Source organism: Sphaerodactylus townsendi, linkage group LG06 (assembly GCF_021028975.2).
Source record: "Sphaerodactylus townsendi isolate TG3544 linkage group LG06, MPM_Stown_v2.3, whole genome shotgun sequence".
Lineage (NCBI taxonomy): Eukaryota > Metazoa > Chordata > Lepidosauria > Squamata > Sphaerodactylidae > Sphaerodactylus > Sphaerodactylus townsendi.
This window is the reverse complement of record NC_059430.1, coordinates 41,494,989-41,547,255: the sequence shown is the minus strand read 5'-3', so window position 1 is coordinate 41,547,255 and position 52,267 is coordinate 41,494,989. Positions and strand designations below refer to the sequence as shown.

Sequence of the window (52,267 nt, the reverse complement as noted above, 5' to 3'; positions counted from 1 at the left end):
ATGCTTAGTTCTTGTTTGAAATTGGTTAAAAGCATCACCATCACTGCCACTGCTGAAAGGCAAAACAAGCCTAGTAACCAGAGTGCTAACCACCAATTTGGCAAGATGTATTAAATTGATTGATCTACCACAGCCTTCCTCTTGTGACTGATTATACAGAATACACACTATGGTTTTACATTTCCCTTTCCATCTGAATACAGAGGTGACTCAGAAAACAAAACAGATTATTTACTTACTTCAAGCGCTTAGTGAATTTATTAATTATAAAAATAAGCCTGAAATGAACAGACTATCCAAGGCAAAATTATTTTTAAAGTTTTCTTTCAGAGTTGTATACTGAACAGCTTACTAAATCAACTGTTGTTTCTGGAGCAATTTCTCATCTCTGGCACTGTATTTCTTTAAGTTTGCTGGCTGGAAAGAAGTTGCAGAGGCAAGTTACTGTATCCATTCATTGTGCTTCTGTGCAGTACTATTGGTTTCCTTATCTCAGTCTGTAATGTGAGAGAGAGACACAGCCACTCCTCCAAGACATCTGAATTCAAGGTATGGGTGAAAAAATAAAGGAAATAAGACCTGCAGATGTATACTGCTGAGAATACATATATTCACTACACATACATATATGCATACACATACACAGTTATGCTCAGAAGCCTTTGGCTACAAATCTGTCACTTGATTTAAGACATGTGTTTCATTCCATTTCAGAAACTCACATAACTAAAGTTTTTGGATTATATTTGTCCAGCTAGTAATGTTTCTTCTTTAGCCAAAAAAGGGAGCTGAACAGATTGCTTTAGTATTCACAGTTATTTCTTTCAAACGGTATCCGCTCTCACATTAACGGTAGTACTATATACTTTGGTTCTGTACTTTCCTTTTAAGTACATAAGTCACTACTGTAAGTGACAGAACTGTCTGCAACATTCTCTTTTCTGCTGCTTATCCTCATATTTTGGAAACTACTGCTGAACCGAACAACAAACTATTCTCAAAGCTTAGCAGGAGAGCTTCCAGCAGCAACCTTCTACTGCAAATCTCCTTTACCCACAAAGGAATAAAAATAAGGAAAAAATGAAAAAGAAATACCTGCCTTTGACCATCCTATGAAAACATCCACAACATAGTACTATAACATACCTAATGTCAAGAGTACATTTCCGGCTACTATACTATATTTCTTTTTATCTAATATTTTCTTTGCATCCTACTGTGTCTGAGTTCAAATGGTAAAAAAGACCAAAATCACAAAATGACGGACAGAAAAAAGAAAGCGAATAGACTCCTCTACATAAAATAGGTAACGACTAACAAACCTATCCTGAACTTCCCTCCAAGCCATGCAGCTGCCTGCATCTGACACTCAGACAATTTTTGCCAAAGGATACACAATGTTTTGATGGGTCAGTTGAGTCCTGCTTGTTGAGGGAAGACTTTCCAGCAAGGTTTGGATAGATGCTCTTTGAGTTGAATTCAGCTGGCATTTCCCATTAAGAAGCTGGCACTGAAATGAAAGGTATTAAGGAAATAATTACCAAGTTTATTCCTTCACTTCCTCCAATAGCAATACAGGGCATGTCCAACAGCAATAAAAAGCATCCACAGAGAGCAATTTTCCCTGCTGTTGGTTTAACACTATAGCATTAAACCAAAACACAGAAATCATACAGGAAGAGTCTTTCAATAAAGAAGGAGTCTTTTACCCAGTTCACTCTTCTAATGTCAAAATGCCTCATTTTTGCGTAGTAGTTGCCAATCCTGGTCTACTTTCCTTCTGAGAGGAACTGAAAGGAGACTAGTATCTACGTGCACATATAGTTTTGCTGCATTCCCAATAGCATAAGGTTACTCTTTTTGACCTGGTGCTAGCTGTAGACATTTTGCTTCTGGAGTCACAATCACCCACCTGTCCAAATTTTTTTTGTGCTGACAACTAACAAAAAAAGGCATAAGCTGGAACCACTTTCTCATGACTTCACAGTCAGCAATCGCTCATTATTACTCAATCACCTTTACCAAAGAGCTCACCTGGAGAAGAAAGGAGTGAAGAGTTCTGACTGTAGAATCAGGAAGTTCTGACAATTTGGTATTTGAAGCTTCTTCAAGTACATGGCTAATTTCACTTAGAGAAATAAGATCGGTGCTCTGATACTGAACATACTTAACCAAAACAAAAGGTAAGTTATATGTGAATTCCAACAGACTTATCCGCTAGCAGACAGCCAAAGCTGCCACAAACTTTATTGCACCAGAATGTCTCAGCGATATTCAAGTATGTTAGAAACTGCTATGTAATTACTTGTCATATTTTGGGCAGGGGATGGGGATAGAGATAGAGGGCCAACTGAATATTTTTTTCAGTTTAATGATTCTGTAAAGGCTTATGTCAGAAATAAACTTCCAGCACACATGAATGTGTGTTTTCAGCAAAGAAAGGAAAACCATTTCTTCACACACAGAGGTGTTTATTAAGTCTAGAAGTCACAGGAAAGGAAGAGGAAAATATACCAACACCTCTGAAGATTGAAATTTTATTGGCGACCTTAATTCATATTAAAGTTTTGCTCGTGACCCTTTTTATATTAATACTTCAATTAGCTCCCTCTGTTATGTAGTCTAAATACTTTAAAATTAATATTTTACTTAGAATATATGGCCAATTATACCCAAGGTGGAGGCGAATGTTTACCACAGCAAGATTTCTTGTATGGATGTATTTCTTCTAGCCCCACTTTCACTTTCCACTCTCTCTGCAGCAAGCAAATCCACTTATAGCACGATTTTAATTTGCTTCGCTGCCAGAGCAGGACAAATTTGCCAGTGGGCACAGCTTCGCACCGGACCTCTTCCCTCCCTGCCTCCAGTCAGCCCGTCTAGTCTTAGCCCCCCCACACACACACACACTCCCTCACGCTGCTTTGCATGCTTCCTCTCCTCCCTGTTGCCGACTACTTCCCGCTTATCCTGCTGTATCATTTCTATTGGCCGTGGCCTCCCCACTCCTGCATATCTTTAGATCTTTATATAAGAATTAAATAACCATATTGATAGATTGATAAATAGATACTAATACTTAAAAATGTAAAAATAATAACACTAGTCAATCAGTCCAAATCAGTGATTGCAGACCACACTGAGAAAAGCTCATTGGTCTTGATGCTTGGGTTTACAGTACATCTGGAGAAGGACGATCACAAACCTGGGAAGCTTGGTAAATGGCATTTCATGTTATCCTTTTGTGGTTTTGCAGTTTGCACGCTACCATTACTCCTACCTCACTTCCCACCATAAAAGACAATCAGTGTTCAAGCAAAGTTTACAGATGCCGTATTCAAGACTTTTCTTATTAAGTTCATCTTTTTTATATCAATCTATCGATAGATTGGTATATCTACTGATAAGATTAAAGATAAAAATTAAAGATTTCACTAAAAATTAAAGCACACTTGCATGATAAAGTATCCGCGAAACATCCCCCTCCCCCGGATGCAAGCAAAGTCAGCTGATGGGTAATGCCTGCCCTGAAGCAAATAGCATGGTGGATAATAATGCCGAGCATGCCCCGAGACAAAGACTGTGAGAACCTCGAAATGTGTAATCGGCCTATGTATCCTACCTTTCAGGCATTAAAATGTCACAAATGTAGCTTTAAAATTACAAGTCTAAACTAATACACATATAATAAATCTGAAACAGCAACAGACTAAACATCAAATCAATTTAAAAAGTCATATAAAAAGTATTTCATGGGGCCTGTATGTTGCTCATCCTTGATGTAGGCTATATGAATGAATGCAGGCATACTATACTACAAGAACATTATACATTTGCAAGGTAATAGTTTATATCCCATGTACTCACCAAAGTAACAAGTCTGAGAATTTCAGGATGAAGAAAGGAATTCTCACCATTCAGAAGTGTGACCAGCAGAAATTTATTCCATGGTTGTGAAGCAACATGTCTTGCTAGAAACGGAGGAACCAGTCTCAGATAGTTTTTTTCAGAAACTATCTAGCTGAAAAGATTCCAACTGACTGCATTTGTGCAAATGAACTTAAAATTTATTTTATGTCATCAAGAAAATATTTAAAAATCAGGCTTCTTAAACAGAAGCAGTATCAATATAAAATTTACTGTCTATGTAAATCAGAAAGTAGTTGTTGCTGGCCACAGTAGAATTTAAGCACTTTAATTTATTCACAATCAAGCAGTACCAGAGGAGGAAAGAAAACATTCAGAGAACATACAGCTGTTACATTAGTCATTTATGAAGCTGGATCACGGACAAATGTAGAACCAAAATTGTTCAGTGATGCCTATTTTGCTTTTTTCTTATTGCAACACATACTTGATCAATTTCACATTGGACCATATTAACATCATAAAGCAGCTGTATGAGTCTTTAATGTCATTGGCACTCTAGTCAGCCAGTGTAGTGGTTACAGTGTCAGGCTAGGATTTAGGAGAACAACTTCAAATGCTCTGTCAGGGAAACTAGCTGCATGATCTTGGACCATTCTCAGCCTAACTGACTTCACAGGATTCTTGTAATAAAATGAAGGAATGGAAAATAATATAAGTCATTTGGAGAAAAAGTGTATAAATGGAGTTTATGCCTGGAAAACTATTTATCATATAATCAGTCTGTAGTCGACCCACGTGGTCAGCGTAAGAACGAGACGAGACGCGGAGATCAGTTCGTCAACGTGCTTGTCATAAGCCCTGCTTTTGCAAGCTCCCATACTCACCGGTGTTCCGTCGGACGAGAGAGTGTCCTAGGACGCGTGTCTCTGGATGCGCCGATCCAGAGGACAGGCGATACCGAAACGGTGGTCCCTGGATGCGCCGATCCAGCGGACTTCGGTATCGCGGCCCTTCCCCAGGCGACGGTGAGCAGGGTGGAGGTTCGAGGATTCCCGGGTTTCGGCACCAGCTTGTAGTCGACCCACGTGGTCAGCGTAAGAACGAGACGAGACGCGGAGATAACATCTGGTGGAGATCGCCAGCAGCGGGAGACCGGAGGTCCGTGTTCCTAGCGAGTCTCCCGCGTGCTGGTTCCTGGCACCTTTTATTGTTATTCTATCGGGGGCGTGTAGGAGGGAGGACCGGGGGGAGTTCCGGGAGAGCGGGAGACGGGAGGTCGGGAGATCATCATGTGATGCATGATCTCACCTGGCTACGTGCGGAGAGGAGCGTAAGCGTCTGAGCCTAATCCTCACCTGGGGGCAAGACCATTGTCCCTGCGCCCGGTGATTGAGCCAGATAGTTCATGACCCGTGACTCAGAGGGGGATGAGGAGTGGGGGTGCGGTGCGACCAGAAGGCCGTAGGTCCGTTGGCGTCCCAACGTTCTACTACGGTGTTGCTGGGTCAGCAGTGCATTACTACATCAGTCCAAACTGAATTTCCCCTCATGCTTGCCCTTCCCCCACACCTGGGATTTTCTATTTTTAGGAATTGTGTCTCACATCTATAGGCTGCTAGTAGTCATTCATCTTAAATATTCTCTTTTATATACTTTCCCACCAATATCCCTTAGTTTGGCACTCTTCTCCATCCCTCAATACTAGCTGCTGCATTTTCTGTCTCAGGTGGATCCCTAACAGGCATTGGATGTCTGAAACATCCCTATTCCTCTACCCTTTCCATTAGCGCAAGGGCCTGCTAGCATTGTATTTTGTTTTACAATGTCTGTGTTCCCCTGCCTTTCTGCCCTTTAGCTCCCTTATGCACTGAAGAATGTTGGTAATGCAGAATCCAATCTATTGTCCTCTTTCAACTACGACAGAACTGATAAAACATGTGACACTGAACACACACACACACACCCCCGCAACAGAGTCTTAGAAAAGTTCATGATCCTGCCTGCATCCATGCGGAGGTACTTCTTCCTAACAATCTAGACTGTAGCACCTTAGGAATAACTAGACAATGAGGTTCTTAGAAGTGATACCTTCTATTTCCATTTTTCATTATGATGTTGCACCTAATATAAGACAGAAAATCCCCTGGAAAAGGAGGGTATAAGCCTTAAGAAAGAGTTTTACTAGCAGGTCCCCAACCCATCACTCCAAGTGCAGATACCATGAAGCAAAATAAAGTGAACCCAAATAAGAGAGACAAAGACTGTACCAATGCCCTGGTTCTTTCCATATAAGTATTCCAACAAGATTTCCAGGCAGCCAATAACAGTTTGTGACAGCAACAAGTCCTTCTGTGAATATAAAGACGACAGTGGACACAGTTATTGTCAGAGAAATCCAATTAAAGACAGCTTTAAAGTGGGTCTTTATCATGTACTTGCTTCACGCTATAACATGTGGTGATATAGCTATATGTTCCTCTCCTGCATCCTGTCAACAGAGTGCAAAATCCTGCTCAGACACCTTAAGGTGGTTTAATAGCCTCTTACTAGGGAAGTCATAAAATACTTGTTATTGAGGGACAAGGCAGGTTTAATAAACATTCTGGAGTTTATACTCAATCTGCATTGAAAATGTCGCAATGAATTCAACCGGGTTTCGCACTATTTCAACAGTTCAAATGAAGAAGACAGTGGAAAGATTTTTTTTTTGGACTGGCATTTTAGATTACTGTTGTTGGTAAACATTTATTTATATTAGTAGACTTATACCTGAACCAAAAGGTTCTGTAGACTGATGACCAAGGACAGGACATGCCGCATAGCCAACGGATACAAAGTGGCATCCTCTTTTGACAGTGGGAGCTCCCTCCCATGTTTGTCCATGTGACGTACAATAAACTTCACAAGGGAAGAAGAGAGGTTCTGCCTAAGGAAGGCTCTTAGAAACTGAAGGATGCTGACTGGATATAAAAGTATCGGTATGTATTAGCATGGAAGAAATCTTCCCATCCCACACATTCCTTCCAGAGTTTTCCCAATTTTGAATGATTCTCACAAAGATGTCACCTACCAAAGAACAATGTTGGCTTCTTCTTTCTAAAAGCAACTGCACAGAAGACTTGATCTACCTCCAGACAGATTACATGATGAACCTTTCAGAAAGCAATCACACAGAGAGATTGGGATGGAAGAAGAGGAAAGAAGCAAACAGGTCTTTAGCATAAAAGGCCACTGTGCAGAGTCTTCCAAAAATTGGCAACTGACCAAGTGGCAGCTCATCCAATATATTCCCTAGGTTATTCATTTACAACAGAGGGCATATGAGGTCAAAATGAGTGAATATATACCACGAACTATACAATATGCTTTTGAGTCATCCTCATTTGAATAGGACAGCTTATGGCTCTAAGCTGATGCTTCCTTCAGAGGATTATGGAATTGCATGGCATTAAGCTCACATTCACAGGACTCATTCACACATCTATTCCAGCACACTGACAAAACATCAAAGAACAATGAGAGAGCATCCGGATTACAGTTCACATAATGAAAGTTTTAATTCCCCAAGAGATCTTGAGTCAGCTGTTTCCAAAGCCACATGTCATGTTGTTTGCCTCATTTACATACACTACCCATATAGTTTATAGAATAGAGTGATTTGCTACAATATATCAGTCAGAAACACAACAGATTTTAAAGATTATCCTGCCCCTGCTTAAAAATGAACAACTGCAAGATACACAGGCAGAACCTGTCCGAAGGCCGACAAGCAACAAATCTCTTCTTAATAGCGTGTTCACAAAAAGCCATAGCTATCCCTTGGAACCTCTAGTTCATGGAACATGTTGCTTAGTTAAGAGAGTTAAGCTGTCAGTAGTCAAGCAGAGGCTACTGAAGTGTTTCAGCTAGCCACTTCCAAAAGAAAGCTTGCTCCTGGAGGAGGAAGGCAGCGTCCAAGTGTGCTGGAGAATTCTCTCAAGTAGCTCTAGCAAAGGAATGTCGGAAAGCAACATAGCCACCACTGCAAAGCAATAGAGGTTTGAACAACAGACTCTGTCACAATGATGCTAGTAAAGTCGGAGGCCATTAGAGCAACACTAACGAAGAACAACAATTGTAATTAATGGACGTATCTCTTTCCCTCCCCCTGATCAAAAAAGATTCCTTTGCATGTCCAGAGGTTCAACGTCCCAGTATGTCTTCTAACCTTTGTAGCCATTTCATATCAATATACCTAATCTTCAGTTGGCCATATCTAATGCCCACTTGTACCTGGGTTTGCAGAAAAAATTGAAATCTTTAAAACATGCATGTATACACATTGGGGGGTTGAAACACCCCAAAATAATAGAAGCAGCACCTGTAGTTTTAAGAAACTCGCTTTGTAAACTGACTTTTGAGTAGATGGTGTGATACCGACATCCACCAGTACCAAACTGCACATTGTAGGTTACGAATGGAGGAGAGGAGAATGATGTATTCTGCTTTGGTTCCCCGCCCAGAGAAGGGAAAGAGAAAATTGTATGGAGGGGGGAATACAGGGGAAAGTAAGATGCTCTCTGAAAGTGCTTGAGGATTCTCCACCACATCATCCACCTGTCCCCTGGTGTGTGAACTGTGCAACTCAGCCATTCCATTTCCCTGGGATGCTTACAGCTTGGAGGAACAGAGTTAAAAGCAGGCAGATACAAGGTCCAGAGGCAGTAAGCACAGTCAGTAAACCAGTCCAGAGTCGAGCACTGTTTTGTCCAAAGCATCAGTACAAGAGGGGGGCAATCCAAGTCCAGAGTCAAGCACGGCTACAATCCAGGGTAACAGGAGTCTGAGATACAGCAAGAGCACACAACAGATAAACAGGGTGTGTGTGACGAGTCACTCCCACAATGTCCCCATCTCACTGACAGTTGTCAGTGAGTTATCTGTACTGTAGTTACATTCTGCCACTCTGTTGTCTGCTTTGTATTTCCAATCAGAGCCTTCTGTGTGTCTGCTCCAGTGGCTTTGGTGAGCCCTCCAGTGACAATGACTGCTCCTGGGCATCGGGCACAGATAGGCTCCCTGAGCTGGAAGGCTGCAGAAACAGGGAGGCCTCCTCTGCTTGCTGCTGCTCCTCTCTTCTCACCCTGCCTTCTGCCTCCATTTCCTGTTCATCTGAGGAGCTCTCAGCAGACTAACCCATGATGACATAGGGGGTCAGATAAAGGCAGGCTTGGCTGGTGGGTGAGAAAGAGAGAAGGAGGCAAGAAAGGAGAAGAGGTTCTGCCCTTTCCTTTTCAGGGAAGGGAAAAGATAAGTAATGGAGAAGCAGAAAATGAGATGCTCTCCACATGCCCTTTTGAGTCCCCCGCTTGTACTGTATAATTCTCATATGTACAGATCCTTTCTGCTTGTAGTAAGATTATGATATCACTAGTTATATTATGTAATATTATCCTACTTTTGCTCAAGCTAGCAAGACAAATCTTAGTACATTTAAAGGAAATCAGGCAGAAAAACCTCTGCAGTGGCTAGGGCAGGGGTCTGTAAGCTGTGGCTCTGGAACCGCATGCGGCTCTTTCAGCCTTATTCTACGGCTCCGCGTGGCCTGGAGGTCGGAGGGTAGCATGGCCAGGTCCCTCCAGAGCAGCACTAGAAGGAAGGGTAAGTGAAGGGGCCGAACCAAAGGCGGCTTCGTGCATGAGGGTGCTGCTTTTCGCATCCCCTCCACTCACCTCTCCTTCCAGCGCTGCTCTGGAGGGCTGGAGGGACACGCCCACACTGCCCTCTAACCCCTGGAGGTCGGAGGGTAGCATGGCCATGTCCCTCCAGAGCAGCCGCCATCCCCCCTTGCCCCACAGAGCAGGCAGCATCCTGCTCCGTCAAGCAGACGGGGTTTCCCTGCCCGGTGCTGCTGCCTCCCGCAGTGCTGCCATTCCCCCTCTGCCCCCCCCCCCCGCAGTGGCCACCATCTCCCTGCAGTCCCTCTATCCCTCCGCAATCCCCTCTGCCCCTCCAGAGCAACTGCCATTCCCCCTCTGCCCCCCCCCCGCAGTGGCCACCATCTCCCCGCAGTCCCTCTATCCCTCCGCAATCCCCTCTGCCCCTCCAGAGCAACAGCCATTCCCCCTCTGCCCCCCCGCAGTGGCCACCATCTCCCCGCAGTCCCTCTATCCCTCCGCAATCCCCTCTGCCCCTCCAGAGCAACTGCCATTCCCCCCCCTGCCCGTGGCCACTCATCTCCCCTGCACTTCTATCCCTCCTCAAGAATCCCTCTGCCCTCCAGAGCAACTGCCATTCCCCTCTGCCCGCAGTGGCTTTCACCATCTCCTCAAGAGTCCCTATCCCTCCTCAAGAATCCCCTCTCTTGCCCCTCCAGAGCAACAGCCATTCTCCCTCCCCGCAGTGGCCACCATCTCCCCGCAGTCCCTCTATCCCTCCCAAGAATCCCCCTCTGCCCCTCCAGAGCAACCGCCATTCCCTCTCCGCCCCCCCCCGCAGTGGCCACCATCTCCCCGCAGTCCCTCTATCCCTCCGCAATCCCCTCTGCCCCTCCAGAGCAACAGCCATTCCCCCTCTGCCCCCCCCCCCGCAGTGGCCACCATCTCCCCGCAGTCCCTCTATCCCTCCGCAATCCCCTCTGCCCCTCCAGAGCAACCGCCATTCCCCCTCTGCCCCCCCGCAGTGGCCACCATCTCCCCGCAGTCCCTCTATCCCTCCTCAATCCCCTCTGCCCCTCCAGAGCAGCCGCCATTCCCCCTCTGCCATCCCCACAGCATCGGGCAGGACATGGCCACTAACCCCCCTCTGCCCCATGGAGCAGGCAGTTGCCTGCTCCGTCGGGCAGATGGGGTTTTCCTGCCCGGCGCCGCTGCCTCCTGCAGTGTGAGAAGCGGTGGCACTGGACAGGCCGCGGCTGCCATCCCCCTTTCATCCCACGGAGCAGGCGGCTGCCTGCTTTGTCAGGTGAAGTTGGCCCGCAGGGGTCGCAAGGAAGAGGCGAGACGCGGTGATATCATCCGGTGGAAAGAGCCAGCAGCAGGAAGCGCGGTCCTTGGACCCGGCAACTCTGCTGTGTGCTCGGCCCTGGCACCTTTTATTAGGGTTTACAATAGGGGCGGCAATGGGGGTGTACCGGGAGGCGGGAGAGCGGGAGAACATCACATAATACATGACATCATGGGGTTGCCTACGTGCGGGAGGAAACGCTTGCGTCTGGGTCTAATCCATACCTGGGGGCAAGCGCCCCTTTGTCCGGGACACCTGGTGACCGTGAGTCAGGTAGTTCATGACCTGTGACTCACGGGGGGGTCTGGGGGATGGGGGAGCGTGTGCGCCCAGAAGGACACAGATGGCACAGGCATTCCATGCGCTCTTTCTGAGGTTCTGCTGGGTTCGTGGCTCACCCCTACAGTCAGACAGAGGGGTTTCCCTGCCCGGCGCCTCCGCCTTTCAGCGCTGGAAGGAAAGGTGAGTGGAGGGGCCGAACTGGAGGCAGTTCCGTGCGGAGCCACCTCTCTGGCTCAGTAGATCTTTGGGGCTGTGGAAAACGGGTCCAAATGGCTCTTTGGGTGGTAAAGGTTGCCGACCCCTGGGCTAGGGGGATTCTTTTCAGAGTTATACCTAGTTGCACATGAAGCAAACAACAGAACCTATTTTAATTTTTTTTTTACCTCTTTGCTGACTAGAAGGTGTCGTCTGCTGAAGGTTCCAGTACAAGAAGTTCAAGGATGGCTGCAAAAGCTGCTGGTCTGTTGGGCTGCATTTCCCAGACAAATTGCTGACTGAATGACAAAGATACCCAATATAATTTTCACTCTTTTATACTGTAATATTCCAAGACCTTGGGAACAAACCAGTGATCTAGTTAAACCAGCTCAGGCCACCAATCAAACCCTGTTGTTTCCACACAGAGACAAGCAAATATATTTTCCCCCATCACTGCTGCAGGTGGCAATGCAACATAGCAGCAGCAGGACTCCCATTTGGCAGGTTTCCCAAAGGCTCCTGCCCTGGTCCCCTAGCAGCAGTCATTCCCCCCACCGCCCGCCATCCCCCATGCCAACAGGACTTTTTCATGCATTTTATTTCAAGCAAGCCTCTAGTCACCTTTCATTGTGGAGATATAAGGGGGGAAGTATATCTCTGCAACAAAGGTGACTAGAGGCTTTTTTGGAAACCCTAAACGCTCATGTCCTGTGAACATAATACAACAACGCCCATCAAACTTCAAGGGAATGGAATGCCTTCTCCTCCTCTGATGTGAGGTTAGGAAAGGCGGGCAGAGCCACTTCCTGTGCCATATGAAAATGTGACACAACTTTAAGCAAGAAACTTAAACAAGGGTGCAACACTACTCTAGTGTCAAAACTTTTAAACAATGAGGGGTGGACCTTAAGGGCAGCCAACCTGCTGATCCACCACGTGGAGGTGACCGTGACTAGGAAGGCTGCCTTCATGGTGAGCAAGGACAACAATAATCAAGCCAGAGCTGGAAGTTAGCCACTTTAAAGTTCATGGCTCCAGAGAAATAGGCCTTCTGACATGGAGCATCTACGAACCTGCTCTCCTTATCTGATTGAGTCAAATGATAGCATGACCTAGGTTTGCTTTGCAGTTCCTCAGTGACCACAGAGGATGGCATGAGTTTTTTCATGAATTTTTGACAAATTTTATGGGCTTTTGTGTTGTGGGTTTCCCCCAGACACAGCAAGCAAGTATTGTGTTCATTCAAATCCTTCATCTTCATGCCACAAGTGGCATACCTTTGGAGAGGGTTTTGGAGGTCATTTCTCCAAGAGAAAGGTAGAATTCTAGCTGAACAAGGAGCAACACTCACTGTTCCTTGTAAGAGCTGAGGGGGAAAACATCTTCTCTCTTTGGCAGCAAAGAAAAAAAAATGAGGGTGGAAAGGGCGCCCTCATCTGGTACATGTGAGGCCGGGCATGAAAAACTTGTGGTTTCTGAACCGAACAGGAGGGGCAACCCTCCCCAGCTATGGAGTTAAGAAAAATCTTCCAATCAGCAGGCCTGCACACAGTCCCAATGTAGTTCTGCACCTAAACACCAACATTGAACCAAGTACAAATAACCTGTGCACAAATTATCCCTGCACAGCCACCATAAAAACCACCTGCTTCAAAACAGAACACAAACCTCATAATGAATGTTGTCACAGTTGTATATTGCAATAAGACTTTCCTCCTCCTCTGGAGCCTTTTCAGGCCAGACTTCCTTTTCAGCCCCTGAACCAGGACATTCTCTCACATCACTGACTTCAGTAGAATTTAAAGGGTTTATGATCGACACTGTAGCTCTCTTATCTCCAAACTAAAGTTCCAGACTAGGCAATATCAGCAGATGATAAACTCAAAAACTCACCCAGATGAAGCAATCTGAAATCTGTGCTGTCCAGCTCTCTCTCTGCCACATATCTCAGCTGCACCAGAAACAGAAGGTTCAATAAAAGTGGCAGAGTCTCGTTTTCTAAAATAGAACATAAAATAAAGCTGTTCAGCGACCAAGACTGCAATTCTAGTAACATTATCCTCAAGTTATTCCATCCTTCATAAAGGAGATCGAATATAAAGGCACACTGTGACTTGGAAAAATGAGCCCCAGTCCCCAAATCTTGTTCATAAACTCAACAGCAGGAAAAGACCTGAGCCAGGAACTCTAGCGGGGAACATTATTTGTTAATTCATTTTGGACATTTCTATGCCATTTCTTCAGTGTTCTTCTCAAGGCAGTATACAATTAAAACCATGTCACAATATTAAAAATAAGCCATTGGATATAAACAATATCCATAACAGTATTAAAACTACCCATAAAAAGCTGGTACAATAAACGCCACAGCTGAAAGCCTGGATTTAAAAAAAATTTAAATTATTATTTATTAGATTTAGTAGACCGCCCTACCCCCAAAGGACTCAGGGAGGTTTACAAGCTAACCAAACACAATACATTACAACTAGAAAACAGTCAAATAATCCCAATTAAAATGTGTTTTAGCCTGGCACCTAAAAGAAAGTAAAGTAGGTGCTAGGCAAGCCTTGGGGGTGGGGTGGGGGACTGTGTTCCAGAAACAAGATGTCACCCCCAAAAACACTATATCTAGTCTAGGGGTGGCCAACCTATGGCACTCCAGATATTCATGGACTACAATTTCCATCAGCCCCTGTCAGCATGGCCAACTGGTCATGTTGGCAGGGGCAGAATGGGAATTGTAGTTCATGAACATCTGGAGTGCCATAGGTTGGCCATTCCTGAATCCGCCTCACCTCTGAAGGCGGGTGCCCAGAGAACACAGACTGAGAGGAAGTCTTAACTGGTGGGCTGGATTGTATAGAAGGAGACAATCGTTCAGATATCCTGGCCACAAGCCACTTAGGATGTTAAAAGTAAGAACTAGCACTTTGAATTGTGCCCAAAAACACATGGGTCCCCAGTGCAGATCTTTCAGCACATGGGTGTAAGAGATCTGTAACCAACCCCAACAGTGGCCCAGCCACCCTCATTTTGGATCAGCTGAAGTTTCTGGATCATTTTCAAAGGCTACACTACATTTCATGGTCAAATCATTTTGGAGTACAGCTATCCAAGTGTCTCTTCCTCTTTCATTTAAAGGTAGGTTTCCTATTCACCTGGTAAAATGCTACAACATTTTTCTACCAGAAGCTTCTGCAGAATCTGTAGGAATTGACTTCGAAGAAGATCACAGACACAGATATCCTCATTTCTTTTCAGGAAGGTCTCTAGTGTCACCAAGACTTTGTGAGCCACTTCCTTGGTACCCTGGCAAACTAAATCCTGAAAGGAAAAGTGGATCAGCACCATTTAAGCAGATGTTGCTGCTGTTCACTGCTATGGGATAAAGAATGATCTGGATACCAAAATGGAAACCAGATTCTATAACTTTTAGCGATGCTACAACCATCCACAAAAATAACAACAAAGGCATAATGCACATACTTAAATTAAGAAAAAAACTGTACTAAAACTGTGGCTTAAATTCACAATTGTCATATTCAAATACACTTGTTATCCAAACAAACAGGATATTGTATTGTCGAAGGCTTTCACTGCCAGAATCACTGGGGTGCTGTGTGGTTCCCGGGCTGTATGGCCGTGTTCTAGAAGCATTGTCTTCAAAGGGAACTGAGTTGTTCAAAAGGAACAAAGGTCAGACTACTTCTATTCTGTTGCCTCACCTATTGACCTTGCTATCTCCATTGTTACTCACATGCTACATACTTCATTGTATACTCACATACTTCATTGTTACTCACATACTATAACTTCACTTGCCAGGCCACTCCTATTCAGATGCCCTCACCTATTGACCTTTACTCACAGGTATATATACTCCACTTGCTTTCCTTTCCACTATCAGATCCTCTGAAGATGCCAGCCACAGATGCAGGCAAAACATCAGGAGAGAATGCTGCTAGAACACGGCCATGCAGCCCGGAAACCACACAGCACCCCAAACAGGATATTATTCAAATGTAAATATTTTAATCCTCTCTAATGTACAGAAAGCAAAACTGTTATATGATAAATATATAATTTTCAAAAAATAGGGAATAGTGTAATCTTAAACAGATGACAATAGGCTTACTCCGGTTAGGACTGCACTAACAGGCTACAATACTAATCCCATTTACTAGGAACAAAGTGCCATTAAACTCAGTGGAATTCACTTCTGAGTATACAGGTTTAAGATTGCCCTGCACTTAAACTATGTTCAGCTATAAATCAATACTCTTCAGGTGTCTATAACACTGTTATTTCCTATAAATCTGATATTTAAATAATGAGATACTGAAAATTCCAAACACACTATTTCTAGGAATACAAACCCTCCAGTAAAAATAATTTCCATGTGGTTCTTGCTACAAATCATCTTATAGTAGAAGAAAAATCTAGTCTAAATATTGGCCATTTCAACAAAAAGTAAACAATATATTTGACTTTTTAAACTAGAAAAAAATATACTTTACCTTCTCTATGTGTATTGTTATTATCCTATAGATGAACTTGTAGAAATTATTTTATTATTACTACCTTACTGTGTTTGTGTATGAAGTGCCATCAAAGTGGTAAAGCGCCATCAAACTTTACTAATTTCTGTTAAAGGCCATAAAATATTATTTAATCCTAAGAATTGTAATAAGAACATTCTTCTAGGACTTCAGCCCAGACAACAAAACTTTGTTCAGGACTGCACTTGAACATTTATATTTGAGCAGAGGCGTAGCTCCAAGGGTGAGGGGGTGCGATGCACCGGGTGCGAGCCCCTGTAGGGGCGTGGCGAGGGTGTTCTGGGGCTGTGGCGGGGTGTGTGGCATTCCTGGGCAGGATGGGGGCGGACGACACACCAGTGCACCGGGAGCTTTCCCCCCTTGCTAGGGCTCTGTATTTGAGGGGTTTTCTGAACAAAAAACACAAGGTGATCTTGTACTCATGAAAACAATCACATACTAGCAAGACCAGCAAAGCACTGGGGTTATCCTTCAGCATGCAAAGGAAACTGTTAAAGTAGTTTGAGTCATCAGAAAAGCCGGCATTGATTCGTGAGACGGCATCCTGAAATCCAGTCTGGTCGTGGTCTTCACAGGAAAACCAGAGCTGGAAGATATAGTGACCAAATCTTCCCATAAGCTCAGGATAGAACAAAAAAAAATTAAGCAGCTGAGGATGATGGACATACACCAGGGTGAAATCAGATGTAACATCTAGGACCCTCCTTATGGCAGAAAGTGAAACCTGGATTTGGAGGAAAGTCAGAAGAAGAATGATTAGCAGTGCAGTCAGCCATCAAGACAACCTCCCCAGAGGCAAGTTTATAGACATCATAACAATAGGATTAGAACATGATGGTAAGAATTATTATCATTATAATGCCAGTCATTTAAAGGTTCTATTCAGCTTTGTAAGAAGAAAAACGCATTGTCAATTGTTTAAGAAACAGGTAACAGCATTCTCATAAGAATTTAAAAAAATTAACATGCACAAAGCTTCAGTCAAACTAAAGAGAAAAATCAGAATGTTTCATGCAAACTGCACCTCCCAAACCAAATCTAAATAAGTAGTGTTTTCATCTCTTCCCAGGAAAAGCACTCGTTTTTAATTGTCTGAAAAGGCCCAATAATAACAAGCTTTCAGAAATGTGATAGATCAGTAGTTCTCAACCTGTGGGTCAGGACCCCTTTGGGGGTCGAATGACCCTTTCACAGGGGTCGCCTAAGACTCTCTGCATCAGTGTTCTCCGTCTGTAAAATGGATAAATGTTAGGGTTGGGGGTCACCACAACATGAGAAACTGTATTAAAGGGTTGCGGCATTAGGAAGGTTGAGAATCACTGTGATAGATCATATTTTAAAAGCTGCTCTAGGAAGCAGTGATTAACAGTGTTTACCAAATCTAGAGGTTCACTCTTGTCTTGACATACTCCTAGAAGATACAAAACAGCTCTGAAGACATAGGGAGGTGGACATTCTCCTTGATGCTGGAGTGACAGAAGGAAACTTCTTATGGCTGAGAATAGTTCTGCTTCTGGAACAAATCTAAGAATAAGAGTCTTACTTTATATCCCACCTTAGACTCAAGGCCACTAAAACAATGCAAATGAATAACACACAAACAGCAAAACAAAAATATCATACAAGATAAAAACAGCACAGCCCAATCTGCAAAACAACTCACCCTCCACAAAATGCCCTTTGAATTAAAATCATTTTACATGTCTTCATGAATGCAAAAAGTGAAAGCGCCCTCTGCACCATTTTGGTAAGCCACTCCAAAGGTCTGGTCCTGACACAGAAAAAGCCCGTGAGGTGACTTTTGCCAATCAGACAGCCTTGAGAGAGGGCACGACGAGAAGACTGTCTTGAGAGCGTAGCCAATCCATGGGAGTATACTGGGAGATTCAAATTGATAACTATTAAGGCCAGTGGTGGGATTCAGCAGGTTCACACCACTTCGGCAGAACCGGTTGTTAAAATGGAGCTTGTAAACAACCAGTTGTTAAATTATTTGAATCCCACCACCAGAACCGGTTGTTAAATTATTTGAATCCCACCACTGATTAGGGCCCCAGGCCATAAAAGGCTTGTAATGTAATAACCAGCTGTTTGAATAGGGCTAGAAGGAAACATGCAGTTGACAAAACTGTGGTGATATTACATTCCAATGGCCGATCTCAGACAGGAGTCTTGTTGCCACATCTGGCACCAACTGAAACTTCAGCCTGTTTATCCATCAACAAGTCCAAGAGCATGCCAAATATTTTAATTCAATCTGCTAAAAAAGGTTTTACACAACTGCGACTGATAAATCAATACCAACTAAAAACTCTGCTTTCCTACTCTTAGGGAAGTACCAACTGCAATGGATTGCCAAACTATATTCAACAATAGTCAGGGATCATCAAGTAAGGCCAAGAGTGTTTTTTCAGTCCCAAAACCAGATCTGAATCCAGAATCAAATGGGTCAAGCTTCATTCAAGAGTGCCTGCAGTTGCTTTGCCACAACCTGCTCAATCACCTGGTCAAAACAAGGAAAATTACTGGACAATGGTTTATAATAATATACATGTTACTATCAGCAAGCTAGGCAGACAGTCAGCTGAATCCATCAAAAATGGAGGTCCTGTAGCTGGGCCAGGGGAAAGCCAAATCTGGGACACCAACTGCCAACTTTGAATGGGGTGGAATTAACACCAACTCCAGTCATCAAGAGTCTGGGTGCAACTCTGGATGCCTCCCTTTCCATACATAGCCAAAGTGGTATTTTCCCATCAATGCCAGGTTAAGCAGCTGGTGCCTATCTGCCTCGCCCTGATCTAACCATAGTGATCCATGCAACAGTTATCTCTAGATTACTATAACTCCCTCTACATCGGGCTATCATTCTGCTTCAGAATGCAGCTGTGATGATCCTCACAGGGACACCACCAAGACTGTATATTCAATCAAGGCTTTACCAGCTGCATTGGTTCCCAGTTGAGTATCCAATCAGCCTCAAGGTTTTGGTATTAACCTATAAAGCCTTGGGCCATTGTACCTGCAGGACCACCTTCCTTGATACACCATCTGGAGGGCATTGCGCTCAACCAGTAACAACCAACTGGCCTTGGCCCTGGATACATCTGGCTGACCTGAACCAGAGAAAGAGCTTTTTATGCTCTGACCTCAGCTCAGTAGAATATTGTAGCAACTGAGACTCGGGCCTTGCAAGATCTGGCTCAATTCTGAAGGGCCTGCAACACCAAGATATTCTGCCAGGCCTACAGTTGAAACAGCGACATACTACTCCATACTCCTAATTTTTTATCTCCTCAGTTCTCTTTTCTTCATTTTATATTCCTATTCTTATATTCTTAGTTTTTGTTTTCGTCCTGTTCTACTACTCCCCCTTGTTGACTGGCCATCCTGTGTAGAACTTCAGCTGATGGGTTCCAATTGGAATTTTAAAATTGTTAAAATTGATATGTTTTAATCATATTATGCATATTGTTATTTTTAATTGATTGAGTCTTAAACTGTTAGCTAACCTGAGTCTAACAACAGCCAGAAAAGGGTGAAATATAAATCTAATAAAATAAAATAAATATACCAGAAGTGTTCCTACTCACACCTTCCCTGGTTTAGTGCTATGCTTTTTCTGCTCATAACACTTAACTCACCTATCTTCTTGACTAAAAGCGAAATAGAAGAGAAGCAGGAGGCTATACTGGTATGTCCGAAGAGTATCATCTAAACAGTAGGAATCTGGGGTCTCAGATAAAAGAGTGAGGCTTTCTGCTACCCCAAAGTTTAACTGTGGAAGATTCCTCTGCAGGAGTTCTGAGATTTCTTCCTCTAAAAAAGAAACCAATGAAAAAATAGGAAAAAAGAGAGAAAGAACATCAATACAAAAAAGGAAGTGTCTGGGTGGTAATTTTAAATGTTCACTTATTCCCCCCTCCCCATCAAAAAATACAAAATGAAAGCAAAACCATCCATGATCCCCTAACATTGTTCTTCTATCTTATTCCATAAAAAGAGAAGGGTGAAGAATAGACCCTCCCAGAAGAAAAGTACAAGAGGTTCAATTTTAAAAACAAATAGTTAAACACATCTTATCTAGCACACCAGTTCTGCAGATTTTCCCCATATTTTCTTTCATCTCTGGCACTCCTAGGCACATAACTGTATACTACAAGTCCTACAAAATTCAACAAATCACACTATCAAACTTGCCCTCTTGCAAAGAATTTGCCGTCGTCTTAGAGGATGAATGAAGACTTAGGCAGATGCTATGGAGGAAGCTGGAACAAGCTTGATTCAACACTGGGTTACTTGAAGGAGAAAAAAATATGCAAAAATTAGAACTTTGCAGCTTAATCTTGGTCATGGCATCCTAATTACTCTAGTAACATAGTATGCTGTTGGCTAAGACTGCCAAGCTGAAAGCAACAATTGTATCTCCTCATATTTTATTTGGATCCCCAGTGTATTATTAAAATCATAAACATCTCAAGTCATCTGAGTAGAGGTTAGCATAAGAGAATTAAACAGAAGTACTTGAAGAGGATGAAAACAAGATAATTTAAGTATTATTTATTACCTTTGCCCACTGCAGTATTTGGCCTTCAGCTCCAGATTCAGTTGTATGAAAGAAGAAGATGCTAGACAGAAGGAAAACTATGCTCGTATAAAATATTTTAATTAAGATACTTAATAATACAGCTTGAGAGAATTTGAATCGGTTATGCCTTCCAGAAAGAATCACAATTAACAATTTTCAAGGTCTACAGTAAATAGCTTTTCTAGACTTTGAAAAATGTGACTGATACAAAGACAGAAGCAACACTTCCTGCCTCAAACTTCCTATCATGTCTAAACTTTACACCCATGGGGTGTAAAAGGATGATGTGCAAAGCATATCTACTCTAAAAGATGCTCCATTTTGCTTAGATTTCTTAATAGGCTTCCTGTTTCATTAACATCCAGCAAGTTCTAATCCTCCTTACCCAGTTTAATGGAGAATCTTTTACCCATGTCTGGCACAACACTGAACAGGATGTTAAGGGTTGAGATGAAGACTTCCATGAGAGCTGGGCGGACTATCCTCTCAGAATATTTCTGCAAGAAGAAGAAACAGAGGCTTTCCTGGTACAGAATATGCCGCCCGCAGGAAGTGTGAAGGATCTTTTAATGGGTATACCTGAAAAACTAAGGACCCAAGACAAAAGGTGCAATTTATGTGATTCTGCTTGTTTCAAAGAAAAGGGAGGAAAAATCCAGATGCACAAACATTCTGACAATGGCTTAAATATAATATTTAGCTGTTCCTCGTCATTCCCCCAAAGGCCAGCTAATGTGTGGGTTCTGGCAGCAACAAGAAGAAGGAGCTAAACTTTGCCATAACCAAGATCTACAAATTATAGCTGGATCCAGCCAGGTTTGCCTTTTAGTCTCAGCCAATTCCTCTACATACTGCAGTCCCTGGCCTCACGTTGCTTTTGTTCACGAGGGTCCCATAATCTCCAGCACAGCAATTTTGGCTGGTCAGAGACAAGGTCCCCCTTTTTTCCCCCAGCAGAAAATTTGATAGGAGTCAACCCCACTTTATGTTAATTTCCCTTGCTTTCTTAAGCATCCATGACCACCTTTATGCTAAAGTTGGAGAGAAGTGTCCTACCATGACTATGGGGATGCAAAAGGAGTCAGACATCCTCAGAAGAAACTCTGAAAAGCTTTTCAAGGTATCCTTTTTCTCTGAGTTGGGAGCAGTGAAAGGATTCTCCTGAGCCAGAGGATCACTTTGACACTCCACAGCCAACCTAGTAAGAAATGCAGACAGAAGCTATATTACATTCTATTTTACTTATAGGACAGTGAATGCTTAACTGTATCAGTCTTTCAATGAACAGCAAAGCTTAATAAAAGACCTCCTCACCTACAAGCATTTCTGAAGCTTTCTATGGCGCTCTGCAAAAACTGTCCCTGCCGTGAAAGTGCTCTGTTCTGATGTTTGGTTGCTGCATGACCCTTCATGATCAGAAAAGAGAAAATGACTTGGTTAAGAATATCCTATTTCATGCCATCAGGACCCTAACCCTAATCATTCTGTTCACAAAAGATTAGTTTTTAAATCCATGCAGTCTTGAAGCAACATAGATTGGCCCAGCCATTTCTCCTTATTTGATATCCCTGAGTCAGCTTTCAGCAGTGACAGGACAGTTTCCAGTCTTCAAAACTGGGGAAATGGGAGTGAAAACCCACCTTTCTAGATAATAAAAATCCATATAACAAAATACAGTTTTGCAACTCCCAGATCTTTGAATTACATCTTACTGTGTGTAAATCTAACACAACTAGTAACTGCACTGCCCTATAAAACAGGAGTAGAGAATAATGCAGGATGCTCTCAAATATTAGCTTCTTCCAGTAGAATGTCACTATGAACTTCAATTTCCATAAAGAGATAAGTCTTTAGTTGTAGTAGACAGAACAGCACAAATGTCTGAAATGCCACTGCAGCATCCACATAAAATTGCACTTCGTGAAACTGCAGTAACCTTGCAGCAGGTATACTCCATCTTGAGCACTTATGTGATGCTGTAAAAAGGCTGCAGCCCTAGGAAATAAAGTCCCAGCAAACAGCATAGAAGAAACATAACATATGATTCTTATGATCTCAAGATGGACTGGAAAACTGAAAAAAGAGCCCGTGTGGTGTTGTGGTTAAAAGCGGTGGATTCTAATTGGAAGAACCAGATTTGATTCCCCCCTCCTCCACATGAACAGCAAACTCTAATCTGGTGAAGTAGATTTGTTTCCCTGCTCCTGCACATTAAGTCTGCTGGATGACCTTAGGCTAGTCATAGTTCTCCCAGAACGCTTTCAGTCTCACCTATTTCACAAGATGTCTGTTGTGGGAAGGGGAATGGAAGGAGTTGTAAGCCGCTTTGAGACTCCTTGTGGTAGAGAAAAGTGAAATATAAATCCAAGTCTTCTTCCTTCCCAAATTACTTCCCCCCTTAACTTTGTTCTGGTTGCCACTGGGTGACCTTAGACAATGTTTCAAGTAACTTGGAAGCAACAATATCTGTTCAGCTATACAAGAAGGTGAATGTATATTGTACTGTATATTGTACTGATATATGCTGTATTGTTCATTATGTATAAAGTTATTGCATCTATATATATAGCTGTTAAACACTGATCAGAATATGAGAAGGGGTGTTGAGCTATACAAGAAGGTGAATGACATATTTTGTTCAAAATCAGGAACTGTCAAAGGCAAAATGTGCTAGTCAGCAGTTTTACCCGCAGGCTGATTGGACGGTGGCTAGTATATAACCATCTAATAACACTATGTGTGGGTGGTGTGGTAAACAGTAGTGGGAGTGTTGATTACTGAAAGCTGGAGAGCGGAGAGAAACTGTACATCACTGTAAATATTTTTCTGCACCAAAAGATAAAGTATTTCTTTTTGGATGAAACCTGTGCTGTTTGTTTCCTTCTCCTGGGAAAACTGGTGGGCAGCTTCCAGTGCTTTTATTTCGCTGCGCTAACAATATCCACCTTATAAACACAAATACACATACTCTCTCCTTTGTAACTGATTTTGCAAAGAACCAGCACTGTTCAGATGTGCTTAGCAATGAATTTCTCCCTATATTTCCTTACTGATATATCCCTATGAGGACATATCAGTAAGGAAATATAGGGAGAAATTCATTGCTAAGCACATCTGAACAGTGCTGGTAGTGTCAGAGACAGACAGAAACACAGACAGAGATCTCCAATGCCTGAAATAGGACAACAGGTTTGCCAAGATGAGGAATTTCACAGAAGAGGCATAAACAGATCGCTAATCCCCGCTATTTATAGCTCACCATAAGCCTTCAAGCACAATCAAAAGAGAAACTGACTAACCATGAGCCCCCTGTTAGGTGGGAGCAGTGGGACATCACTGCATTGTTTCAGTACACTTTCAATCAGCTTTTGCAGTTCTCCATACTGCACTGGAGTAAAGCTCACATGATCCTTCCTGTGGTGAGAGGAGCAAAGAAAAGTCCAGAAATTAATTTGGAACAAACCTTGCTGGAGACATCAGGAAAAACATCACTGTGTACGCAAAGGTCATTCTAAACAGGATGACAGCAGTTGCATGTGATTAAGCAAAGAACTACTCCAATGACAAGAAAAGTGTGTGTGGAGGGGATCCACACAGCCCTCTTCTCCAAATGCTTTTCATTTAGTCACACATACACAGCCTGCTGACCCATCTATGTGACTGGTACAATTCCATGTTTACTACATGGAACTGAATACCTTACATCATTTTTGTCCCTAAAACATCTCCAAAGCACAAACTGTCAAGTGATTCAGAATTTTCACTCTGGAAAGTGAGAAGCACCAGCGTTATTGTGACAGCTAGAAGAACAAACCAGTATTTTTTCCTGACTTACCTCAGAAGGGCAGCTACAGCCTTCACAGCTTCAGTGGCTACTTCCAAAACAGGGCAGTTTACAGCTTCTATGAGAACACTAACAGCATCTTTAAAAACAGCTGCATTTGTAAACAAATGTATTTCTACTGGCTGTCTGAAATGAAGAAACATAGTTCTTAGGTGTGGTTTCCTCTAGAAAGGTTTCCCAATTTTTGTTACACAGTTTTTTATATTGCTTTGAATATTAGCACAGCAATATCAAAAATTAAAAATTTTCCAGTAACTTTGTGAAATGACAAGACACTGATAAGTGGAGCCTGGGCTGATAGCTTCAAGTTACACCAAGGATAGAAGATGGTTTCTCAATAACAAACCGTAATATGTTCTGTACGGACATCATGAGGCTTTCTTTACACAATGTATACTCATTGAGTAAAGAACCAGGTGGCCCATGTTACCCAGGTTGCGTTCTTCCACCTTCGCCAGGCACGGCGGCTGGCTCCCTATCTCTCCCAGTCCGACCTGGCCACTGTGATCCATGCGACGGTCACCTCGAGGAAGCTTGATTATTGTAACTTCGCTCTCGCAGCGGAGCGCTTCCTTAGAGACTGATCCGGAAGCTGGAAGCTGGTCCAGAATGCAGCGGCCGCGGCTACTAACAGGTGGTGGTGTCAGATCCATATCACCCCTGTGCTGTGCCGTCTGCGCAGCTTCCGGTGGAGTTCCGGATGCGTTTTGTCGGGTGTTGGTTTTAACAGCACAGGCCTTGCGGCGGCATGGGGCTATACCTGCGGGACCGCATCACCCCTTATGTCCCACATGGAGTGGCTAAATTTCGGCAACGAGCAGATCTACTGGTGACCCCTGGTCCTGCAATGTCTGACTGGCTGGCCTCAACCCGGGCCAGGGCAGCTGCGGCTCTGGCCCCCGCCTGGTGGAATGCCTTACCTCATGCGGGCCCTGCGGGACCTTAATGAGTTCCGCGGGGCCTGCAGGCCAGAGCTTTTCCACCCGGGCTTTGAGGGAGGCCCGGCCGTGGATCTACTGCCCCCTATACGACACTGGAACCAAATCAAAGAACTGAGACTGCCGTTCCATTCTGTTAAAGCTGGGCCTGTGCTTACTTATAAATTCCATCCCAGGCCCTACTTACTCCCTCCCCTTTTTTCTTCTTTTAATGGCACTTAGGCGGGGCGCCTGTCTTAATTAATTTATGAACTGGGACGTAACCTATAGTTCTGCCACTGCTGCTTAGTTCTTAGGTTTTAATGATTTTAGTATTTTATGTTGTTGATTGCTGTCTATGTAACAGCCATGTTGGAAGCCGCCTTGAGCCCTTCGGGGATAGGCGGCCTATAAGTTTAATAAAATAAATAAATAAAATAAATATATGAACCTGCCAATCTCACATGTCGACACCAATAGGGTGTCCAAGCTGAATGAATTCTTTGCATCTGTCTTCATCCAAGAGGAGGTGAGGAACATTCCTGCACCTGAACCAAGCTTCTTAGGAGGCGAATCTGAGGAACCAGCGAAGATAGTGGTAGACAAGGAAGAAGTTCTGGCAGCCATTGATAAACTAAATGGTTACCAAATCCTCCTGGCCCAGATTGCATTCACTCACAAGAAGCCCGGTAAAGAGCTCTGGCATGAAATTCGCTGATGCTGCTCTACTTTAATATGCAACTTATCCTTGAAATCAGGCCCCATCCCCTGAAGACTGGAAGCAAGATGGCCAATGTGCCGGATCTTTAAGAAAGGGGGGGGCACCCGGGAAATGAGCAGGCCAGTCAGTTCTTTGACATCTGTTCCTGGTAAATTAGTAGAATCCGGCTATTGTAAGTACATAAAATTATAAAACATGTAATAAAAGCAAAACCTGCTGAGAAAGAGCTTCAGCATGGCTTTCGCAGAGGCAAATCCTGGTTACATAACCGGCCAGAGTTCTTTCTGGAGGATGTAAATAGGCATGTGGATAAGGGGAAACCAGTGGTGATAGTCCACTTTGATTTCCAAAAGGCTTTTTGATAAAGTTCCTCACCAGGAGACTATTGAGAAAACAAAGCGAAATTTAGTAGTCATGAGGGGAAGTCCCTCCTATGGATTAAAAACTGGCTAGAGAAAACAGGTAAACAAAGAGCGGGTGTAAAATGGGAAATTCCTACAATGGAGAGATGTGGGGAGTGAAGTCCCCTAAGGATCTGCATTACTGGGACCAGTGCTCTTTAACCTATTCATAAAATGATCTGGAAGTAGGGGTGGGTAGCGTGCAGGCCAAGCTCTGCAGATGATACCAAATTATGCAGGGTGGTGAGAAACTACAAAGGATTGCGAGGAGGTCCAAGCGGATCTTGATAAATTAGGTGAGTGGGCTCAGAAAACGGCAAATGCAGTTCAATGTAGCAAAATGCAAAGTGATGCAATATAGGGGCAAAAAATCCAAAACTTCACATACATATCACAGGGGTCAGTGCCATCAGTCACAAGAGACCAGGAAAGCAAAGGGATTTGGGCGTCTTAGTGGATAGTTCCATGGGAACAAGCCAACCCAATGTACGGCAGCCGTGAAAAAGGCAAACTCTATGCTGGTGATAATCAGGAAAGGAATTGATAATAAAACTGCAAAGCATTGTCATGCCCTTATATATCACGCGTGGTGCTACCACACCTGGAGCAATGCTGAAACGACGTGGGTTCAGTTCTGGTCACCACATCCCCAAAAGGATACATAGGTGCGCGCAGTGCAGAGAAGGGCAACGAGGATGATTGAGGGACTGGAGCACCTTCCTAAGGAGGAGAGGTGCCGCAGCGCAATTTGGGGCTCTTTAGCCTGGAGAGGAGACGTCTGAGGGGGGATATGACAGGTCTATGCAAAATTATGCATGGGGTAGAAAATGCTGAGTTATGAGGCAGGAAATTTTTCGCTCTTCCTTCAATACTTCAGGAAACCAGGGGGCATTCATTGCCTGGGGGGAAGAATTAGGAACTAATAAAAAGGAAACACTTCTTCACGCTAACGCAGCATTGGCGCTTCATAAGCCGCCGCATGGAGGCGGTGATGGCTAATTACCCGGAGGGCTTTGCAAGCGGGCTTGGACAGACGAAGTGGAGGAGAAGTCAATTTACCGCGGCTGCCAAATCTTGATCCTCTTTGATCTGAGATTGCAAATGCCTTAACAGTCCAGGTGCTCGGGAGCAACAGCCGCAGAAGGCCATTGCTTTCACATCCTACATGTGAACTCCCAAAGGCACCTGGTGGGCCACTGCGAGTAGCAGAGAGCTGGACTAGATGGACTCTGGTCTGATCCAGCTGGCTTGTTCTTATGTTCTTATGTTCTTACTTTGGAAGCTGCATCATAAGCTATGTGATAAGGATTTCTGTGGGATCTAAATATTTAAAACATTGCATATGTTGCAATATGTCTTTAAACCAAACCAATACTCCAACATTTGCTGAACAATTCTGAAGTCAAATTGCAATAAATCCGTCTGCATATCCGTTGCTAAGACAAAACATAAAACAGAGAAGCCGTGGATAGCTCTTCCACTTGAAAGCTTTCCAGCAGACACTCTATTAGAACCATCTCTAAAATGTTTCAACTTATAGGAATGAAAGTAACCAAGCTGAAACTTCTTTACCGTTTCAGGATTTCAGTGAGAAGCAGAAGTCCTTGTTTGTGCAATTCCACATTATTAAGATGCAGGATTTCTTTCAGGCTTTTTAAAACAGGTTCGATACCTGGAATGAAGTTTGTTACTTTTTTCAAACATCCAGAGAGTAAGAGACAGACGGCTGATGAATAGTTCATAGGAAAGAAACGGCTGGAAAACATTGAGAAACGTATGGGCTATATATGCACCAGCGACAGTAGTCCCAATCATATCATTCCCTTGCAAGGTCCACCACTAAGAATTAGCAAAGATATTGCAACAAATAAGAGGTAAAGTGGTACGTTTGGCCTAACCCTCAAATTCAGTAATTTGAATGTGATCACCGAGGAAATCCAGGGTTGATATGCAGAGGCAACCAATGGCAAACCACCTCTGAATGTCTTAATAGCCCCACCTTGTCAACTGTGACTTGACAACAAAAAGAAAAAACTGTTAGTGTCAATGAAGTGCTGACTTTTAAAACAAACCAGTAGTTATTAGGGCACGGTTTTCAATCAACAGACAAGTATCCCGTGAAAAAATATTTAAGCTATGTAATTCACAAAAAGTGCTCTTCAGCCACCCTTCTAGATGTTAGTTTGCAGAAGCAGCATTAAATGCACTTGTATTAGGGGCCTGAACCAACTTATGGCAATGAAAATGGATTTAAATGAATTACTAACTTCCACTGACTCACAATGCACATTTGAAATTGGCCCAATGACCACAGTGTGGAGGTACTATTGTCTTTTTGAGAGCCCTAATATTCCAACATGCGAATGCATGAAAGTCAAATGACATCACAACAGCAATTTTGTCAGGCTACAGGGGGTGGTCATTTACCGTAGACAGTGTGGCACTTGGAAAAAAAGAGATGTTCCTCAGTCAGAAGGAGCAAGCAGCAATAAATTGACCAGATAAGAGTTTCACTTGTACAGAAGAGACACTCAAACAGGAACTCTGTAACAAAGCATAAGAATTCATTAATCCTTACAGCAGCTGCATACAACAAAAATGGATCTCAAAGAAAAAATAAAAAGGGTTAGCGGTTCATTTAAATTCTGTAACATTATTTGAAACTACCGAACTTCAGAGGGATGCCCAAAAAAGATTTGTAAATTCCAAGAGAAGAGCTTGTTGCATAATAAAACATACACGGTTTAAAAGGAGACAATGGGAGCCAGGAACTGATGTTGCAAATATAGAAATAAATATAAATAGGACTTCCTCAAAACTTTTCCAGCACAAAAACAAGTGGGACGCTGCACATTACTTATCAGTGGCCACTTTCTTAACGGGAAAGAAGTTGTGGTTCAGACAAGAATAATAAAAGCTGCAATAATGGATACCTTTAACATGTTCCTTTTTACTTTGAAATTCATCAGTTAAAAATACAGGTTTGAACTTATCTGTTAACTGCAGTGGACTTCTGTGTAGGCACACATTGGGTCCGCACTCACACAGGGCCAGTCACAGTAGATTAGCAAGCTTTAAACTTCATTAGTTGCTGTTGCCATACAGATAAAAAAGCACTCTCTCCCCACCCCCACGGACATGAGGGAGTTTTCCCACCCAAACAGCCACATGATGGGCGGGGAAAGAGTCCCATCCCCTCAGTTCTCCTAATGCCACCGCGGCTGAGACAACAGATATGCCCAAGCAAGGGAGCAAAGAAACAGTCAGAGTGGGGGAGGGGGAGGAGATGTGCCTGCACAGAAGTTTACTCAGTTACAGGTAAGTACAACCCTGTATTTCATCATCATGGTCATTCTGTGCAGTCCCACACTGGGAGATTAGCAAGCAGCCTGGTTAATTTTTGAGTTACCTGGAACATCTGCATAGATAAAGGCAGGGGCATATTTTGCTGGAGAATGCACCAACACGGCAGCAATACACTGTGCACTTGCTATCTGTAACAGTTCATCTCTTGATAACAACAGCTGTGAGGAATATCAGAAATGGGATTAAATTTATCATCATGACAGTAAATTACTGAAGTCAGTTTCACATGGAAAATGCTTTTATTGAACGTGAGACCTATTTAAAATTTAAAATAAAAAGAAACATCTTCATCACTCAACTGAATCAGATCAACAGACTAGCACCTTGTTTCCCACAATGATTGACCATTGAAAGACACACAGCAGTAGTACAAAAGCTTAAACCTCCCCTGCCTCTGCCCTGCAACAACTGACATTCAGAGGTATACTGCCTCCAAACATGGAGGTTCCATTGAACCATCATGGCTAATAGTCATTGACAGGTGTAGCCCCCATCTTCTTGGAAACAATGGGGGATGGGGGCACCCCCTTTGGAAGTCCATAACGTTGGACCCCCCTAAACCAGGGGTAGGGAACCTGCAGCTCGAGAGCCGCATGAGCTCTTCTGTTCCTTGCACTGGCGTTCCAACGGTAGCGGTTTCGAGCCCCATCTCTGTGTCCTCGTCAGCCTCTGGTGGCAGCAGGGTGGGCGCACCAACTGCCCGTGGTCAGCTGGGCTGCGCCGCAGGCTTCCCCTCTCGCCCGCCCCGTTGGAGCGGGGTGGGCGCTTTCCTGGCGGCCGGCGAGGCCGAGCCACTTGCTTCATCCTTGTCCGCCCTGCAGGCAGCAGGGCGAGCGCATACATGCGCTTCTCAGAATAAGTGGAGTAAAAGGTTAAAAAAACCTCAATATATATAATGTTATCTTTATTTTAAATGTCCAAAATTATTTGCGGCTCCAAGTGTTTTCTTTTCCTGAGGAAAACGGGTCCAAATGGCTCTTTGAGTGTTAAAGGTTCCCTACCCCTGCCCTAAACCAACCTCGGTGGTATCATCAGGAGAGTCTCCCAACAAATCCCTGAAATTTTGATGCTGCTAGCCTAAAAACTGCACCCCCTGCAGGCCAAAAACTGGAAAAACACTAAAAAACCAAAAACCCCACAAACGGGGAGGCGGAGTTTCAGACATGTAATGGGGGTTTGAATCCAAGAACCCCCCCCTTACCTACGTCCTTGGCTTCCACCAATTTATCTGGAACAGATGTTAGGCTAACTTATAAGCTCCCAATTCCCCCCTTTTAAAAAACAGTGTTATGGTTTCTACTTTTCAATTCTCTGATAGGAAGGCCAATTTTTATGATATTGTGTAATATGATTAGGATACCAACAGCTTCATGTCTGGACGTATGCTATGTGTACTCAGTGGCTTGTTGTTTTTTAATACATTGATTATTATTAAAAGTACAGTGAAAATAACTTTCAGTTGACAAATGAATAAATGCTTATAAAAACCTAATCACACCTGCATACTCAGGGATCAGAGGGACCATTACAGAACGTACATGGTACTACCTGCAACTAATAAAAATCATTCCCAGTTTTTAATGAGGCTTTTTCATTTCTTCCTAGTTACAAGGTATTTACTAATTTTATTTAGAACATTTAAAAAATATTAAATGAGATAAGTTCAGTATCCAGCATTATAACTCAAAAATAAACTAATATGACAACTGGCTTTTACCCAGCACATCTCAAGAAAACAGGTAACTTCCTGTAGAGATTACCTTCTTCAACATTAAAGGTAATGGACTCTCTCCCTCAACAAACTCTGGACTTGCAGAATCTGCTCCTTTCCCTGAATTGCTCATAGTAACTGAAACAAAGTGCTCATATTTCAACAGCTGATTTAACAACCCTGCAACAGAGCAAAAGAAAGTGAGGAATATAACAAGTACAGATTATAAAACATGTAAGTACTATGTCACTGCATTCTAAAATGTCTTTACGATTCTTTGGTAGCTATTTGGAAGTCTGGTTGTTGCTAGTCGGTGGGAGATGATGATGATGATGATGATGATGATGATGATGATGATGATGATGATGATGATGATGATGATGATGATGATGATGATGGCCAACTAATCAAGTGCAACCAAAAGGAAGCCTATACATACCTGGGCATTTTCAGCTAGATAACTTCAAGCACAAGCAAGTGAAGACTGTGGTCAGCAGAGAATATACCAAGAGGGTCAGGAAAATTTTGAAATCCAAATTAAATGGAGGGAATATCATCAAAGCCACCTGGGCCATACCTGTCATCAGGTACACTGCTGGAATCCTAAACTGGACACAGACAGATTTGGATGCATTGGATAAAAAAACTCAGAAGCTTATGACAATGCACTATGTCTTACACTCATGTAGTGATACCAATAGACAATACCTTCCCCAGTGATCTGGTGGCAGAGTGTAACTGCAAGTAAAGCAAACAGTGGTGGAGGAGAAACATGTGCTGGTCGATTATGTGAAGAAAATCAAGAACAGATGAAAGTGAAGAACAGGAATTTACTGAAAGCCCAGAGAACCAAACAGGGGTACAGATAAAATGTGATTAAAATGAGGACTGAAAGCTGGCACAACAAAGCACTGCACGGCCATTTCTGGAGAAGATCAAGGACAAGGTGGACAATGGCTGTGGTTAACAACTGGAACTGAAAAAGGAAAACTGAATCAATTATTTTAGCTGCTCGAGAGTAAGTGATTAGGACAAATATGATCAAGGCCAGAATCAAAAATCTTCAGATGATGCAAAGTGCAGATTGTGCAAGAAAGTCGACGAAACTGTAGATCACATACCCAGCTGCAGCAAAAAGATCATCCAGACAGAGTACAAACAGAGGCAGAACAGTGGCCAAGACAATCCACTGGAATGTATGCAAGATTTACAACATTAAGACAGCTAAAAACTGGTGGGAACAGCATCCAGAGAAAGTCACCGAAAATGAGAAAGTCAAGAACTTGTAGAACTTCTGAATCCAAAAGGACAAAGCTTTGGCCCATAGTACACTGGACATCACAGTGATCGAGAACAAGAAAGGGACCATCATCGACATAGCAATACAGGTGACAGTAGGGTCACTGAAAAAGAATAGACGAAGGTCACTAAATGCCAAGATTTGAAAATTGAGATTCAGCAATAATGGCACAAACCAGCTGAGGTTGTCCCAGTGGTAATTGGCACCATTCCTAAAATGCAAGGGCAGCACTTCAAATTTACAAAATCAACATCTTTCAGATTTAGAAGGCAGCCTTGCTGGGATCTGCATGAATACTACGCTGATACATAACAAAATCCTAGGCCTTTGGGTGAGGCTCAAGTTGTGATGAAAGGCCAACAACAACCAGCTAAAGAACTGGCAGCTGAGATATTCAACAAAATTAATAATTATTATTACAATAATAATAATAAAGGCCAACAACCAGCTAAAGAATTGGCAGCTGTGATATTCAACAAAATTAAATAACAATAATCTGCTCAGGAAGAACAACAAAAATGTATAAATACCCCTCACCATAAATTTCTCTGAATTTAGCAGTCTGACTGCCAAAATCACCTAGAACTGGATAACTATTACAGCCAGGCATTTTTTCCAATTTTTTAAATGATGACACTTTTAGGGTAGTGATGTGATCCTAAGAAACCCTATGCACATTTAATTGAAAGTAAGCCTCACTGATCTCAGTGGGACTTCCTTCCAAATAGACATTAGGCTGTAAGGCAGGCTAAACACATGAAGCCTGATGGGTAACCTTGGGCTTCTCACAGTTCTTCAGAACTCTCAGTCCCACCTACCTCACAATGTGTCTGTTGTGAGGAGAGAAAGGGAGAGGAATTTGTAAGCCACTTTGACTTCTTATAGGACAGAAAGGCAGGGTATAAATCCAACTCTTCCACTACTACAACTGGATTTTCCTTAAAGAGAGCCAGCGTGGTGTAGTGGTTAAGAGCAGGTGGATTCTAATCTGAAGAACCGGGTTTGATTCCCCACTCCTCCACCTGAGTGGCAGAGCTTTATCTGGTTAACCAGATGTTTCCGCACTCCTACATTCCTGCTGGGTGACCTTGGGCAAGTCATAGTTCTTCAGAACTCTCTCAGCCCCACCTACCTCACAAGGTGTCTGTTGTGGGGAGAGGAAAGGAAAGGAGCTGGTAAGCCACCTTAAGTCTCCTTACAGGAAAGAAAGGTGGGGTATAAATCCAAACTCTTCTTCTTCTCTCTAATGAAAGTCATCACTTAAAGAAAGAAGGGAGTATACTTAGCAAGAAGCACTCCTAGCTGAATGCAGCTGAAGTGGCAATATTTGCTCTTATGCTTTCTTATCAGGAATCAAGCATAAAAGGCTGTGCGACCAGACACCCTGAGATTTCTGCTTTCATACATCAGTCAACAACCCAGTCATAAATCATGGTTTAGAACCCAAGTGTAGGAACCATCAACAAACCAGTTCCTAGACAGCCTACCTTAAGCCATCACATTAGAAAGTGATCACCTCATGGATTAGTTTATTGCTACATCTGAATGCAATTTAGAATACACGCTGCTTATTTTTTTAAAAAATGTGTTTTTTCCGTTTTTATACATTCACAAAAATTCACAAGAGGCAATTTCCATATTAACATATTTCTTTAGCAGTCCTTGTAAAAATATCCAAAGTTCTTCCCCTTGTATTATTCTGACTAGATATATTACCCATGCAATTAAGTTGCAGCTCCTTGGTCTGTGAGTTCTTCAGAGTAGTCAGAAAGAGGCTACATAGCTTCTCTGTAAAATGTGCACACAGTCTCTCTGCAGCATTAGGGAGACAGTACAATTTGCCATAAAGGTAACATACAGCAGCCTTTATTCTCTCATTGGGATACATCAAAGCTGTAGCTAGATACTCTAACATGTTGCCTGCAAAGAAAAGGCAAGTGTGAAGACAAAATATCAATAACTGTCTGAGAATATAATACAGCCAAGTCGGCAGAGGCACCATTTAAGAAGGGCACAAGTGACAGTCCCCTGTATCTGTCCTGTGACTCAGATTATATGCAGTTATTACTGAAAATTTTCTATTGTTATGCCCCCAGAGAAGATTTGTTATTTTCCTATTAAGTCTAAGTTTCCCTATAGCTAGCATGGGTTTAGTTCCTTGTATAAGTATTCGAAGGGAGGGAATTTTAGTTAGACCCTGTCCCTTTAAGAAATTTCCCTAGAGCAGGGGTAGGGAACCTGCGGCTCTCCAGATGTTCAGGAACTACAATTCCCATCAGCCCCTAACAGCATGGCCAATTGGAGAGCCGCAGGTTCCCTACCCCTGCCCTAGAGGCAGTCTTCCTTTAATTACCCAGCAATGCCCTGTTTAGCTCAGTCAATCTAAGGTGCCTAGGCAGTTGGAAAGCTGCAATATGTATTACGTCTATGGTGCATAGACTAAAGTGTATATAATCTAGAGAACACAAAGTTAAGGTGTTGACAGAGATTAGAATCCAGATAAAACACTGAGAGAACCAAGAGGAAGCAAGACCAGTGGACTTTCTTGAGAGGGGTCAAGAAAGAATAAAAGACTACAGCTTCAAGTTTGTTCACCAGTCAAGCAAGTACTTTATCTTAGTTAGACCCTGGGAGGAGTTAGGGTCTCAAATCTTCTAAGCAATAAACCTTGTTTTGAATTGTTACAGCTTGCTTGTATATCTCCCACTCCGTTCAGGCCACCTTCAGATTGTTTGACTTGGGCAACAGAACAATATCCCTGAACTCTTGCCAATTATACTGAATAACTCTTGTTTTTCAATAAAGTACCATCAAAAGCGCTTTGAAACCTTACTTGCTACAGAAACAATAATTGAACTTGATTGAAAGATTAATTGAACTTAATTGAAAGATTTCAGTATACCTGAACAAATACATTTTACTACTGGGATACTGAAGGTATAGTAGTCTGGTGGCTTGGAATTGTTAGAAATGTTATTCCTAATGAACCAGCTACATGTGCTCTAGAAAAGCTTAGCTGAACCTCTAAACTGAAGCAGCTGTACAGCTTAAGCCATGTTCCAGGAACAAAGGATGCCTTTTCCATTTTATTTCTCTTTGACTTTGTATTTTTCTATATGCCAGGTACACTTAGGATTTGCCTTCCATTACAATATATCCTTCACTATTTGAATGTAAGAGTGTGCCTTCATGCTCTACTTATCTGTAACACATTTTGGTTCTATCTGTCAGTTTTGTTGTCTGCTGATGTAGATTGACTTTTATGTAAGTGCTGATAAGAGTTTTCTGGAGTGTTTAATAGTTAAGCAGTTAAAATCTTTATGCCCTTGGCCTCCTATTTAAAAGCTCCAGTGGTGAGAGATGATAGTTTCTTTCATGGTTAGTTTTGGTTCTTGGCAGAGTTCACTCGTGACAGATTGTTGGATGAGTGCAGTAATCCGTTGCTATAAGGCATTTTGTGTACCCCAGTGGAGGTTCATCCTTACAGACCTTGACTATGCTGCCCTTAGTCTTTGTTCCTGGATCCTTCCTATTCGCATGTAAGCAACCAAAATAAAATTCAATACACCTGCCCACTTTCTTACCTCACACTCCAATCCTGACCTAAATTTCCTTTTTTCCTATCTTATTCTATTTTTGTGTTTCTCTTCCTGCCGTTTTTAGCAAATCCGTCTCCTACCCCTCCCTCCTTAGACAATACACACACACACACACACATTCAATGGCTGTTTTCCTTTGTTCCTGATTATCTGCAATACAATGCCTGTCTGTCCTTTTTTTCTTTTTGGGGCACTTAATCAGATCTGAACACTTATTCAGATTCATCTCTAGATAGTTTAACACAGATTGTATATGGCCACATTTTACAAAACATATGTGCTAATCTTATTGACTTCAGCATGAGCTCTCTCCCTCATATACCAAAGCTAAATAATCTTCTATGTAGCACCAGGAAAGAGGATAGCAGATAGCAGTCCCAGGGAGAGGGGAAGCAGGCTATGGAGAGAGAATCCCACGTCCCGCCCAGGAGACATGGCAGAACAGGGCCAGAACTGGACAAATCATGACATCTACCACCACCACCCCCTTCCTGCCTTGAAGTGGCCATACAGAGCCAGTATTTATCTCACAGGGAAACCTACATGTAGGTATAGTACACATAAGTTTCCTCAATAGAGAAACAGTGGCTTCCATTTCAGGTTGGGAAAATGAAGTGGGGAGGTGGAAGCTGAAGCATCTTCTCCCATAATACCATGTTTTTTATCCCAATTGGGCCAGTGTACACAGAGAATTTAATTTCCAGCACAGAACTCTAAACAAAATTCTATTAACAAGCCACAAGCCCAACATGTGGATTTCATAAACTACAAGGATCTTATGGGACAGAAGGAAAAACAATTCCCTTTCGTTTTCATAGGATGTTTTAGTATTTTCGTTACATACTTATGTATACTTTGTAATACTTACTGTGTTCAATTACCAGTTTATCAGCAAAAACAGGAATAGCATCTGCCAACTTTCCTAGAAGAATTAAAATGGGTAAGCTGCCTCTTGTAGTGGCTACTTTGCATAACTATGAGGGAGGAAGAGAAATGAAAAAACAAATTCTTCAATACATTAAAATTAGGAACATAGAGCCCACTCAGCAGCCTATCCTTGTGAAAAGATCATCAAAGTAGTCTTTAACTTTTGCTGCTCAGGGGCGTAGCTTCAAAAAAAGGTGCCCGCCCCAGCTGTACCCAACCCCCGGACCAACTCCCTACCATGCCCCATGGCAAAAAAAAAAAAAAAACCAACCCTTTGGTGCCTTTAAAATTCAGCAAACTTTTCTTCAAGCCAATCATGCCAAGGCCAGCAAGATACTGGAAGCGGCGACAAAGCCAGGGAGGGTACGCTCTTCCCCAGCCCTGACTCCACCCCCACCTCAACCGACTGTATTATCATCTTTCTGTGGAACACAGTACAGTCCCATGAATCTAAGGAATGCCCCCAATATCCCCGTTCTTGCTATGATATCTGCAGCAGCATACTAACCAATACACTTTCTATACAAGCCCCAATATGGGCAAAGTCAGAACTTGACCCTATACATTACAGTGTGCATAGGATGTTGACAAAGCATCTCTTCTTTCAAGCAAAGAGCCAGCCCTGACTTTCTACATCACTGAAATAGGACAGGCTTCAGAAGAACCAAGGAGACAACACCTTTGCATCTGCACGGTGCATCCATTCAGAAACAGCATCCTTCATCAGGGAAAGATGCCTGGCTAGAAACCTCCCAGTATATTGTGGGGGCCCCAATCAACCCCTTAACTGCCATTTTGCTATTCCCCCCACCATGGAAACCATTTTTTGTGTCTCCCACTTCCCATTCTCAAAATTTTAGAAATGCTCACAGGCTCAGCAAGACTAGGGACCTGATACAGATATCTTTTTGTCACTTTCCTCATTCCTCAGTTTTAAATGAAGATACTATTGAAAGAACTGGGAAACTGTTTAAACTAACCTCTTGCTGAGATTCTTTCAATAGATAGTGCAGGTAAACTTCCAACTTCAGCTTCACTACAAGCATTACCAGAACTGCACACAAGAAAAAAGTTTACTGACTAAACATTTCCACACATGCTTCCGTGTCACCATGACTATAGCTACCATAGTTATATAAAGCAGTTTTCTCCTTGCCTCAGTGCTTCATTTACACGTTATCTGTAGGGAGAAAAGGGGGAGAAGAAGCAGGCACCTTATCCTCAGGCATCCCTATTCTTCTACTGCAATTCAAGAGCTGCATAATAAACACATTTCATATAATTTTAAAAAATAGTTTTATAATGATGAGGGATATCTTGAATTTATGTGATATAAGAAAAGTAGACAAGCAAGGAGAAAGATAATTTCTCCTTGGTTAAGGTATAAGCAGAGCAATAAATTCTGCCATAAGCACAATTCTCACAGAATAACCTTTCAGCCTTATAATCAGGGGGGAAAATTGCTTTTCTCCTAGAGCTAATTGGATGATTTATCACCTAAAATAGACTCTCTTCTATATGGTTTTGTGCAGATATATAAAACATTATAATCCAGAAAATATAAACTAGCTCTTTGGGTGTTTTTATACTTCTTTCAGTCCCTCAAAACCAATTCAGACTATTCTTGGCTCACAGTTTAATGACTGATGACCTCATTCCATCTGTTCAATTGAAGAATAAGTGCATGGAAAACTGAATTTCCTGTATACTTCTTGGCTCTGTTAAAAAAACATGCAGATGGCTCATGCGAATCTTACAAATAACTTCCCTGCTAAAAAAATCACCAAGATTTTGTTTACCATTTGAATGGAAATGTATCAGCTTGAATGATCAATACAATTTCCATGTTAGGAAGAATAAAGAATATTGTGTATGTCTTAAGTACTGTCACATCACTTCCAACTTATTCGAACCCTATGAAGTAATGAACTGTATTACAGAAATGTTAATGCAGCTCTGAAGATTTTTTCCTCCTAATACTTGCTAGCCAAGACCTGCAGTATAATTCAGCCTCCTTATGTCTCCTTGTTGGGATTTTGCAAGTGTATGTCACAATTCAGTTATAAAAAGGTTAACTGTTTGTATGTAAACAAATTGCTTAAGTCACTGTTCATGACCTGATCTATTGATTAGCTATTACTTAGCCAGATAGCCATTGCTTACATGTTAGTGAGCAAGTACATCTGAAGTTATAAAGTAAACTGTTTCTTTGTTTGAGCAGACACGACAACAGCACCACCATCAGCAGATAGCTACCAGAATGTAACCAAACGTACAGTCATGTAGATGTGTAACAGGAAAGAAAGGATTTCTTATTTTATCTCCAGTAAACTCATATATAAAATGAGTAAACTCATATATAAAAAGCAACTGAGAATATATATTAGCAGAGTGGAACAGAAGAGACATATTCTCAGTTGCTTTTTATATATGAGTTTACTAACTGTAAAGGGAGGGTTACATGGAGATATATATACCCAACACTCCTGCCAGTCCCCAAAGCTCTCAATGCTAAAGAAGTATTTGAAAAAGTGGGTGGACAGTTTTCTCAGTGTAGATAACAGTGCTTAATGCTTTCTCATTGCCTCTCTAAGCACTGTAATCATGCAGTATGTTATGTGCTGGATCTTATTCTAATTTATCCAATTTCCATTCAGGTTATTTGCTCTGGACCCAGTGGTACTGGAAAGAGGGTTCATTCCGCTTCTCCACAGCATCATGGCACATCTGTGCACCTCCAGGGTTTCCCCAGATCTCCTCTGATCTGTCTCAAACCCACTTTGCAGCAGTTTTGCAAAAGATCGCAGTAAAGCCTAGACGACAACTGCACAGGTGGGAAAGTTCAGATTTTCCCACCCACATTTCCCTGAACCAGTCTACAATGTGTGGGGAGCTTTTTTGTTTTTGTTTTTTAATTTAATATCATAAGGTATATATCTTCAATGGAAGAGGATGGTGATTTACTCTTATTTCAAAGAACTTAACACACATTGTTATTATATTATATGTTAATATGATACTTGATTGCTGATATTATTTAACTGAAAAAACTCCAGTGGCCTGGGAGAAGGGGGGAATGGTCATATCCAAGGCACCAGGGCAAAGAAACTGCAAGGAATCCTGCCACGTGAAAATCTTGTCATTGTTGTGCTATATTGGCAGCCATAGTACCTACAAGGAAACCTCACAATCCTGCCCAACTGTAGAAGCCACCTTAGTCATTCTTTTGGGACATGGCACTTTTTCGTTCATAATTTGCTTAAGAGTGCGGAGATCTTCACCTTTTAATGTTAATTGATTCTAAGTTTATGTTTGAATTTTCAGAACACAGAGTGCCTTGACAGATCAACGATGAATGCCAGCCCAAGACACAAGCATGCAATAAAATATAAAGTGTTGCGGTTTAATGAGACACTTTAAAAAAATCATGGGGCTTTAAAAACAATCCCAGCTGAATCCCAAAGCCACGACAACTGCAAGATGAGGCACACAGTCAAGAAAAAACCTTGCACTATCACTTCCAGCAGGAGGCTTATTTATCACTAAGAGTGCAGCATGCCTTTTAGACGTCATCAATCTTCAGTGCAACAACTCTGGAATATAATCACTGCTGTCTCAGTTTTTTAAGTGGTCAAACTGTACAGACTTGTTCAAGGCCATGAATTGAGTCTAGCGTTAAGCTAGGTTTCCCAATCTTACAGAGCACACCAAGCTGAGTGCGTGGGATTGTGTCTGACACATTCTTCCTGTGTCTGGTTCCTGCGATTGGACTGAGGCAAGTGCAATAGTGATACAGTATTAGTCCACTGACAAAGGCTTCAGTTGAAAACGTCAGCTTGTACCAATGAGTGAGTTTTGGATTTTTTGTGGACGTGGAGTGGAAATCTTTATTTTCATATAATCTATTCTCAACCAAAGAACCACTGCAAGAATCTTTATTGAAGGAAACACATGCACCAGGATTGTTGAATTAAAGGGCAGCAGTAGTGGAGACGGCGGAGAGGCCTCAGCCACTGATTGAAAGAACACATGTTCTGTTATACCTTTATATATGTGTTATTTATGCTGCTATTATTATTATGATATAGGAATTTTGTATCACCTTTGCACTTTTGCACAGTTTTTGCACACACCAGTGTGTGGTTCAAACGCTTTAGTGCATGGCTTAAAAGTCAGGAGTACAGTGATTAGTCTTGTTTCTCGCTGTAGATGTACTCCCTTGGTTTTGTTTTTGGACCTTGATGAGGTCCCCCACAACATTCTTGCAAGCAAACTAGGAAAGGTTGGGCTAGACCAGTGGTGGCGAACCTTTGGCACTCCAGATGTTATGGACTACAATTCCCATCAGCCCCTACAATTGGCCATGCTGGCAGGGGCTGATGGGAATTGTAGTCCATAACATCTGGAGTGCCAAAGGTTCGCCACCACGGGGCTAGACTATGCAACTATTAGATGGATTTGTAATTGGTTGACTGACCGAACCCAAAGTGTGCTAACCAATGGCTCCTCTTCATCCTGGAGAAATTACTAGTGGGGTGCTACAGGCTTCTTTCCTGGGCCCAGTGCTATTCAATATTTTTTTATCAATGACTTGGATGATAGAATAGAGGGCATGCTAATCAAATGTGCAGATGACACCAAATAAGGAGGTGTACCTAATACACCAGAGGACAGGGTCAGAATTCAAAATGACCTGGACAGATTAGAGAGCTGGATCAAAACTAAAAAAAATGAATTTCCACGGATATAAATGTAAGATACTACACTTTGGCAGAAAAAATGATATGAACAGATATAATATGGGCAACAGCTGGCTTGACCACAGTTCATGTGAAAGGGATCTGGGAGTCTTAGTAGGCCTCAAACTGAACATGAGTTAGCAGTATGATGTGGCAGCCAAGAGAGCCAGTGCAATTCTGGGATGCATCAATAGGAGTACAGTGTCTTGATCAGTGGTTCTCAACCTGTGGGTCGCGATCCCTTTGGGGGCCGAATGTCCCTTTCACAGGGGTCGCCTAAGACTCTCTGCATCAGTGTTCTCCATCTGTAGGATGGATAAATGTTAGGGTTGGGGGTCACCACAACATGAGGAACTGTATTAAAGGGTCACGGCATTAGGAAGGTTGAGAACCAATGGTCTAGATCGAGGGACATAATAGTACCACTCTATTCTGCATTGGTCAGACCTCACCTGGAATACTGTGTCCAGTTCTGGGCACCCTAATTTAAGAAGGATACTGACAAGCTGGAATGGGTCCAGAGGAAGGCGACCAAAATGGTTAAAGGTCTGGATTCCATGCCCTACAAGGTATGTTAGGTATGTTAGGTAGGCAGGTATGTTTCGTCTAAAGAAGAGAAGGTTAAGGGGTGACCTGATGGTCATGTTTGAAGGAATGTCATGTTGAAGATGGAACAAGCTTGTTTTCTGCTGCTCTAGAGTCTAGGACAAGAAGTAATGGGCTCAAGGTACAGGAAAAGAGATTTCCCCCAAACATTAGGAAGAACTTCCTGATGATAAGGGCTGTTCAACAGTGGAATGTGCTGCCTTGGAGGGTGGTGCAGTCTCCTCCTTTGCAGGTTTTTAAACAGAGGGTGCATTGCCATCTGTCGGGAGAGTTTTGATTGCGTGCTTTGATTGCAGGGGGTTGGACTCAATGGCCCTTGTGATCTCTTCCAATTCTATGATTCTGTGATAACCTCATGAACTAATGACCTCCAAAACATCCTGTCATTGACAGCCTTGCTTAAATCTTGCAATCTGAAGGCTTGTAAACAGTCACTCTTAATAAGAAGGAACATTTACATAGGAACCCTTGTACATTTTTTTGGTATGTAAAACTGTATACATACTTTGTATTTACTTCAAAGCAAATTTAGTCAGAAATAAAATGATTTTCTTTCGCAACGCTTACTGGTATTTAAGCTCAATGTTACCTTCTTACCTTCAATAGATAAATCCAGTATATGATTGTCTTCCATACATCTCAAGATCCCTACAAGACAAACCCACACATAAATATCATGTGTCCGCAAGCAGTATTGAGCCCTAGAATATTTTACTATAGTCTGGAAATTTTCAGCATTGCCTTATTTCTTCTTTTTAGTAACTCAGTTTTATGCCGCATTCGTTTACATTACTGATTAGTAGGTCAAATCAATACAGGAGGAAAAATACTCCCAGCATCCAACTTCTCTAGTGTTCCTGCACAGACAGGTATGCAGATCGCCTGTACTTTGTCATAACTGAGAGCCAGCATGGTGTAGTGACTAAGAGTGTCCAACTAGTATCTGGGAGATCCAGGTTCAAATTCCCACCTGTGCCATGGAAGCTCACTGGGTGACCTTGAGCTAGTCACACTCTTTCAGCCTAACCTACTTCACAGGATTATTGTGAGGACAAAATGGAGGAGGTGAGAACACCATGGGCCGCTCTGGGTCCCCATTGGCGAGAACAGGGTACCAGTGAATTAATTAAATTATAACCTGTCCATGGCACTCAAGTCACATCCCACATAGTACATGCAGTACGCACTATCTGTAGAAAGTGTCATATTTTCCCAGGTACAAAATATTGTATTTGGAATCCTTGAAAAGGCAGTGTCCCCACAATATAAGCAAATTCTCAGTCCCCCATTGGCAACCAAGAATGCCCCACCATCAGTTACTAGTATCCACCACCATTTGAAGTGACAGCAAGAGAAATAAATGAAATAGTCATTGGGCCTATGGTTAAACATCACTTCCAGGAGAAACATGGAAATGATATCATGCCTCTCTAGGAATCATCTGATTTTCAGCAATTCCTAGAGAGCCATGATGTCAATTCCAGGGTTTTCTGGAAGTGATGTCATAGCAATTCCTCCCCCCGCCTTCCTCCTGGTTACCCAGCAGAGTTTAGCAACACCATGCTGGAAGATATGTAGACTGTGTGTTGCCTATGAGTAACAAATACAAAAACTGAAGTGAGAGTTGCAGCACAATCCTATAAACGTCTTCACAGATAGTACTCGCAACCTCTGGAGGATCAGGAGGACTTGTAATGATCCAGGCTTTCCTTAGTTAACTTGTGGTTCTCATTCCTCCTTTCAGGCTTTTTTAAAAAATCCCCATCCCTTTCTCCCCTTTTCTCTCTCTCCCTCACCCTTTCCTGTTTTTTTAATCCCCTAGTCCAGGGGTAGGGAACCTGCGGCTCTCCAGATGTTCAGGAACTACAATTCCCATCAGCCTCTGTCAGCATGGCCAATTGGCCATGCTGGTAGGGGCTGATGGGAATTGTAGTTCCTGAACATCTGGAGAGCCGCAGGTTCCCTACCCCTGCCCTAGTCTCTTTCCCCATCACCCTGAGATAGTCATTCAATTCTTTTTGTTGCCCTTCTGAAATTCTTTTGTCAAACAAGGAGGGAGAAAATTGCATTTGGCTCAGCCTCCTGAAGCAGCTATTTTGCATCTGGCTTCACTTCCTGTGGCAGCATTTTGGGATAACACTCACACCTCCATCTCAAAATTCCAAAGGTGCCCACAGGCTCAAAAAAGTTGGAGGCCCTTGAAGTAAAGGAAATCAGACCACAAATAGGAACAAGAAGCTATTCATGTAGAATTGTAGCTTCCACATCCGAAAAACAATGAATAGTTGCTACAGCCTGAAACCTGTGATATTAGACAAGAGGATATAAATTTCTCTTACCAAACAAAGTTGCTATGAAATGGACACATACTCTTTCATCTTGAGCAAGCAATGGGATGACCAGTGCTGCATGCCAAGTCAGAGCATCATGGAGGCAGGAGAGCACATGATTCTTGCGTACTAGCTGAAGATCAGAAAGTTTTGTCAGTTGGGTTTGAAAAGCAATTATAGGAGTACTTAAATACTGATGAAAATCAATATTGGTAGTTCAAGTCACCACTGGTTTTCTGCTGAGGAAGACTGCCAGATATATACGTTTTAAAAACAAAAGATATGTCAAAGCCCCCAAATGCAGCAAGTTACTGCACAGACCTCTCAATAAAGCTCTGAAGCTGAATGAACATCAATGAACATAAGATAACTCCTGTAGAACATATTTTTTCTCTCTTCCTGTATGTTTACTTCCTGCTAGCTTTTCCTCATTCCCTACCTTTACTAGTAAAGGAACACCAGTCTGTACCACCACCAAGTCAGTATATCACTTCCTAATAAAATCAGATCCAGCAATAAAGTGTTTGGTGGTGCAGTCTGTACTCTGTTATGTGCAGTCATTGTTACTGACAATTGGTTTTGGCAAGCCAAAGTTCCCTTTTTGCTGAATATAGAAAAAGCAAACCAGATAGATTCACTTATTCATTCTATATTGTGACAACCACTATCAAACTATCTCCAGCTGCTATTAAAAACAGCTATAAATACTGACAAACATTGATAAAATTCAAGAACAGCTACAGAACACCAGATTCTCCGCCAAAATAATAGGGGACAAAGAGTTAAAGATTTAAAAAGCTAGATCAAACCGGATACACAACGCTAGCATATTACAGTTACCGCTGCTGCTTGGGTAACATTAAGTGATTTCAGGCAACGTAGTGAGGCGCAGGAAGCTGGTGTTTAGACACAGACAAGTCTTTATTAGCATACCAAATTACAATAAAACAATTGTCCATAAAAGACAGATAAATGCAACAAACATTCACAGTCTTATCAAAGGTGTAGTCCAAATGAACTCATCAAAAGTGCCATTCCCATACACCTCTCCACACACCGGACTGAAGACCCACCAACAAAACCCAGGCATCACAACAACATACAGTATCAACACTCCACTATAAAACACAAGAGTTTGTTGAGTGTGTAAACCTAGAATTTCTGGATAGGGGACAAGGAAATGGGTGAACAATTGATCTGACTCCAATAGGTTGCCACAGCCTTCAATTGTCACACCATCTGGCTTGTCGATAACAAAACTACGACATCTCTCTATAAATCACCCACAGGTTATTTGACTTTGGATGACCATGAACCCGCAGGTTACTGGCAGAGGTAGGCACTGTATACCAGTAGCAAAAAGTTAATGTGAGCAACATTGTTGTTGTTATGATGATAGCAATCTAATGCTTAGTATCCATCTAGAGTTGCGTCTATAATCTTTAAAAGATATTTTGGTATGCTCACAAAAGTAAGGATCAAAGGTTATCTGGATTAAAAGAATCCTAAAGAGCATCAGTTAAATGATTGTATAGGAGTGAAGCAATGATGGGTTGGATCATTCTGATCTTGGCAAGTCTTGCATAATGAAACAGAGTGTGCTCCAGTGTCTCAACTTGGCCTGAGTTGCATGGGCATAGTCTCTTTTATTTATCTATATGTTGGTGGAAGCCGGTGTTCTTCAAAAGCAAAGTATTTTATTTGGAAGTGGTTGCTACAGCTCAGGCAGGGGAATCGCACTTTCGTAGCCAATTACTAGAACTTTTATACACACACATCAAAAGGGGCAAGGGGGCAAGTAAGGGGGCATGTCCCTTACCTTGCAACAATAAGGAAACATCAACACATAAAAGAAAAGGTACAATTACAACTTTGCGAACAGGACCATGAGATCTCGCTGTCAAGCGTCTTCCCTCAGGACTTTATGACAGTGCTGAAATGGAGAGCGGAGAGGGTGAGGCTGTTTAACGCACCCAGGAATCTGGTTATCAGATGGGCTGATTCCTTGAATTATATCTTGAGGTTCCCGTGCCTCAGTCCCGCAACAAAAGAAAGTTCAAATGGTATAATGGCGATCTTGGCACGTCCTTCAACGGCTGGGATATCTGGGGTGCCGTAATCAGATTCAATTTGTAAATCCAAAGGGGTCTTTAAGAACATAAGAACATAAAAACAAGCCAGCTGGATCAGACCAAAGTCCATCTAGTCCAGCTCTCTGCTACTCGCAGTGGCCCACCAGGTGCCTTTGGGAGCTCACATGTAGGATGTGAACGCAATGGCCTTCTGCGGCTGTTGCTCCCAATCACCTGGTGGTCTTTAAGGCATTGCAATCTCAGATCAAGGAGGATCAAGATTGGTAGCCATAAATCGACTTCTCCTCCATAAATCTGTCCAAGCCCCTTTTAAAGCTATCCAGGTGAGTGGCCATCACCACCTCCTGTGGCAGCATATTCCAAACACCAATCACACGTTGCGTGAAGAAGTGTTTCCTTTTATTAGTCCTAATTCTTCCCCAGCATTTTTTCAATGAATGCCCCACACCTGGTTCTAGTATTGTGAGAAGAAAAATTTCTCTCTGTCAACATTTTACCCCATGCATAATTTTGTAGACTTCAATCATATCCCCCTCAGCCGCCTCCTCTCCAAACTAAAGTCCCAAACGCTACAGCCTCTCCTCATAGGAAGGTGCCCAGTCCCTCAATCATCCTCGTTGCCCTTCTCTGCACTTTTCTATCTCCTCAATATCCTTTTTTGAGATGCGGCTGACCAGAACTGGACACAGTGCTCCAAGTCTCTTGGTGCATACCACTGCTAGCTTATATATAAGGGCATGACAATCTTTGCAGTTTTATTCTCCAATTCCTTTCCCTAATTATCCCCAGCATAGAGTTTTGCCTTTTTACAGCTGCCATGCGTGAGTTGGACATTCCCATGGAACTATCAACTAAGGCGCTTAAATCCACTTTCCTGGTCTGTGTCACTGATAGCACCTGACCCTGGCGATGTTATGTGAAGTTTGGATTTTTTTTGCCCCTATTGTTGCATCACTTTACATTTTGCTACGATGAACTGCATTTGCCATTTCTGGAGCCCACTCACCCTAATTTATCATAGGTCGAGCTTAGATCGCCATGAACTCTTATGCCTGGTTCTCCACCACACCTGCTACACCATTAATTCTGGGTATCATCTGCAAACTTGGCTACTGCGCTACCCACACCTACTTCCAGGTCATTTTATGAATAGGTTAAAGAGCACTGGTCCCAAAACGGATCCTTGGGGACACCATCCCGACATCTCTACCATTAGTGAGAACTTCGGCTATTACACCCACTCTTTGTTTCCTGTTTCTCAACCAGTTTTTAATCCATAGGGAGGACTTCCCCTCTTATTCCTTCATTGCTGAAGTTTCTCAACAGTCTCTCTGGTGAGGAACTTTGTCAAAAGCCTTTTGGAAATCCAAGTAGACAATGTCCACCCGGTTCACCCATGTCCCAAGCATGCCTCGTTTTACACCCTCAAAGAACTCTAGTAAAGTTTGGTAAGACAGGATTTTGCCTCTGCAAAAGCCATTGCTGACTCTTTCTCCAGCAGGTCTTGCTTTTCTACATGTTTTATAATTTTTTATCTTTAATGATAGATTCTACTAATTTGCCGAGGAACAGATGTGTCAAAACTGGCCAGGCTGGCCTGTAATTTCCTGGGTCCCCCCTAGATCCTTTCTCTAAAGATTGGTGTGACATTGGCCATCTTCCAGTCTCTCAGGGATGGAGCCTGATTTCAGGGATAAGTTGCATATTAAAGTGAGTAGGAACATCAGCTTAATTTCATAGCTTGAGCTCTTTAAGAACCTCTTGGGTGAATGCAATGATCTGGGCCAGGGGATTTATTGCGACATTTAGTTTATCAATGGCTGCCAGAACTTCTTTCCCTTGTCTACCACTTGCATCTTGCGCTAGTTCCACCGGATTAAGCCTCCTAAGAAGCTTGGTTCAGGTGCAGGAATGTTCCTCACCTCCTCTTGGAGTGAAGACAGATGCAAAGGAATTCATCTCAGCTTCTCTGCAATCTCCCTAAAGCCATCTTTTAGCACACCCTTTGTTCCTTTGTCATCTAACGGGCCTACCGCTTCCCTTGCTGGCTTCCTGCTTTGCGGTGTACTTGCAGAAGAACTGTTTGTTGCTGGTCTTGATGTTACTTGTCATCGTTCCTCTCATATAATCCTTTTTTGCCTCCCCTTACAGCTAACTTGCTTCTCTTTTGCCACCATTTGTGTTCCCCTCTCATATTCTTCATCAGTCAAACTGGACTTCCATTTTCTAAAAGACATTTTCTTTTTTCTGATAATTTCCTCAACCTCTCTTGTTAACCATGGTGGCTTTCTTTTGGACTGGGTGCTGCCTTTTCTAACCTGTGGAACACATTCTTTGTTTTTGCTAAAGAGATCTACCGGGTGTTGGTCCAAACTGAATTCCAAGGCTAGCTTCCTTGGCCCTTAATATCAGCTGCTACAAGCTGCTGCTTTTTCCAACCGATACAGATATCTAAAATAACATTTCTAAACTTAAACATTAGAGGAAATCTTAAAGAACCTCCAATACAGTACAAGCACATATACATATAAGCAAGAGTATCCTAAATTAACAGTAACATCAACTAAAGTCTAATCCTAAACATTGGGCAAATAATAAATCCAACACTGAGGAGGCTTACATTAAACCTTAAAAGGGATTAAAAAAACAAGAAGGAAACCATATAAAACATTGGCACAATCACATACATATGGAAGCTTCTGGACCACGCTGGTCTCTTTGCTCTGACCCTTAGCCAGTGTAGTTCAGCGATGGGCTCAGGAAAATATTTTTTCCTATTTACTTGGCGGTAACAGTACCTAATTATTTCTACTCTCAACTGTGTTTTCACACACAATAAAAAGTGCTGACTTATCTGTAAGAAATACCAGAAATACATAGGCAGGTAATGGCAAACCATCTCTGAATGTCTCTTGCCTTAAAAACCCACTATGGGGTTGTAATAAGTCAGCTGTGACTTGATGGCAACAACAACAAACCTGGGAGAAGTCACCTCTAGAATATTGCAGACCTCTCCCTCCATTTTCAACTTTTATTTTTCAAAAAGATGCTAATCCTGTTGTGTGTGTGTAAAGGCAAGCAATTAAGCAGAGCAGTTTGCCACTGCTTTCCTTTGCAGAGTCTTCCTTGCAACTCTCCCCAAGCACCAAGGTTACTTGGCTTCTGAGATCTCATGTGACTGATTATAATCTTGCTGCTTTCCCTCTTGCTGACACTTTTACTTATGGAAATACAGCCATGCAGACAATATACTGTATCCCGCTGAAACAAGCCTAGCTCCTGCCTCCCAATATTTTTCTGCAAAACTCTGGAATAACTGGCAAGTACTAAGTACTAAGCAAAAGGAAAGTCCAAAACTGTTCAAAAAGTTGAGAACTTCAGGAAAAGAGAAAGCCCACACATGAGATGGATTGACGCAATAAATGGCTCGGTTTGCAAGCCCTGAGCAAGGCTGTTAACAAAAAGACATTTTGGAGATCGTTCATTCATAGGGTTGCCATAAGTCAGATGCATTTATTTTTATATTTCATACATTTATTAATTTTAATATAATTAAATTAATTTAAAGATGTTGTACCATTTGGTTTCCTCTGTCCTGCGCCGATCCTTTTCCCAAGCTCCCCACATAGTTTAAGACACCTTATTAAAAAATGTCCAACTGGGAAGGCCTTTTTGTTATTTGTAGTCTTTGACAGCAGTTAGCTTTGCGTGTAAAAGAAACTCTAAATTCATACTCTCCACTTGCCACAACTGTGCTCCTTTTCTTAGAGCTCGCTAGTCCACAAAACAAATACCATCCTTCAGTCAGCCCAGAACTATGCAGTGGTCAATTTGACTAAAGAGAACTGCCAGGAAACGTGTCCCTTAATGCCAAATGTTAATAATGGAAGAAAATACGCTAATATAATGGTAGAAAATACACTCCGTGCCTGCCACGGGCAACCTTAATAAGTACTTTATTATGTTAAGGCATGGTAGATGATACTGAAAAATTCTAACTTGTTCAACCTCCCCTCCCTCAATATTCCACCTAACTTAATAGGGGAAATTCTGAGAACATGGCCCTGTGGGAACACTCCTGTCAGTCCACACCACAGCAAACTCGAGTCACTTTGGCCCCTTCGGACATGCAGAATAATGCACTTTCAATGCACTTTGTAGCTGGATAGCAGAATAGCAAAACCCACTTGCAAGCAATTGTGAACGTGCATTGGGAGTGCATTATTTTGCATGTACGGAAGGGGCCTTTTAGCCAGAAGCAAAACGCATTTTATTCAATAGAGATGACTCCCAGTGAGGTGTGACCCACTGCAACCTAAGTAAGGAGAACTGAAGGGGCGAAGAGAATGGGCGCTACCAGGAGCACGCACCGAAGCATTATCGTCTCGTAACGTCTCAATGGCGCACGCCAAGCAAAGTGGCGCCGGCAAGGACTCCAGGAGCCAGTGCGAATCATGTAGCGCGTGAAACCGCTGGCAGACGAGAGGCTCCGTGGCCAGCTCCATTATAGCGCTCCTTCACCGGTTCTCTATCAGCCCCCTCACAGACCAGGCGACCAAAGACAACCGGCGGGAAAGATTTGCGCAGGCGCATCGCTGGGCGCTCAAGGAAGGCTTCTCTTGATTGGCAGCTCTTAGCACGCGGGTCTCCGAAAGGCGAGTGCGAGTGCATTGTATGATGCTGAAGGAAGGACTATTTTACGGTCCGCTGAGCCCGGCTTGGCTGGGAAAGGCCAGGATAGCAAGCCTAATAAATAAAACAGTAAAATAAAAATTAGCGCAATCCTCAACTGTAAATTCTTCTAAATCCACTGGAGTCAACAGGTTTTGAAGGGTGTCACCCCGCTTAGGGTTTCACTGTAATTTCAGAGTAAGCCCAATCGAATACAATTGAAATTTTTTGAGTAAAATATAGGGATGGGAGTGGGACGTCACTAATGACTTGGTCAGTAATGACTCGGTCTTTGCACAGAAGATTTACCCTTTACCTTGAAATATTCATAAAAGTGTATTGTAGAATTTTATTTCTCTCAAAAGGGACATTTAGATGTATACTGCCACACTTTCGAGAAGGATTACGTTTTCTACAGGCGACAAACAAGCAGAAATGCGGCCAATGAAGTTACCGCTTGCCATTCTAAGCAGGTCTACCTAGAAGTAAGTCCCATTTAATTCAGTGGAGCTTTAAGAATGCAATCTTTGTGCATTATCATAATGCCATTATGTAATCTGT

General features: G+C 42.5%; 1 protein-coding gene across 1 annotated transcript; it reads right to left on the bottom strand.

Annotated features, from left to right (window-relative positions):
- Positions 1 to 239: 239 nt before the first annotated feature.
- On the bottom strand, positions 240 to 51,564 carry MEI1 (meiotic double-stranded break formation protein 1). The gene is made up of 31 exons (XM_048501539.1): positions 51,406 to 51,564; positions 44,952 to 45,075; positions 43,210 to 43,260; positions 38,248 to 38,321; positions 37,209 to 37,314; positions 34,458 to 34,661; positions 31,491 to 31,621; positions 29,774 to 29,888; positions 28,792 to 28,908; positions 27,937 to 28,036; positions 24,317 to 24,451; positions 23,781 to 23,895; positions 21,796 to 21,887; positions 21,538 to 21,679; positions 20,867 to 20,978; positions 20,461 to 20,521; positions 20,094 to 20,191; positions 19,538 to 19,712; positions 17,270 to 17,417; positions 16,333 to 16,617; positions 14,493 to 14,658; positions 13,228 to 13,332; positions 11,520 to 11,630; positions 7,781 to 7,891; positions 6,941 to 6,994; positions 6,640 to 6,830; positions 6,138 to 6,219; positions 3,868 to 3,971; positions 2,035 to 2,166; positions 1,395 to 1,510; positions 240 to 538 (listed from the first exon to the last, which is right to left on the bottom strand). The coding sequence occupies exons 1-31, from the start codon at positions 51,538 to 51,540 to the stop codon at positions 493 to 495; spliced, it is 3,738 nt and encodes a 1,245-aa protein (XP_048357496.1). The 5' UTR covers positions 51,541 to 51,564; the 3' UTR covers positions 240 to 492.
- Between the last annotated feature and the right edge of the window lie 703 nt (positions 51,565 to 52,267).

Coding starts and splice junctions, on each gene's coding strand:
- MEI1 (XM_048501539.1), bottom strand. CDS start 51,540: ATGGAGCTGGCCACGGAGCCTCTCGTCTGCCAGCGGTTTCACGCGCTA. Junction 28,909..29,773: donor TATCTATGCAGATGTTCCAG/GTAACTCAAAAA, acceptor GCTTTGTTACAG/AGTTCCTGTTTGAGTGTCTC. Junction 20,522..20,866: donor AAGATTCTCCATTAAACTGG/GTAAGGAGGATT, acceptor CCTTCTGTCTAG/CATCTTCTTCTTTCATACAA.